The sequence below is a fragment of the Rana temporaria genome, chromosome 2 (genome assembly GCF_905171775.1).
Source record: "Rana temporaria chromosome 2, aRanTem1.1, whole genome shotgun sequence".
Classification (NCBI taxonomy): Eukaryota; Metazoa; Chordata; class Amphibia; order Anura; family Ranidae; genus Rana; species Rana temporaria.
In genome coordinates, this window is record NC_053490.1 from 99,213,763 (window position 1) to 99,282,528 (window position 68,766).

At 44.7% G+C, this 68,766-nt stretch overlaps 1 protein-coding gene across 1 annotated transcript; it reads right to left on the reverse strand.

The window, feature by feature from the left end:
- Positions 1-1,105: 1,105 nt before the first annotated feature.
- Positions 1,106-47,732, reverse strand: ACAT1 (acetyl-CoA acetyltransferase 1). Its single transcript, XM_040340584.1, has 12 exons — positions 47,615-47,732; positions 29,536-29,583; positions 27,525-27,642; positions 25,620-25,715; positions 25,038-25,138; positions 21,775-21,918; positions 19,478-19,628; positions 17,412-17,507; positions 16,155-16,268; positions 13,949-14,013; positions 3,448-3,605; positions 1,106-2,016 (listed from the first exon to the last, which is right to left on the reverse strand). The coding sequence occupies exons 1-12, from the start codon at positions 47,642-47,644 to the stop codon at positions 1,896-1,898; spliced, it is 1,242 nt and encodes a 413-aa protein (XP_040196518.1). The 5' UTR covers positions 47,645-47,732; the 3' UTR covers positions 1,106-1,895.
- Between the last annotated feature and the right edge of the window lie 21,034 nt (positions 47,733-68,766).

Here is a 68,766-nt window from a genome sequence, read left to right on the forward strand (position 1 = left end):
CCAGTCACATTTATACAGTAATCAGTGCATATTTCTAGCACTGTTCGCTGTATAAATGTGAATGGTCCCAAAATAGTTCCAAAAGTGTCCGATATGTCCGCTTGGAAGAATAATGGAGTTTAGCATTGCAGGAAGTAAAGTTACCATTTTGTGGGATGAGAGTTTAGGGACCATTACATGTTTTACATTCTCCTTCAGCATCTGGAACAGCCATCCACATAGGGAGAGAATTCCTTGCACGACAGCTTGAGCCTGCTTTCCCTTAATTGATGTGGGGAGACACTGCAGTTGAGTCCCAGGAAGCCATCTATGCCGACAGAGGATTCCTTGTTAACCAATGCCAAACTGTGGGTGCTGCATGAGGCTTTAACAGGTGCTCTTCTATAACAGCCTCCACCCAGGCTCCAACCAGGTACATCCTGCCCACAGATTATTTTGCCAATTTTACAGGAATGTGCTTACAAGTCATCTAGGAGGGGCACAGAGAAAACAGCCTGAGCCCCGATTCACACTGGTGCGGTTTGACATGTCAAATCGATGGCAATTGTCAGAAATGGCACCGTCCTCATCAGTGCAACGCTGCACCGATTTCAAAAAGTAGTTTCTGTACTACTTTTTTGCAATTTCAGCCCGCGATGTACATTGACATCTGTGCAGAAACCTGCACAGATTTTTCATCTCGGCTGAAATCAGGATGGACAAGCGTGAGTAAAATTGTGCGAGTTCAGCTAAACTCGCACAGCTTCATTCCCACAGCCCAGTGTGAACCCGAGCTTAACCTAAGCTTCTGTTCTAAACTAGCTCCTGCCAGACAGACTTACACCAGGCGTAGTAGATTGGACCTATAGGTTGTAAACTCCATAAGCAGGGTCCTCATACTCTGGTATTGAACCATATTGTAACTGCACTGCCCAACTACTGGCACTAAATGAAATACAGTATAATATTCATCTAGGTTACACATCCAATGAACGTCCTTGCACGTACACACACACACACACCTACCACCCAAATCTTGGTCATCCTTTAACCTATTAGAGAGCTCAGTTCCTCCAAGGACCAAAATCATTGCTTTGATTTACAAATAAATACAACCAACACCGGATTTAGATATGAAATTCAAGTTTATTGTTGTACTAAAGATAAGTTTCTGCACAATTGTAGAAAAAGGCTGTTTAATGTATCACTTTATGTTCTCACCACAACAACCATTTACGGTACTGCTGGAAAAAATATTTAAACTTGAGAAGCACATGATGTGTACAACTGGGCCATTTATGGTTCCATTGTGGAAGGGGGGTGTACATTCAGTACAAGGACTTTGCTAAATGCCCAGCACCCCTACACCAACCTTTGTAAGGTTTTTATGCAAAAGCTGAGGTTTAGAGAACAAGGGAGGAGAAAAAAAAAAAAAAAGCAACGGTTTTGATGTATAATGCGTCCTGCAGGTTGATGGTTCCTGCAGAAATTCCCCACCCTTCACAGCTGTGAACTTCCAGCGCTGCATGGGTTAATGGCTTGGCTGTGTGCACAAAGATCCTGCCCTGACAGTATGACTGCCATTCTTTTCAGCCCCCCTCCTTGCATGAATTTAAAAAAAATGCAGTACACTCGGTGAATGGAGGAGCACAAGATGGACAGATTTTCCGCCTCCACTCACAGAACAGTTTGCATTCTTTGTCCCTCCATTCACAGTGTTCCTTGCAAGAACAGTGTTGCAGTCGTTAAAGGTTTAGACTTGAACTCCCTTCTGGTGGACCAGGTAAGGTGTGCCGATTTCACCAAATGAGAAATGGGCTGTTGAATCACAAGAAAATCTTCAGCTTCGGAGTGCAGACACATGTAACAGATTAAGCCAGATTATAAACTGCGAAGTATGGTTCATTGTTCTGCGGTTACAGTTTTTCAATGAGGATGGCAGAAGATCCTCCACCACCATTACAGATTGCAGCAACACCAAACTCTCCCTTCTTCAAAGCATGAGCCATGTGTCCAACAATTCTGGCCCCAGACATCCTGCAAAGAACATACACAAAATGTATTCGTTAATGTAAAAACAGCACAATGCACAAGTTAAAGCCACCCACCACATATATACTACGGCAGGGAAGCTCTATTGCGCGAAACAATGTACCTGTACGTCGTTTCATGCAATAGATAGTGTGGGTGCCTACTGCATACCAGTCCCACGGACTTTGTCCGCCAGTCAACCGCATCAGAGGCAGAACCGGGATCCGCTTATGTAAACAAGGGAAATCCCTGTTTTGACGGAACACCGATATAGTCGGTTCCCAGTAATCAGGAACAGTGTCCCAGTAAACCCACCCCCCCCCCCCCACAGTTAGAACACACTGAGGGAACACGGTTAACCCCTTTGATCCTCTAGTGTTAACCCCTTCCCTACTAGTGTCATTTATACAGTGATCAGTGTTTAGCACTAGATTGGTGTCACTGATCCCCAAAAGTGTCACTTGGGGTCAGATTTGTCCGTCCCAATCCCACTAAAACTCGCAGATCACCACCATTACTAGTAAAAAAAAAAAAACGTTCATAAATCTATACCCCATTTTTGTAGACGCTATAACTTCTGCACAAACCAATACACGCTTATTGCGATTTTTTACCAAAAATATGTAGTAGAATACATATTGGCCTAAACGGCTAAATAAAATACATTTTGAAGAGAATTTTTTTTATTTCTGCTAGAATACATAGCTAAAATTTATTTATATATATATATATATATATATATATATATATATATATATATATATATATATATATATATATATATATATATATATATATATATATATATATATATATATATATATATATATATAAAAACCTGTTGGTATTTGTTTATAGTGCAAAAAATAACCACAGAGGTGAACAAATACCACCAAAACAAATCTCTATTTGTGGGAAATAAATCACAATTTTGTTTGGGTACAGCGTTGCACAATTGTCAGTTAAATTAAACCAGGGCCATTTCGCAAAACATTTCAATTAAGGGGGCAAATCCTTCTGGGGCTGAAGTGGTTGGAGCAACCAGACTTACGATTTTGATGAAAAAAAAAGAATTCCAGGTTTACTATTGCTTTAAGATATTTTGGTCCAAACAAATGATTTTCATTACAGAACAGCTGGGCTGCTGTAGTAGTATCAGCTACATGTTGTAAGCAGAGCTCGTTTGCTTTAGAGAACTTTGATTAAAGTGGTTCTAAAGGCTCAAGGTTTTTTACCTTCATGCATTCTATGACTGGAGTTGGACTCTAAGCAAAGGCTACATTTTAGATGTCAGACAAATGTTCAGTGTAGAGGAAAATGACCAAAGATGGTAAATTGAAACTGCCCAGGCTTACAGAATAATCTGTGCAACGATCTGTAAGTATTTAGGATTCCTGCAAACACTATGAAAAAAGAAGGAAGAAGAAGTTCACCTACCCAATGGGATGCCCAAGAGAGACTGCTCCTCCATTGACATTTACTTTGGCAGGGTCAATATCCAACATTTTAATATTGGCCAACACGACAACACTGAATGCTTCATTGATTTCCCACATTGCCACTTCCTTTTTCTTTACTCCAGCAGCAGTTAGAACCTGAAGGAACGCACAAGAGCATAAGGAGCATAATCAAGAAATGATGTCATCGCTGCATAGCAGAATTTAAGAAACTGTCTATGGTAATATAAAACACAACGCTAAATATAGAAAGCTTTGATATCAGGAGTTGCATATGTTTGACTTCATATATCATTTATTGTCAAAATTCTGCCTCTGAATTACTCATGGGAACCCAACACAAGCACTCGGGCAAAGACAGGTTCAGTTTGGTTGCAAACTCATCAGCTACACATACAGAAATCCTTCCATTCTAGTCAAACATTAGAAGCAGTATAGTATACAAAATAAATTGTAAAAATTACCAATTTATTTTCAGAATTTTGAAAAACACTGGTTGACCCTGCTGTTCTCTAGTCCATGGCCCTGCTGCAGTTGGCCATTTTGCAGAGAAATGTTGGCAACTCTGCCCATGCTCAGGTTTCAGTGCAGTAACCTGACTAAATAAAAAAAAATATATATTATATATATATATATATATATATATATATATATATATATATATATATATATATATATATATATATATATATATACACACACACACACACACACACACACACACACACATATATACATATATACACACACACACACACACACACACACACATACATATACACACACACACACACACACATACATATACACACGCAGTCCCTCACAAAAGTCTTGTCGCTTCTCTATTTTGTAGAAACTTCTGCTATTAACCTGACTTTTAATTAATCAATTGGTGTTAGAAATAGCTCATATGAAAAGCTAAAGCCCTCCCAAATGTTTAATGCACTGAAAAAAAATTAGTTTCACTGAAAAAAAGATCATTAAATCAAGACAGAAAGGTCAAATTTTGGTAAGACAAAAGTTGTGTCGCCTATACAGAAATTGAACAACTTTACTGAAAATCCAAAAATATGTCAGCAAATTAAGTAGGGGTGCTGTGAGATTCAAATTTAATATCCTGTATGACTTCCATGAGCTTGAAGGACAGCATCCATGCGGTTTGGCAAGGATTCATACAATTTATTGATGAAGTCATCAGGAATAGCAAAGAAAACAGTCTTGCATGCCTCCCAGAGTTCATCAATATTCTTTGGTTTCATCTTCCATGCTTCCTCTTTCATCCTACACCACATACGCTCAATGATGTTCATGTCTGGTGACTGGGCTGGCCAATCCTGGAGCATCTTGATCTTCTTCGCCTTAAGGAACTTTGATGTAGAGATGGAAGTATGCGATGGAGCACCATCCGGCTGCAAAATTTGGCCTTTTTTATGGTTGGGAATATAAGAGGTAGCTAAGATTTCTTGGTATTTTAGACTATTGATGTTGCATTCCACCCTGCAGATCCCTCGCACACTCCCATACTGGATGTAACCCCAGACCATGATTTTGCCTCCACCAAACTTCACTGTTTTCTGGGTAAATCTCGGCTCCATGCGGGTTCCAGTAGGTCTCCTGCAATATTTGTGGCGACTGGTGTAATTCAACAGAAGATTCATCTGAAAAATCCACCTTCTGCCACTATTCCAGAGTCCATCCTTTTAGCAGGCTGTGGCCCTTGGCAAATGCCACATGGTTTTTCAATCGTCTTTTGTTTAGTGCTGGCTTATGGGCACAGATTCAACCATGGAGGCCATTTCGAGACAGAATCCGACAAACTGTTCTGGTTGACACAGGGACTTCAGGTGACCAGGTCTCGTGGAGCTCTGCTGCAGTGGAAAATGCGGGGTCGGCCTGACCTGGCCTTGTCCAAAACGTCTCCAGTCTCTTCAAATATTTTTTTTTATCCTCTGAACTTGACGCTGAGACACATTGAAGGTGTCTGCCACATCAGCAGTGGATCTGGTCTTCAGCCTCTTGATAATCAACACTTTAGTCTCCGGGTGAATCTTAGGCATGTTTGCAGAGGTCTAGTTGCAGTTGAGAAGGTCAAGTGTACTGGTGTTCTTTTTATACACACCTGAGACCTAATTGATCCATTATTAGTCACAGGTGAAGCTCATATAACAAGGCGAAAATACTTATGTCTTGGCAAAAATTGACTCAATGGGCTTTACCAAGCGGTGAATATTAGAATACTTTTTCAGCTTCGTTTTGCACTGAAACATTATTACAACAGCTGTTGGGATTAAAATGACCCAATTCTTGTAACAAAATCTTGATTAGAAAATAGGATTTTTTGTACTCACCGTAAAATCCTTTTCTCTGACGTCCATGGACGGACACAGCTCCTTAAGTCTTGACAAGTGGGTTATGTTCCCTGTTTACAGGAGAGGACTAGGCAGAAACATGTTAAATGGTTAAATACATGTTAAATTAACAGAGTTGAACAGCCCCGCCCAGGGGGCGGTCCCTCCAGACATAACCCTCCTCACTGCAGCATGCAGCCTCAGTTCGTAACAAGCAGTACAAACCTAAAAAGGAGGGGTGGGAGCTGTGTCCGTCCATGGACGTCAGAGAAAAGGATTTTACGGTGAGTACAAAAAATCCTATTTTCTCTTATCGTCCATGGACGGACACAGCTCCTTAAGTCTTGACAAGTGGGACGTCCCCAAGCAGTGTCAAAACGAGGGGTGGGAAATATATCAGTAAAACCAATTTTAACTTCACCCCAAAACAAGCAGAGCTCCTCAAACGGAGGAGATGCAACTTAAAACGGCCGCCTGCAAACGCTAGCGGGCGAAAGCATCATAAGATGCATTCACAGCAACCAGGACATTTTGAAAAACAAAAACGTGAACGGACGACCAAGTCGCCGCCCTGCACACCTGTGACACCGACGTATGAAGTCGGAAAAAACCTCGGAAGCACCAGGTGCCCTGGTCGAAAGTGCCGCGACCGGAACAAGGGGGGCCTGCCCCCTAAGAGCATAGGCCTGTATGACGGTCTGTCAGATCCACCGAGACAGGGTGGTCGACGAGACCGCCAGGCCCTTTGTGGGCCAGACACTGACACAAAAGAGGGTCAGATCTCCAAAACGGAGCCGTAGCAGGTAGATACACCCGCAAAGCGCGTACCACGCCTGAAGTATGAAAAGCAACCTCCGCAGGATGCGCCGGCCGAGGACAAAAACGGAACAATGCCCCTATTCAGGCGAAAGTCCGAGACCACCTTCGGAAGAAGGGAAGGTCGCGGGCGCACCACCACCTAATCCTTATGGAGGATCAAGCATGGCGGCTTGCAAGACAAGCCCGCCAGCTCAGAGACCCCTCTAAGGGAAGAAAAGGGCCACCTTTCGAGATAGTGTTAAGAGAAAATCTCTCTGAAGTTTCCAAAGGGAAAGCTCCTAAGGAACCAGGAGCACCAGAGTCAAAACTCATTGGGGAAGAGATGGGCCAAGAGGGGAGCACAAAGAGGTACCCACCAGGGAACGGGCCCCAAAGGGCCACTGAAAGAACACAGCCAAGGCTGAACTCTGCTCCCAAACGGTGCTTAAAAGTAATTTGAGATCCACACCAAGCTGTAAAAAACAGCAGGACCCTGGCCATCGAATACGTCCGTGGACGTCACTTCATCTCTTCGCACCAAGAGATGTAGGTCTGCCAGGTGTGACTGTAGATTCTCCTGGAAGAAGACTACCATGCCTTCAACATGGTTGAGATGACCGAGTCAGACAAACCCCGGTCTCTTAAAGTCTGGCTACCAATAGCCATATTGAGTAAGTTAGTGACTGTACAACAGAAGGAAGTATGGAACCTCGAGACAGAAGGACCTCTCGCCCTGGCGACGGCCAGGGTACCTTCGTTATGAAGCGCCCGAAAACGGCGTACCAAGGATGCCAATGTCAATCTGGAGTGATTAGGAACATCGGGATCCCCTCAGCCTCCACTCTATGGAGCACCTGAGGAAGCAACACAAATGGAGGAACGGTATAAGGCCGCTGATACAGACCCCCACAGGGTCACCAGCGCAACTTACGCATCAGTACCAGAGCACTAGACCTGGTCACTACTTCGACACCCTTGTGGTGGAGACGAGCGGCCAGGAGATCCACGAGTGGAAAAAACCAAGGCGAGCCCGAGCCGTGTAACGACACAGATCTTCCTGGGCTTGAACCCAGAGGCAACTGCCTGCAGGGCAGGCAGTCTACCGCTGAGGCATAATCTCGCCTGCCCTGTGAGACTCACTTCCTGCAAGGGAGCCGAAACACCCCCGGGCACAGAAAACCAGTCACCCTGGTCCAGCATCAGGTGACTCCAGTAGTCCGCCTGCTGGCATACCCATGGTAGACCGAAGCCACGGTCTGGCGTTGTTGTCTAGTACCTTGCGACCGCCTCGAACACGAGGAGAATCAAAGCCTGATCATGGGACAAAGAACGGTAGACAGGATCCACAGCACCCAGGCGGCCTCCCACCTAGGTACTAACCAGGCCCGACCCTGGGTAGCCACCAAGATCAGAAGAGAGCAGGCACATTCAGGAAGTTGTGGCCGTAGGTCCATGCAAATCCAGCGACTCTGGGCCGACTGGACCCCCCCCCCCCAGGGGTCCCCACAATCCGTGAGGCCTGCATCCGTCGTAAACAACGACCACTGGAAGGAAGGAACAACTTCCCGGGCCGAAGATCCAGGGATCTCCGTCCCAACTCAGAAGACTCCGACTAAGTGGCGCACCTGAATCTGCCGATTACAGAGACAAGAAATTTCTTACCACCTGGACAGTATTTCCTGGAAAGCCCAAGTGTGGAACTGGGCATACAGTACCGCCTCGAAGAAGGCTACCCACAGGTCCCGGACCAGCATGCATCCGGAGAGAAGACCGATAGCGTGATGCTAATACCCTCACTGCAGACTGAAGAGTCTGCAATTTCTCCAGGGGAAGAAGGACCTTCGCTCCCTTTGAGTCGGACTCAGGACCGGCTCCAAATGTTTAGCACCCACCCGAGACTTCGGGGGGTCTGAATGGCTATAAACAGCTCCATTAGGTCTGAGACAGAAGCTGCCCTCAGAAGAAGGTCGTTCAAGAAGCCCACGAGGCAAAACCTCACTGTCCCAACAAAGTTAGGATAATTGCGAGCTCCTAGGTGAAAACCCTCAGTGCCAACGCCAGATCAAGAGGGAGGGCCACAGACTGACAGAAGCCCTCCCCCATCATGGAGCACAGAAAATTCTGTGACATGTGCAAAACGGGACATGCATGTATGCGTCCCTGCGGGACTTACAAGTCCCACACTGTTCTCAGGCAGACCAACAAGCCGGGCGAGGAATAAACAAGAAAAGAACTCCAAGGCCGAGAAGCGGTATTCTGAGCATCCCAATGGCAATCCCATTGACTGGGAAGCACTGGCTGCAACAGACACAGCTTCTATGGTGACACAACTTGGATGTGTTTGAGCCTATGGGACACCTGCCTTAGACCGGCCGGACGAGTCACAAGCGATCAACAATGCACAGATATTCCAAACTGCCCTCACATCTTGTTCTATGGATAGGCGTAAACCCTATCTAGGACTCTGAAGAGACCACCTCGCAGACCCATCAGTCAGAGAGCAGGGAGATTCACTGAATTGTGAACCTGTAAGCCGCCCCCCCCCCACCTAGAGCAGGGAGGGAAGACGACTGCATAGGGCGATTACGCACCCAGGGACAATTTAGTCCCCCAGCTGAGCCCTTGTCGGCCCCCGTAATAATACATACACAAAGTTTGTATGTATATTATGGAAGTGTATGCACACATGTCTTTGGAGGGTGGGAGGAAACCGGAGTACCCGGAGGAAACCCACGCAGACACAGAGAGCGACAAAGTAAGCTCCAGCTAGATTGGTGTCAGTGTCCGGAATTCGGACCGATGACTCTTGCTGACAAGTAATGAAATTAACCACTACACCACCGCGTACCATCTCTGAAACAGAAGCCCTGGATAACAAGGACGCAGCATTCAAAGAATCATCACAGACCTATATGAGGCCCTGGACCAACGGGTCCGCTAGCCTAATATCCTTGGTACAGAGACGGTGCTCTTCCACTGTCTGGTGCAAAATGCTCACTCAGAAATCGACTGAGACTCCAGAGTAGTAGCCACAATAGGCCGCAAGACGGACCCCAGCATGGTAAACATGACAAGGGCCAGTACCTCGGATCTTCTAACAGCCAGATCCATACAAGCGGGGTCTCCCGTAATAGGGAGAGTGGTCAGCTATACATGACACCCGGAGGATCCCCTGAAAGGGTTCTCCTCAAAAGGGCACTGAACCGCCAGGCGGTGAGGGACTACCTCAGCGGCTTTTCTCATTCCGCATCTTAGAAATTATCAAAGAAGGGCAAGAAGGAAAGAACCTACACAGAGCGGTCTGATTTGTGAGATCCAAAAAAAGACAGAGCCCTCGGCGGAAACACAGCTGCACTATACAGCTTAAGAGAGTCCCTTACAGCAGTGAGAAGCGCACCCATAAATGCCTTATCCTGCTCTTTTTACTACCCAGGTACCTGGTCCATGGCTTCATAGCAGAAAAACAAAAGTACCCCCCTGAGGGTGGGACTTTAAAAGGTGACACACAAAAAAAATAAAAAAAAAATAAAAAAGTGTCATATAGACCATAGAAAAAAGATAAAAAACACATATAGTCACAAATTCAATAATACGGAGCATTCCCCAGGGGGTAACGGAGGGAGGGGCACTCTTTTAACCCCCGCCCATCCGCATTCCGCCCCCAGCCTGGCCCAAAAGTGTCCAGGGCTAACAAAAAAGTCTCTATGGAGATCCCAGGTGCTAACACCTGCCGCTGAGAATGTTGGGGGAAGGACCAGATACTGACTCCAAATATAAAAGACATTTACATGTGTATGTAATACCTGTCTTAACATAAAAACTGACGCTCCCAGGGCCCTATACAGGGCATCTTACCCACTCGCTGCGCTGACCCGGGGAGTTAACAACTTATCCCAATATAAGTCTGTTAGCATAGCCAGGGGACTCACCTCAGGAGGAGACTGCCCAGCGCTGCCGACCGCTCTCATCACACAGCGTGTGGAGAGGAAAGAAACCATGAAGGAACTGCGGCGTCTGCAGGGACCTGTGTGCGCCGTAGATACAGCACTAGGGGTCAGGACTGCACAAAGATGGCCGCCCGCTGCACATGGCGCGGCTACGACAAAATGGCCGCCAATGGGAGTTTTCAATGTAATTGAAAACCTCCCAAAAAATGGCGCCAGCGTCGGCCAAACGGCGGCAAAACGCCACATTTTAAACAGGGAAAGCCTCCTAGAGCCTTTACAGTGAAAACCCCCACAGGAAAAACCCAGTATCAGACAGTAAAAGGTGCCAGATAACACAGCCCTCTCAGGAAAGCCCCCCCCCCCCGGACAGCGTGCCTTCGCAATGCAGCAAGGGAACGGAGCAGGGAAGGGAGGAGTGCTCCTCCACTGTCAGAGCACCTCCGAACCCCAGGAATGCCCAGCCGTACCAACCCACCGAAGTAGGAGGGACTGTACTTACCCGTCCGAGCGAGGACTCGCTGACGCATTCCTGACAGACATACAACCGCAATGGAGGTAGCTGTCGGCCCGGTCCACTGTGAGTGAGGCAACACCACAGCCCAGTCATATGTGGACCTCAGAGCAAAGCTCACGGCCACCTCAGGAGTCATGAGGTACGGCGTGGCAGACCAAGCCTCTTGTCCACGCTTGCTGGTCAGACTGAGTAGACTACAAGGATCTATAATATCCAGCCTGTCACTCAGCCGACAGTTGAAAGAAGATTCTTCAAGAAAAAGTGAAAATAAAATAAAATAAGATAGAATAAAATAAAATTTCTCCTCAGGGCGCTGGGCCCAAAGGGAGCCATACGTCCTTCTCCTTTGCTAGGCAGAACGAAACTGAGGCTGCATGCTGCAGTGAGGAGGGTTATGTCTGGAGGGACCGCCCCCTGGGCGGGGCTGTTCAACTCTGTTAATTTAACATGTATTTAACCATTTAACATGTTTCTGCCTAGTCCTCTCCTGTAAACAGGGAACATAACCCACTTGTCAAGACTTAAGGAGCTGTGTCCGTCCATGGACGATAAGAGAAATATATTTTAGCGGCACTTCAGGTCAATTTGTACACAAGCGACAAGACTTGTCAGGAACTGTATATACATTTAATAATAATAATATACACTGTGCTCAAAAGGTTTTGTACCCCTCTGCTGTAGAAGAACCTTCATAGTGGGGTCACCAGCTATCACTTTAAAGCGGAGGTCCACCCAGATTTTTTTTTTTTTTTTTTTTTAAAGCCAGCAGCTACAAATACTGTAGCTGCTGACTTTTAATAAATTGACACTTACCTGTCCATCGCGTCCCACGATTTGGCAGCCGAGGCCGAGCAATCGCTCGTTTGCCGCCATCCTCGGTGAGGGATTCAGGAAGTGAAGCGCTGCGGCGTCACTACCCGGTACCCTACTGTGCATGCGCGAGTCGCACGGCACATCATTACTGGTCCCCGCTGTCTCCTGGGACCAGTGTGTTTCCCAGAAGACAGCGGGGGGGGGGGGTGCTTTTCCCGTAAGTGGGTGCAAAATACCTGTATTATACTGGTATCTGCACTGCCCTCCCCCCTTGAAAGGTGCCAAATGTGACACGGGGGGGGGGGGGTTTCTGAAAAGTGGAGGTTCACTTTTAGTGTGGACCTCCGCTTTAATGAATGCTACACAAATATTGAACATTAAACCTTTTAGTAACTAGGTTCACATACATTTTAAATTAACCAGTATATTTTGTAATTGTGTACAGAATCCAGAGAGCATGGCGTTAACCCATGTGAACACAATATTCAAACCCCATGCCACCACATTTTACAATGCCTTGATAATGTATACCCCTTGAAATTTTACACATTTTGGCATGTTACAACCAAAAAGGACACATTTTATTGGGAATTTATGTGATTGACCAACACAAAGTGGCACATAATTGTGAAAGGAAAATGATAAATGGTTTTCAATTTTTTTTTGACAAAATAAATGTGACAGTGTGGTGTGCATTTGTATTCAGCCCCCCCCCCCCCAGTCAATACTTTGTAGAACCCCCTTTCACTGCAATTACAGCTGTAAATCTTTTTGGGGATGTCTCTACCAGCTTTGCACATCTAGAGGGACACATTTTTGCCCATTCTTCTTTGCAAAATAGCTCAAGCTCTGTCAGATTGGATGGAGAGCGTCTGTGAACAGCAATTTTTAAGTCTTACCACAGATTCTTATTTGGATTTAAGTCTGGACTGTTACTGGGTCAGTCTAACACATGAATATGCTTTGATCCAAACCATTCCATTGTAGCTCTGACTGTATTTTTAGGGTCGTTGTCCTGCTGGAAGGCAAATCTCTGCCCAGTCTTAAGTCTTTTGCAGACCAACAGGTTTTCTTCTAAGATTGCCCTGTATTTGGCTCCGGCCATCTTCCCATCAACTGACCAGCTTCCCTGTCCCTGCTGAAGAAAAGCAACCCACAACATGATGCTTCCACCACCATGTTTCACGGTGGGGATGGAGTGTTCAGGGTGATGTGCAGTGTTAGTTTTCCACCACGAATTGCGTTTAGGCCAAAAAAAAAAAAAAATGGGTTGGTCTCATTTGACCAGAGCATCTTCTTCCACATGTTTGCCGTGTCCCCCACATGGCTTCTTGCAAGTTGCAAAGGAAATGCTTATGGCTTTCTTTCAACTAATAGTTGTCTTGTGGACAGATTCTCACACCTGAGCTGTGGATCTCTGCAGATCCTCCGGAGTTACCATGGGCCTCTTGGCTTCTGATTAATGCTCTCCTTGCCCAGCCCATCAGTTTAGGTGGACGGCCATGTCTTGGTAGGTTTGCACTTGTGCTATACTCCATTTTCAGATGATGGATTGAACAGTGCTCCATGAGATGTTCAAAGCTTGGAATATTTTTTTTATAGCCTAATCTGCTTTAAACTTCACAACTTTAACCCTGACCTGTCTGCGGTGTTCTTGGCCTTCACGATGCCGTTTGTTCACCAAGATTCTCCAACAAACCTCTGAGGGCTTCACAGAACAGCTGCATTTATATTGAGATTAAAATGCCACAGGTGGACTCTATTTACCAATTAGGTGTCTTCTGAAGGCAATTCGCTCCACTAGATTTTAGTAAGGGGCATCAGAGTAAAGAGACAAAATGCACGCCACACTTTTCAGATATTTGTAAAAAGTTTGAAAACCATTTTCCCTTCTCCTTCCACTTCACAAATGTCACTGTGTTGATTTATCACATAAAATCCCAATAAAATACATGGTCATTCTACAGCCAGAAATTTAAAAAAACGGGGTAGAAATACTTTTTTCAAGGCACTGTATATGCATTATTTCATATAGATTTTTTTGATGAAATGGTCTCCTACCTTGGGAATTGCATACGCAGGGGCAATTGGAAAGTCGATTGGTTCTACTGCAGCGTCTGCAAATGCTGTTTTTAGTTGGAGGGAAAAATAAACAATTCAATTGAATAGGTTTTAAGTTGTTTAAAGGGTCACTAAAGGTACAAAAAAAAATTGTTGAAATGACTGTTTACAGGGTATAGAGACATAAAAGTTAACTGATTCCTTTTAAAAATGATTATAAATAGATAAAAATCAATCATATAATGTGCCTGCAGGTTAGTTTCACTTTTAAACTGTTTTCATGTTCCTGTGAACTAGAGAGACACACAGAACAAAAACAAACAAATCCAGGGCAGGGTTTTGTTTTTAAAATTAATCTGATTGGTTTCGTTTTAGACACACAGTAATGACAGTGTAGACCACCGTGAAAAGCTCCCAGTACTGTGGTTATAAGGAAACAGACAACCAGGAAGTGTGGAGATCAGAGCAGAATTACAGCAACTTCAAAGCAAAAACGATCAATAAGGACATGAAACCAGTACTGCAGTAAGGTAAAGGAAGCTTTTTAGCTAAAAAAAAAAAAAAAAATCCTTTAGTGATCATAACTTACCTACATCCAAGTCTTTAGCTAAAACATGCTGCTCTTGAACCATTAGGCCTCATGCACATAGGACATTTTGCAAACAGTGTTTTGGCAGAAAACCCGCCTGATACTTGTAAAAGTGTAACACTTTTACAAGCATTTAGGCACGTTTACAGGTGTCAAGCGCTTGGGTGTCATTTCATTGGTCAGAATAAGAATTTAATCTGACCTTTGAAAGGAATCTACACTCAAGCGCTAAACATGCCTAGCATTAACACGTGTTTACAAATGGCAAGCATTTTTCTGCCAAAAGTCTGTAGCTCCTGGACATGCTGGTACTGGGATTTTTCTCCAGACACTAAATGCTGCTAAAAGCCTATGTGCACACTGACACATAGGATAACATGCAAGGGAGTTAAAAAAATAAAAGTTTGAGGTTTCTAGAAACAGCTGCAAAAACATCCAGTGTGAATGAGGCCTAGTCTACCCAAACGCTTTTCAGAGTCTGAGTAGTGTCATTCACATGTACGTCACGTCATTCACTGCGTTTACCTGTGGTCAGTTCTGCTGCGTTTGGAGAATAGAATTCTGTGCATCCAGGATCTAAATGCACCTAAAACCCTAATATGTTAAACCTGCTCTGCCACATTCTAAACTTAATCTAACCCTGTAAAGTAAAAACCACTGTACCTACCCATCCTGCAGCCGGTCTGGTCCCAGCATCAGTTTTCAGCCGGGGCTTCACTGTGTAGGCGAGTGCAGGAGAGGCATTAGACAACGGAAGCCCCCATAAGAAGTCTATGGGTGACGTTACTTCCTATTCATGTCACAGCCGTCATCGGTCCTCTCATGCACACAGCATCTGCCGCTGGAGACCAGCCCGGATCAGGTGCAGAATGGGCAAGTACAGCGAGTTTTTCCATTATAGGGTTAGATAGATTAGGCTTAGAATGTGGTACAGAGCAGGTTTAGCCTGGACTTTTCCTTTAAAGCCAAAACATCCAAATTAAGGAAAAAGATTTGGGAAGCATAAAAGTTGTTTATATTTCTTAGATAACTTTTCCTATGTTTAGAAAAGTGCCAGTGTGAGAGAGGCCTACATTTCAGAAAACCCCAGAAGTATCCCTTGCTGGAGTGCATATGTTATAATGTATCACAGTATGAGTATTGAGCAGAAAAACTGACAAAGATTTGTGGATGTTTTTTTTAATATATGTTGCGCCATTGCAGAGTGGTAGCTTGGTAACATTGCCATTGCTATAGGTTTGCACTGAAAACACAAATCTCTACATAATGGCACCTAAAAAATGGCAAGTTTGTTGAACACAGAAAGCAATGGCTTTAAAGAATTCCAAGTTAATCTTCAAAATCTTGGTGTAGTCACTCAGTTTTGATGTTACCAGGTTTTGGGTGCCACCCATTTAGGCTTTATAGGACGTTGAATCCAATACCACTATAGGGAGCAGGTCTAGTATTCAAGACTGATATTGGTTTCTTTGTGATTCATACAAGACCACTGTGGAGGAGCACTTTGAAAAGGGAGGTTAATTGTATGATCCTGGAACATTAAGAGTGTCAGATGAAACCCTGCCATTGTGCAAACAGCCTTTTTCCACAAAACAGACCCCATTACTATATACATACCCAAAATCCGTGCCAGAGGTGTGACATTGAGTCTTTTGGCGGCTTCTGAAGTCATGAGAACCAAAGCTGCTGCCCCATCATTCAGAGTGCTGGCGTTGGCTGCTGTCACAGTGCCTGGTAACACAGGGAGGAAAAAAGACAAAAAACATTTAACGCAAGGTGCCCTCAACCCCCATAAAGTCTGTAACAGACCTATGAACTATGTATTTTACCTGGACATCCATGATAATCCTACAGTGAGGCATACAAAGGGTTAATTGTAGAGTGACTCTTTAACTGCTAAAATTCTAATGTTCCTTCTTAGTTAATTGACTCTTTTGTCTAGTTAACAGCCTCCTGTCAGGCGTATGCTGATGGGATCATGTGTGAGTGTATAATTGTTTTAAAGGTTAATTGAATTCTATTGATAAAGGAAGGTGTCTGAGCAGGTGATGTTAAATGTAAGCTCGGAGCCAAACCGTCTACAAACTGATTGGCTCAAGGGAATGTCTTTATTTCAAAGTATCTGTATTGAAGCCCCCCCACTGTGTGAGGGGGGGCGGAGATTGTCATTGTTCCTGTAACCGTGTAACCACATATAAGCTAGGTATATGTACCATTAAAATCAGTCTACTTGACCCTTCAAACGTAGCCTCGTCTCGTTCTTGGAAGGGCATTCGATGGGATATACCGGCTGTACCTGCATATCGCAACTTGCTAGGGAAAAGGACGTCTCTAACGGCTGATACCCCCTCACTACCAGTGGGTAGCCGTTACAAAGTCCATTCATCAAAATAAATAGCCAACCTATGGCTCCATGGTATCGCATCCCAATATGAACCTGGAAAGTAAAAGGCAACCCCAGAAAAATTCAGGGAAAGGTTTGTCTTCCAAGAGGCCCTGTAATGCGCTACCACTTGTGAATCACCCTATGGCTAAGATGCAACTCATTATGTACTACTTTTCTTGCCACATTTTTTGCTCAGTGGACTACGACTGACCAGAACTGCACTAATAATGCCCCCATTATTCATCCGTGTAGGGACTCGTGTCTGAGCCATCGTTTAAGCTATAGAATCTCAGGATTTCACAGTACAACAGAAACTGCTGTACAAACAAAAAAAAAAAAAACACACACAGCTTTTATGGGTGACCAGCGCTTCAGCCCAAACCAAGGTAAACCAGGTACTCCTGTTAGAAATCAAAAGATTACTTGGGTGTAATCTGGGACCATGTGTCCTGTAACAAAGGAGTCAATTTCGGCATACATCTACTCACCATTTTCTTTTTGGAAGACAGTTTTGAGTTTTGGAAACTTGCTGAAGTCTACTTTTTTGTATTCCTCATCCTCTTGTACAACAAGATCAGGTTTCCCTGCAAAACATCCAGATATACAAAACAGTTTGTCTGCACAATTTTAGGGATTCAACTAAAACATGGTACATAAAGGCCCCCCACATGCATTTTGTACAAAAACGCATTCAAGTAAAAAAAATAAAAATAAAAAAATATATTGGTACTACAGGGATAGTTGACATCCAAGCAGTGCAGCCAAGGAGGCGGCTTACCTTGTCTACATTATACACCGATGTCCAATACGAACTTGCCCTTACATTTAGACCCCTTTCACATGTTTTAGCACTAAAAAAGGCGCCTCTCATGCCTCCCCAATGTGAAAGCCTGCGTGCTCTTACACTGGGGCGGTGCACTTGCAGGACAGGAAAAAAAGTCCTGCAAGCAGCATCTTTGGGGCGGTGTATACACCGCTCCTAAACAGCCCCTGCCATTGAATTCAATGGTTAGCGCTTCGGTGCTTTTAACCCTTTTCTTGGCCGCTAGCAGGGGTTACCACTCTTGCTTGCACATGATTGGATGATGAAGTCAGCAGAGTTTCACCTCATTTACCAAGCTCTGGAGCAAGTTTATTTGCAAAGTATAGCATCAATTGCAAGATAATGGCCTTTAACCACTTGGCGCCCGCGCTATAGCCGAATGACAGCTACAGCGTGGACCCCAAATGCCGGGAGGACAGCCTTTAACCACTTGGTGCCCACTCTATAGCCGAAATACGCCTACAGCGCGGACCCCAAATGCCGGGAGGGCGTCCCCTTCGCGCACGCTGTGATCACCCAAGTCACTGAGACTCGGGTGATCACAGATCCAAGAGGCCGGTCCTGGCCCAGTACCATGTGATCGGCTTTCAGCCAATGACAGCTGATCATGTGATGTAAACAAAAGCCAGTAATCTTTCTCCACTCTGACAGCGCGAGGAGAAAAAAAAAAGCTGATCACTGGCTTATGTGAAAGGGACATCGGTCCCGTGGAGCAAGGAGGCACATCTACCCCTCAATGCAGCCTCATCAGCATACATCAATGGAGAAAAATTAACCATTTGCAAAATATTTTTATAACAAAATATAAAAAAAAAAAAAAAAATTTATATATATATATATATATATATATATTATATATATTTGTTTTTAATTTATTTAAATGCAGCATTTTTTATTTATTTTTTAACAAAAAATAAAAACCGCAAAGGTGATCAAATACCACAAAAAGAAAGCTGTATCTGTGTGAAAAAAATGTTTTGGGTACAGTGTTTTATGACTGCGCAATTGTCATGCAAAGTGCATCAGTACTAAAGGCTGGTCTGGGCAGGAGGGGGGGGGGGGGGGGTTTAAGTGCCAAGTGGTTAATCAACCCCAATGTCTCAAAACAATATGTGACAGTTTCTTTTTTGGACATTGCAGTCTGCTTTTTGATTTAGTACATTTGACTTTAAAGGAGGATTCCGTCCCAGTTAATAATTTCCAGTTTCTCCAACGCCATCACTTCTGCTTTGTGGAATACACAAAATCAGGTTTCTAGTCTGTGGAATGGCCAGACAAGTGGAGTAGCACCTGCTTCCTGAGCCCATCTAGCTCTAGCAGCATTGTTGGCAATTAGCTACCCTTTGCTCAGCCTTCCCTTAAAGGACACCAAACTAAACAAATTTATTGAGTAGGGATGTGGAAGGTATGGCTTTTACAGAAATGTATTCATGTCCAATCTTATATACAAAGAGTACAAAAATCGCGTACTCGCTGGTTCCCCAAAATGAGATATGAGATAGTTTAACTATAAATTTGAGATATGAGATAGTTTAACTATAAATTTGCAGACTACAAATCATACCGGGTTTAAATAGTGATCACCCTAGACGACATGGAGTCCATTTCACATGCAAATTTCTTGCTTTCCAATACCAAATTATTTTATCAGTGTCCATCCAAAACACAATGAAATATTCCTTCATTGTATTGCCCAATTCTGCAGGCAACAAGAATTCGCTATAAAATTACCTTTCTGTGGAATAGCAACAGGAGCGATCTCTCTGACCAACAGCCCAGAATCCCAGGCTGCTTTGCTTCTGGTGTAAGAGCTGATGGCATAGTTGTCTTGGTCTTCCCTTGTGATTTTTAACTTCTTGGCTGTGTTTTCTGCACAATTTCCCTGTAATAAATCACATGATGGCCATATATACAGATGCTTTGAGTATTATCAGAATTGGATAATCTGTCACTCAACAGGTTGCAAACAGACCAACATCCAATGCTAGTCATTTACTAGATAAGATATGTAGTATATATAGTATATCCAAAGTTCAATTTCCTCTACAGGTCCAGGAAAGGCTGGGATATAGAAGTGTGCTGTTATTACCAGACCTATGTCACCTTCATATTACTGTCTCCACTGTAGCACAACCATCTGTAATCTACCACCATTACTACAACCATATGACTTTAGGACATGAGGGATCCTGTGACAGGTCTAGCTGAGGAGTATGAATGAGCGGCAGAGGATTCACATGCTGTGCTTTACTACACCTGATCCATGCAGGCGGATCAGTAAGTAAAGCCTGAGACCTCTGATCGCAGGACATGAATACTGCTCTAAGAAAAATGCTGGCATTTCTTTCATGAACCTCAAAGCATCTATTCCAGGATGACTTCATATTGGGAAAGTATGCCAAGGGTCCTCAACCGTTTTATGAGAAATGTATTTTAAAGGAGCATTATAAAAATCAGTATTCATGTAGTGCCATGGTTTGTAATGTTCACATTTGCACAAACAGTAAACTGATAACATATTTCCCACTTTGAACAGCAGAATTCTAAAAACTGGGTTGGTTTAACTGTTAAACCCACAATGGTAAAAAAAAAAAAAAATATATCAGTCTGTATATGCAGTAAAGCATGCTTGTTATACTCACTGTGGAACCTAAGGGGTTAAAGCTCTGCATACTCAAAGGCTGTTTAATAAATGTCTTCTCCCCTTCCACAGTCCCCAATCCATCTACTGATGGTACAGAGCCTTTCGAGTCATGCTGCACAGTTTGGGGTGTATTGCTAGAGGTTTTCTTTCTTGGGAGCGTACATGTTATTAGCAAAGAGACAATCAGCACTGTCCAGATAGGCTGCAGGACACCTGACCCTCTAATAGTACAGTCAGAGAATAAAAGCTCCTCCTACAAGCTCTAACTAGACACTGATAGAAGTCACAAGACTGCTATATACCGCTGATGAGAAATATTTAGCCGTTTATATTTACTGAAATAATTGCATTTACATAATGTGTACTGTTGAGGCCAGATATAGTGAATGCAGGGTCCTGGGTTTAGTAACACATTTTACTAGTGCTCAAAGATGTATAATTCCACCCTTAATGTAAAAAAATAAAAATAATGTAGAATATAGATTCTTACACAAATATAGTCATGAATGGTTCTCTTCAAATATTTAAAAAATATTAAGTGTAAAAGGAAGAAGAGCATGCCATTTTTTGTAGTGGTTCAGTAAGCAACATCTGGCGAAATCATTAATTTTCCCTTTACATTTTTATTTGAGTATAACTAGGGCTGCACCAATACCACTGTTATTTTTTCTTAAATGCTTTCTTTTGGGGGGGCACATCTCCCCTTTGAGACAGAGAAGGACACATATTCCCCAGTCCCTTTCTCTGCAGCCTTAGCTGCACTAAAGATAGACAGAAGACAGTGGCTCCACTTCATTCATAAACTGAAGCATTGTAAAAATGGTTTACTCTGCTCAGCTATGAATGAATGGACAGAGTCAGTGATCACCGACTCTGCATTCAGAAAAATCAAAGAAGTTGGTAAATGACAGTCTATGAAGAGGAGGAGAAGCCTCTGTCAGCTGCTTTATTGAAACATACAGGGAGATCAGTGCTTGCAACTCCCCCCACCGATCACCCATGACTGCCCAGTAAGGATGAGCTCTGGTGTGTTCGCAAAGAACACGTGCAGAGCCCGCCAAGAAGTCGGCACCCGCGCTGCGCTAATCACAGCCAGGCAGACATTTCCCGATGCTCGGCTGCAGAGCGGGAAATGTCTGCCTGGCTGTGATTAGCGCAGCGTGGGTGCCGACTTCCTGGCGGGCTCCGCACGTGTTCTATGCGAACACGCCGGAGCTCATCCTTACTGCCCAGGTATCGGATCAAGCATTGAAGCATTTGCACGTGTACTAGTACACGTGCAAATGTTCAGTATCAGCACCAGTGCAACCCTAGTTATAAAACTGTAGAGAGTTAGAGTTAGTCATTTGGAGTAGGTATAAATACATCCAATATTGCAGCATACCATGTGGAATTTATTGTAGACATCAGTCAGGCCATCCTTCACTATCAAGTCTTCCAATTTCACTCCTCCATATGGTGTAGCTCCTCTGCTCATGCAGTAAGGAACATTAGACATGCTCTCCATCCCTCCAGCCACCATGACTTCCTGAAACATAAAAAGGATCATAAGACTAGTAAATGGCCATAGGTTATATTGCCCACACCCACCACATTCTAAGCACACATGTTTCTAGGTGAAAATGGAAACCCAAAACTGCAAGCATGGCCCATGTTGTGTTCTTATTTCTCACTAAACAGCCCTTTTCTTGAAATCTTTGAGAACAGATTCAGATAAAAAAAAAAAAAAAAAATTGATGCCCTCCCTACTCCCACACATCAGCTTAGATATTACAACTGAGGGCAAATAGGCAGCACTAAATCATGAACAGTGAATTATGTATAAATCACTAATAATGTAAGGGGGTGTGGTAGACTATGAAATAAAAGAAAAAGAAAAGTGACTAGAACCGAGTCCATAAATTAAACCAATAACAAATTATATAACAGTTTCCAATCACAAGTGATAGAAGAATCAATGATGAGGATGTGACCCAAGTTGAGACGTCACCGAAAATATTTCTAGACAAAGTGGTGTGTCCTAGACACGTTTACCAGAAATGTTGGACCCAACTGTCGACGACAGCGGACCAGGCATAAGGGTTCCCAATCGATGGGTAGACCAGATATCCAAAGGATCCAATGGAACTCCAAATACTCCTTGTAGGGATCTTGATGGAAGTAGCACAAAATGGAAATACCGGGCCAAGAGGTTCATGACCAATAATCAGTCAGACAGATACTCCAATGGACTCACGGAACCAAACGACAAAAGGATAGTCCAAAAAATACTCAATGGATATTGAATATTAGTGGCCCCCACTGGGGTAACGTTAGCCAAATCGAGAACCCACCAAAAACTTGCATCCACAGGACATGGAAGGAAGAAAAAAAGTGGAAGGGCTTCCAATAGTGCAGGTCAAAAAATATATATGGGTTTTGATAAAAACCAACATACAAATGCATAAAAGTGATCACTGTAAAATAAAAGCAATATGGGAAACAGTGTACCAAAGCCCTTTCCATGTCCGGTGGATGCAAGTTTTTGGTGGGTTCTCCATTTGGCCAACGTTACCCCAGTGGGGGCCACCAATATCCATGGAGTATTTTTTGGACTACCCTTGTGTCGTTTGGTCGTGAACCTCTTGGTCCAGGATTTCCATTTTGTGCTACTTCCATCAAGACCCCTACAAGGAGTATTTGGAGTTCCATTGGATCCTTTGGATATCTGGCCCAATTGATCCGCTGTTGTCGACAGTTGGGTCCAACATTTCTGGTAAGAGTGTCTAGGACACCACTTTGTCTAGAAGATTTCCGGTGGCGTCTGTCAACTTTGGTCACATCCTCATCATTTGATTCTTCTTTCACTTGTGACAGACACAGTTATATACATTTTTTATTAGTTTGGTTTATAGACTCCATTCTATTCACCGATTTGTTTTTTTAATGTTTGATTTCATAGTCTACCACACCCCTTTAGGGCTTACATTAGTGATTTATGCATAATTCACTGTTCATTATTTAGCGCTGCATATTTACCCTCACTCGTTTAGAATTGTCACATTCTTGTGTAGCTGCTATTCAAATTTTTTCTTTTTTTTTTGATAAAATAATCTTTATGTTAAACTTTCAATATTTTTTGTCTGTGGCTCTACCTTTGCACCATTCGTGACCCTTATAATAATTGTGCAACAATTCTATGCTAGATAGTCTTCCAAAATTCTGACCATGTCCTATGGCATACCTGTAGTCTGATTATTTCTTGTGGCGAGTCCAGTGTGGCAATGTTCTTTAGTGTCACATTCGCTTACTATTATGTGTTGCCCTTTGATGTTAGGGGCCACACTTAAGGCCCAGTACATCAGGGAAGTTGACCACATGTCTGTGCGGCCTCACTCCCCACATGTTTTTCCACATACATGGCTTCTTTGGGGGAAAAAGTGCATAAAAACAGGGGTGTGTCCCCCGTCTGAACACAATAGGACAGCAGAGGAGATCGCTGTACTAACATTGCATGGTTAGTACAGTGGCTAGTCCTGAGCTGTCAGTTTTCTTTTCATTCAGTTTTGCTCAGTTGAACGTAAAATGAAAAAAAAAATGCCCTGGGACAGCATTAGGAGGTCCCTGCTCGTAGAGTCTACATTCTAAAAGGGAGGGGGTGGTAGCTACTACTTTAAGCATTTACAGCAACAGTTTTTTTTAAAGGTTTTACATAAATGATTAAAAGCTGACTATTGTAAGCACCCCTCTGTCAGTGGTAAATGGTTTGTCACAATCATTTAACTGCCACTTATCTTGGACAGGTCTGTTAAAAGGAAGCTGAAACAAAACAGTTACTGATAAAATCACTAGGTGTAAACGAGGAAAAAAAAAAAAGCCAAAAATCCAAGACTGATAAATACATTATTTTGTTTTTAGATTTAGGGCCAAAAGTAATAGTGGTCAACTATTCTCATGATCGATTAATCGGTCAGCCGATTAGTTGCCTGCATGCAGAATGCATTATTTGTTTACATATCAAGAAAATACAGTGCAGTACACCGTCCATACCCGTCAATGTCTGAGTCTTGTGACTGTGACTGTGTGAGGAGCAATGCCTCATGGGAAATGTAGTTCTGGGCAGGAAGCCAGTGGTTCTAAAGGCAGTAGTTTTTACTTTGCTATAGGGGCTACTATAAAAGAAAAACGAATGCTCCTGCGCTTAAGTGTGCGGCTGGTTAAAATGAGTATTCACTAGTCAAGCCACCACATCAGCTGTACTGCTGCTCTCCAGAGGTCAGGGGAAACCCCAAAAAAAGGAGGAAGAACAGGGAGCGCACCAGCTTAGCGTATTATCTTTTGTGAGACTTTAATAGTGCAAGAAGTTAAAAACTCTAAAAACGAGTGATAAAATCAAGCAAATTGTATTTTTATAAAATGTGCACAATGCTTCTGGATTAGATGGTAGCTTGCTACACACCATCGGTTGCCAGAACTGACTGATTACATGATGGGTGTCCAACCTGTGGCCCTCCTGCTGTTGCAGAACTACAAGCCCCATGAGGCACTGCAAGGCTGACAGTTACAAGCGCAAATTCCAAGGGCAGAGGCATAATGGGATTTGTAGTGTCGCAACAGCTGGAGGGCCCCAGGTTGAGCACCCATGGATTACATAGACAAGTCCCTCACCTGGTGTCCACACATTAGAGATTGTGCTGCCAGCATAATAGACTTCATTCCTGAGGCACAGACTTTGTTTATGGTTGTGGTGGGAGTAGAGATTTGCAAGCCTGGAGAAAAAAAAAAAAAAATGAATTCAAGTCTGTTATGTTTTTTAGTTTAACGCTCTTTACTTCCTTGTTTAACATTACTATTCCCGGTAAGTGGGGGACAGGGCCAAGCTGCATTGTGTCTATGGACACACGCAGCCCGGTTCGGGATCACGCCTGCATGTCTTCTCCTAGCAAGCGCTTGCCATGGGGGCACACCAGTAGCAGCTGTTTTTTGAAGATGGGGGCGTCAAACCACCACAACCATTGCACACAGCATTTTAATAAAAAAAACTTAAGCTTTACAATCAAAAAGCACAGGTTGGACATGAAGCAAATGTTTTAGAAGGCAAACCTGCAAATTCACTTACAGATATAAGATCTATTAGATATAATAAAAATATGTAATACCACCCCAAATGAGTTTATGGAAGGCTTACAAAAATTTGGAGCCGATTACAATTTGTTAAATCCCTTTATGCATAAAAACATAATAAAATACCTGCACCAAGAGTGGCCTGTCTGGAGGGCGCTTGTCCCTGTCCGGCCTGTAGGACATTGCCCATGTAGACCTCATTCACCTCCTCAGCAGAAATACCTGTAAGAGGACATGGTTAGTGAGTCAGTTGTAGTTGTCGTCAGTACAACCTTAAAAAGTAAACGTCAGGGAGAGCTGCACGATTAATCGTTAAGATTGTGATTCAACCCAACTTAATTCAGCATTTACACGAAGTGCAGAGCAGTTCCCTGTTCACAGCTGTCAAAAAAAAAGAAGCTGGCATTGCTCAGGCTGAAAGATAAGAAACATTGTATCCTTCATTTACAGATCAAAGAGATGAACTTCACCTGTAAATGAAGTCAGTTTAAAGCAACCTTGTCAAGTAAAAAAAAGTTTATTTAATAATACTTAATTTATTCTAATCAGCCATATTAACTTCTTATTCTCCTTCTCATTTATTTAGTTATTTTCCTTTTTTATTTACTTTTTTTATAAGCTATTAAAAGTGGATGTAAACCCAAAAAAATATTTATTTTTTTGATATCACATGTAGAGCAGGGATATGCAATTAGCAGGCCTCTAGCTGTTTCAGAACTACAAGTCACATGAGGCATAGCAGGACTCTAACAGCCACAAGCGTGACACCCAAAGGCAGAGGCATGATGGGACTTGTAGTTTTGCAACAGCTGGAGGTCCGCTAATTGCATATCCCTGATGTAGAGTATAATATTTCCTATCATCTGTGCCCAGTCTTGCCACATAGTTAATCCAGCTCTGAGCAATCCTCTTTATTGTTCAGTGAAAATTAACAGACTTCCAGATAAAACCCTTTCCTCTCTCCTTGCTTTGAGTGACAGGTTATTTACATATCTAGCTCAGACATGTTTATCATGTTATGTTAATCATAATATGAGGTGATCCACAGGTCATTGTATATTACCAGGATGTGTTATGTGGGGGAGGGGTGGATTTCTCACTTTTTATACTGTGGATCACCTCATATTATGATAAACATAACCATGTCCAAGCTAGATATGTAAATAACCTGTCACTCAAAGCAAGGAGAGAGGAAAGGACTTTGTATTTAGACAGGGTTTTATCTGAAAGTCTGTTAATTTTCACTGAACAATAAAAAAGAGGATTGCTCAGAGCTGGATTAACTGTGTGGCAAGACTGGGCACAGAGGATAGAAAATCTTACTCTACATTGTGACATCAAAAAAAAAAAAAAAATGGGTTTACATCCACAAACTAAAAAAATGTGTTTGTTTTGTTCATTAATATTTTTACACCCAACATCTTTACACATTTCACATAATGGGAAAAACGATTTATTTAACTTGTAAAACAACTTTTCAATGCTTTGTACCATTGCCGACGACTGACGTGTAAACAAAAAAGTTGCGCTATTGTTAAATGGTTTCAACAAGTACTAAAAAAAAAAAAAAAAGAAGTATAATTTTTTTTTTTACACATTACATTATTTTAAATTACAGGTCTTTAAATTTGATTGAAGCAATTGAAGTCTTATTTTATTGCCACCTTGATAACTGAATGTTCAGGGGTTGCAAATCTTTAAAATAAATAAGTTCTTTAGAATCGTGAGAGAATCCTGATCTTTATTCCAAGAAAAAAAAAACGCAATTCTTTTTTTATCCAGAGACTTGCAGTTCTGTCAGGTCAAACAAATAAAAACCCCTATGCAGTACATACCTGTAATATGTGCCATTCCCAATGTATCTTTGTAAAGACCCAGCAAGTACAGAAAAATACCTGTTCCATCTGCTAGAAATTAATTTGCCTCCTAAGCAGGCATTCACTGCAAGGCTCTTGTAAGCAATGGTCACACATGGCTCACAAGTGTCAGGAAGGTGATGATTCCTATTCTTGTGTACTGGATTATACTAACCTGCCTTCTCAACAGCAGCTGTAATAGCTATGGAGCCAAGCTTGGTAGCAGGAAAAGATGACAGGGAGCCCTGGAATGACCCTATTGGGGTCCTCACTGCACTGACAATGACCACTTCCTAAAATAAAAAAAATAAAAATTATGTATACAAAAAAACATATATGGACACTTAAAGCATTCCAGGGCAGTTAGATGAAACATGTGTGAATACAGTGCCTTGAAAAAGTATTCATACCCCATGACATTTTCCAACCAAAAACGTAAATGTATTTTATTGAGATTTTATGTGATAAACCAATACAAAGTGGCACATAATTGTGAAGTGGGAGGAAAAATAAATGGTTTTCACATTTTTTTTACAAATAAATCTGTGAAAAGTGTGGTGTGCATTTGTATTCAGCCCCCCTGAGTCAATACTTTGTAGAACCCCCTTATCTGTGATTACAGCTGTAAGTCATTTTGGGGGATGTCTCTTCCAGCTTTGCACATCTAGAGAGTGACATTTTTGCCCATTCTTCCTTGCAGAAATTCTCAATCTCTGTCAGATTGGATGCAGAGCGTCTATGAACAGCAATTTTCAAGTCTTGCCACAGAGTCTCAGTTGTATTTAGGTCTGGACTTTGTGCCATTTTAACATGAATATGTTTTGATCTAAACCATTCCATTGTAGCTCTGGCTGTATGTTTAGGGTCGTTGTCCTGCTGGAAGGTGAATCTCTGCCCCAGTCTCAAGTCTTTTGCAGACTAACAGGTTTTATTCTAAGATTGCCCTGTATTTGGCTCCTTCCATCTTCCCATCAACTCTGACCGGCTTCCCTGTCCTTACTGAAGAAAAGCATCTTCACAACATCATTTCACGGTGGGGTTGGAGTGTTCAGGGTGATTTTCAGGGTTAGTTTACCACACATGGCGTTTTGCCTTTAGGCCAAAAAGTTCAATTTTGGTCCCATCTGACCATGCACCTTCTTCCACATTTTTGCCGTGTCCCCCCACATGGCTTCTCACAAACTGCAAATGGGACTTCCTATGGCTTTCTTTCAGCAATAGCTTTCTCCTTGCCCCTCTTCCATAAAGGCCAGATTTGTGGAGCGCACAACTAAAAGTTGTCCTGTGGACAAATTTTCCCACCTGAGCTGTGGATATTTGCAGCTCCTCTAGAGTTACCATGGGCCTCTTGGTTGCTTCTCCGATTAATGCTCTCCATGCCCAGCCTGTTAGTTTAGGTGGACGACCATGTCTTAGGTTTGCAGTTGTGGCATACTCTTTCCCATTTTCAGATGATCTTCAAAGCTTGGTATATATTTTTTCTATAACCTAACTTTAAACTTCTCCACAACTTCATCTCTGACCTGTCTGGTGTTTCTTGGCCTTCATGAAGCGGTTTGTTCAAAGGTTCTCCAACAAACCACTGAGGGCTTCACAGAACAGCCATATTTATACTGAGATTAAATTACACACAGATAAACTATTTACTAATTAGGTGACTTCTGAAGGCAATTGGTTCCACTAGATTTTAGTTGGGGGTATCAGAGTGAAGGGGGCTTAATATAAATGCACGCCACACTTTTCAGATATTTGTAAAAAAAAAAAAAACAACATTATGTACCACTGTGTTGGTCTATCACATACAATACATTGACAACCAAAAATGTAAAAGGATATGAAAACTTTCAATGCAGGTTAAAAGAAAAAAAAAAAAGTGCATATAGTCACTGTTGAGGGCAGTGTGGTATATGGGGAACTATAGAAGTGGACTGTAGAGAGGTGAGCATAGTGTGGTAGGATGTGTGATGGAGGTTTTAAGAACTGTATATGTGGTTGTGTTATGTACAAGGTCAAACTATATGGCTGCTGTAAGGAAACTTTATATCAGATCAAGGGTGCAATGTTCTGAGCTCCTAGATTTTCACTGTTTGTAGATACTGTAAGCACCACATCTATTCTATCAGTCCATAGTCATACTAAGTGCATTGTCCCTGGTAACTCCATAGTCCATTGAACACAATACTTACATTTAGGGAGCGCTGTGATGAATAAGCTCTGTGTGCATATTTTAATGCCTAAAAAATAAAAGGGAAATTTGAAATACCAACAAATCCAAATTTTAAAATAAATCAATTGCAACATGTCTTGCAAACTGAAATGTTACTATGAATAACAAAATCGACATAACCTCATTCATAACCAGATTCTTCTGAACTAAACCTCTCCCCACATTGGGGATATAGTATACGTTTCTTTGTTTATGCTGTATGTTGTGCCGTTACCAGGGCTCAAGTCCTGTGGGAACACGTGGGAACTGAGTTCCTGCACTTTTTTCACAGCAAGAACTCGGTTCCCTTTGCAGGACTAGAGCATCCGAGAGCAGCCGAGCCACCCGAGCCAATTCTTCACTAAGCGGCGATGCCCAGCTCGAGTCACTGTCAGGTGCAGGCGAACCTTAGTAATCCTTTATGTTACTGGCCGCTTCCTGTATATGGATTCATCGGGTAGTGTGCGGGTATTCCGTCACTTCCTCGATGCCGCAATGTCTCCTGGGAGCTTTTGTCATTGTTCCCAGGAGACATTGCGGAGGTCTGCCGCAAGTTATCGTGGGATTTAGAAAGAACTCACGGCCAGTAACAAAGGATTACTAGGGTACAGTGGATTTTTTTGGTGGGGGAGTGAATCTTGGGTGGGACTTCCCACACTTTTTTCCCCAGGACTTGACCCCTGCCTGTTACAGTATGTTGCCACATCAGAAGAACTGCCCCTACGTAGGCAAAGGTTTGGCCCCTGCGTGGGCCAATTTTGTATGCTAATGAAAAATGTAATAAAAAAGATTTTTACAAAAATAAAAATATGTTGCACTCTCCAGTTTTAGTAAATAATTTGTGTCCAAAACTGTTGTAGATGTGGAAATGACTGGGAGATATGAAGATCCCTGTATTAGTTTGTTTTTAAAGCGAGACTCCAGCCTCACCTTCAGTCTGTCAGTTGTACAGACCCCCTTCCTGTACGGACATTACTTGCTCCAATTTCCCTGCACTGTGAGCTGCCCACAGTACTTCTGACAAAACACAACCGTACAGACATAGAAAGACAACCATCTTCTGCCACTGGATGTGGCAGAAGTTGTGGACACACTGGTCCTCACGGACAAAATTTTGCACAACAATCTAAATTGTCCCCACAGCAACCAATCTTCAGAATGCTTCTAGGGAAGCCACCCAAGGTTTTGTGCCCCACCTGCAGCCACAGGCGCCGACACCCCCTGGGTTCCATCACTTCCCCATACTGTATGCGTACCAAAGTAGTGAGAAAAACACCTCACCTACATCCATCTAACTGGTTTTGGTCACTACTGGAGATCTGTCACTGACAGAATGCAAGGAAAAGGGGGAAACAGTTTTAAGCCCCCCCCCCTTGCCTCAGCGGCAGCGGAGGTTTCTGGTCTCCCCTCAGAGCAGAATTTGCGGGAAGAGTTCCCATTGGCTCCTTGACCTCTGGAATCAGGTCAAGCTGTAGCTAGGCAGTGAAAGGGGTTGCTAGTTACTATTGGGTAACCCCCTCAAGTCTGGAAAAGTGCGGGAAGCATTCCCATTGGCTGCTTTAAGCTGGTCAGGTGGCCACTATCTAGGCAGCCAAGGGGTTTTCTGTAGAGAACTCCTAAATAAATAAAAAAAGGGGGGGGATTTAGAGCCCTAGAGGCTCAATCGCCTCAGTAGCATCAGCTGTGATGTTCCCTCTCTTTGTCGCGGTTTTCACCTTTTAAAGGGGGACAGTTTTTGTATATAAAGTTAAACAAGTTATACATGTTTAAGTGGGGAGTTTCCCCTTTATTTTGATTATACAGCTTGAGCTGTAGTAACCAAGATTTTTTACGTGTTAAAAGTTTAAACTTTAAATATTTATTAAAGCCAATAATAAAGGCCGCGGCCAAATATTTTCCAACAAAGGTAGTAGTGTTTTTTTATTGTGTACAAATCTGCTAACTGCTATCCCATAAAGTTTTTGTATGCAAGGGATCAAATTCTACCATCTACAACTACTAGTCTAGTACTGATTAGCTAGTCTTGTAGCCCAGGCACCACACAATAGTCAGGTCTTGCTTTGGTTCATCCCTGAGACTTGCAGTTGAGTAATGAGGCCGGGTCTAGAACTACCTCACGACTGGACAAAGAACACGACTATCAGATTTTCATCATTGCAGGTCCACTCATCTGTAGTTTGTTTATATAGAAGTCATACTATATACTGTAGATTAGGTAGATCAACAAATCAAATGTTCAACAGGGCTTGCTTCCAAAGATCTTTCACACTACAAATACATTTGCATTGTCCCCATCATCTCCAACATATGACAATGATTAAATATTTAACAGCCCTGCAATAAACTCAGTGGTTTCCATTGTGTACACAGGGCTCCATGTTTATCCAGACTAGTGTGTTTTACTGCAATAGCTTGCGCATGCCTGGAAGGATTCACAACCCGAGAAATAACAGATATTAAAATTCAGAAATAGCTGGGCACATGAGCCAATAGTGACAAGAGTCCTTAATGGCTTCATGCAATTTATATAGGGTTGCCAACTCATCCCTTTAAAACAGAACACATATGAATTACACAGGTTCTGAGGCTAATTTAATGCAAATAAGGCACCAAGTGAGTTTAATTACCTCCTTAATCAGCCACAGAACCTGTGTAATTAATATGTGTTCTGTTTTAAAGGGATGAGTTGGCAACCCTAAATTTATATATTCAGAGCTCTGGAAGCCACACTCTTAAATATAGCAAAAGCTCAAACAAATGCATGAAGAGGCTGAAGAGGTTGAAGAGGTTGAATCACCCCTGTGATAGTTGCAGCTTATTTTATCTAATCTCAATCTAAAATCGGCATGCTAGATCTAAAGACATTGTCTTTTTTTTTTTTATTTGTACTCTCTGCACCCTCTAGATCCAGAGATCAGCTGAAGGAACTCCGAATTCCACCCCTCCTTTAGAGTGCCTGAGTGCACAGTTTTGCGGAGACCAGTCGAGCGATCAGCTGTGCGGAGCTCCGATCACCCCCCCCCCTCTCCAGTCAGTGTGCCTAGCCTGTTATAAGTGTCTGTGAAGTGTTTGGGACAAATGACAGCTGGCAAATGAAGGGTCTGGGAGAAATGACGTCTGGAGTGAGGGGTCACAGGCATGCTGTACACTTAGTGTACGCTTAGTGTCAGGATACTCCGTGCACTGACCAGGAGCAGAACATAGTTGAGTGGGGAGAATTAATAAGGAAGTCACTGCATACCACATATTGACAAATTGATTTATGTAACCTGTGTTCTGGATGACACAGGTAAAGGATCAAACTCCTTCACCCCTCCTCCCCTTTCGCTGGTTCAATTTGGCAGCTTGGATTTGTTTTGGGGTGAGCGGCTCTAGGTGTTCTATTCCCCATTTTGCAAGGTAACTGATGCCTGAAGGACCAATGAATCGGCGGTTATAATCCAGGTAATTCAGGAACAAATGCAAGGAGTTACAACAGGTAATATCAAACCAAACAATCTAAAGACAGCACTCACATTGAGCACAGAGAGTTCAACGAACGGTGAGTCATCTTGCCCTTATTTCAAACTTATCATTCCATGTTTCCTGTGTTTAAAAGACTACTCAGCAAGCCAAACTTTTTTTTTTTTTTTTTTTTGATTGCTAGTGACTGTTAATGTTCAGCATAGAATATACTGAATATATTGAATTCTGCATGGAATATTTAAGCAACTGTTAATGAGATTTAAGAGGATCCACTTGACTGCCCCCTGTTGGGGACCATATATTGGACGGTTTGTTTCATAACAGTATAACAGGACAAGCGAGATAACTAATTAGGGGAGGAAAGGGGGGAGGAAGGAAAGAAAGAAGAAAAGAAGACAATAACGTTTGATTGATCCAAGACAATTATATAAAAGTCCTTCTAATATTTGGTATTAAGTCGTATTAACCACAACAGTAAAATATAGTTTATTTATTTTACAAGTTGCAAGTATTACTTCTTCCTTTCTTAAAGGAGTAGAAGAGCAAGTAAGAAATACGGGGGAGAACTATTAAATCCTAAATCAAACTACATAACCATAAAGAGCAGAAAAAAAGGGAAGTGAGAATGAGAGGCCGTCCTGTAAGAGGTGCGGTAGCCAATGCCCCCAAAACCAGTGCTAGCCCAGGCACTATAAAAAAATACATGACACAAAATGGCTCCAAAGACAGCTCTGGGAAAATGGCTGGGGCCAAAAGTAGACTATCAGAGGGTCACCTGGAAACCAGTCAAAGAAGGCAATCGGAAATTAGGATAACTGAAGAAACCGAGGAGGAAGCTGCAGGACCAAGCAGCGCAAGTTACATAGATCTACCGCCATCAAAAGGGGAGTTATTAGAGATGTTTTCAAAGTTGCAAATATCTATCAGTCGGATGGAGCAGACGTTAAAAAATGAGATATCTATAGTACATGATGATATGAATCATCTATTAAGAAGAGTGGAAGAAACAGAAGAAAAACTGGACTGTCAGTCAGCAGAAGTGTTAGAGTTAAAAAATCAGATGAAGGACTTACAGAGGGAGCAAAGGAATATGCGGTACAAAATGGAGGATCAAGAAAACCGGAACCGGAGAAAAAATCTGAGGATTCGAGGTTTGCCAGATCAGGAAGGAGAAGATCTCCAAGAAAAATTAGATAAAGTATTTGGCCAATTATTGGGAAAAATCGAAAACGAAAAAATTAAATTTGAAAGGTTCCATCGCATCAGAAAACCTTTGGAATTGGCTGCGGAAACACCCAGAGATGTGATTGCCAGATTCCATAATTTCCAAGATAAAGAACAAATCTGGCAGGCCTTGAAATCTAGACCTGCGCAGTTTAACGAGGTTAACTTACAGATTTTTCCGGATCTCTCTACTGAGACCTTGACCAGAAGGAGATTATTAAAACCCCTATTGGAACATCTTAAAATGAATAATATTCAATACTTTTGGGGTTACCCTGCATGTTTAACCGGAAGGAAAGAAGGCAGGTCCGCAACCCTTAGGTTCCCTGAGGAGTTGGCTAAGTTCTGTAAGAGACTTGATATCCCTCTGATAGATATACCCGGTTGGAGTGAAATCCATGAGAATACATCCGATACACTGGTACAACAGAACTGGCACCTCATCTCAGGAAATAAAAGAGGAAAATAGTTGCAGTGGAAAGATTAACAAGAAAGTGGGAATATTAAGGTGGCCTTAGGGGGCGGGGGAGGGGTCGGGGGGATAAAGGCCCAAGAACTTAAGGTTATGAAGTTTTTTTTGGGGATGGGGGGGGGGGACGGGGGGGGGGGGGCGGGGAGAGGTATGGGGTTACGAGCCAAGTTATACATGACATAAGGTCAAATAGGGGCCTGGATGCTGGGGGTGGGTGGCAGTAGCTCTCTGAGGGTCTCACATCAGAACTCAACCTCGGGGGGAGAACCGTAGGGCAGGATGGAGAAGGAGGGCCACGGATCCTTGAGCCTTTTGAAGGCTGTAATCCCCCACAATGATAGGGGTGGGAGGGGGAGGTTATGGGGGGGTAGGATGGGTAGGAGATATTGTGGGTGGGGGGAGGCGGGGGGTTTCAAGATAGGGTTGGGAGGGGGCGGTGGGAAGGGGGGGATGGGTTTTGATTGGGGTTCTCTCCGAATCTGCAGTGTAGTGATGTTAGATGAAGCTGCTTACGGTTGACATCAAAACCAGGTGTATACCACCCGGCAGATAATATAGGAACTGTAAAAATTATTTCGTATAATGTACGTGGTCTGAACAATCCCATAAAAAGAAATAACATTCTGAGAGAATTAAAATATCTTAAAGCAGATATAGTTCTATTACAAGAAACCCATATTTCACTGGACTCTAATCTTAAAATAAGCTCACATGACTACCCGCTCTGGTATTATGGGGACTCACCGATTAAACGCGCAAAGGGAGTTGCCATCGGTTTTGCCAGGGGAGTTCGATTCGCCCTGGGGGAGAGAATGGCAGACCCTGAGGGGCGCTATCTTTTTCTCAGGGGTAAATTAAATGAAGTTAATTACTCTATAGGTAATATCTATGGCCCAAACCAAAACCCTGTTAAATTTCTCAAGGGAGTAATTGAGAGGTTTATGGATTTCAAGTCGGGCAGGGTAATCTTGGCCGGAGATTTGAATCTCTGTCTTGACCCAGATGCCGACTGTACGTCGCGAGTGCAGCGGGGCGGGAATGTACAACGGAAACTACTTAAAAATAAATTACATCAACACCAATTGACGGATGTTTGGAGAATACAACATCCAAAAGTACGTGACTACTCATTCCGCTCTGCTGTACACGGGACTTATTCTAGAATTGATTTATTTTTGGTGGACCATGGATCTTTGGAGACAGTTAAAAGTTCCGATATTGGAATAGTAACTCTGTCGGATCATGCTCCAGTATCAATTAATTTAAACATAGCGGGAATACAAAAGAACATTAGAACATGGAAACTTAATGAGGATCTATTCCAAGATGAAGAGGTTGTAAATAAGATCAAAAGGGAATTAGAACTGTATTTTAAAGAAAATAGCTCAGAACACATGTCTGAAGCATTAGTATGGGAAGCCCACAAGGCTTATATCAGAGGAATTCTGATTGCAATCGGAACAGCTAAAATAAAAGAAAGGAGGAAGAAACGGGATGAGTTACATAAAACAATTCTTGATCTCGAACAGAGACATAAACTAACAGGGGACTGTGTAGTTGGACATTCGGTTATTCTAAAAAGGGAGGAACTAAGGGACCTTATTGAACAAGAAAATAGATCAGCTTGTCTTAAAGTAAAGAAAGAGAGGTATCAATGGGGGGACTTGTCGGGCAAATATCTAGCCAAAATGTTAAAAAACGAATCTACAAGAAACTTCATTGAATGTATACAAACGAGTAAAGGAAATAAGGTACATACAACTCCCGAGATTGCGGGAACATTCCAAGAATACTACGGGAAGCTGTACTCGATAACTCAAAATAATCCGCCCGAGAAAGTGAAAAGGAGAGCAGAATATAATAAAAAATTCTTAGAGGAAGCAGGATTAAATAAAATACCAGTAGATAAACTTAGTTTTCTAGAGGACCCTATAACAGAAATTGAAATTAGGAAAAATCTAAGTGAGTCCCCAACTGGGAAAAGCCCAGGTCCCGATGGGCTAACAACCGAATATTACAGAAGATTTAGTGATATCCTAGTCCCTAAGATGTGTTCTTATATGAATGGCATTGGTATTAACTGGGATATTCGCCGTGAGGCACTAGAGGCTGCAATTACGATTATCCCTAAAGAAGGCAAAGATCCCTTATTGTGTTCTAGCTATAGACCTATTTCACTATTAAATGCGGACGTAAAATTGTTCGCTAAAATCTTAGCTGGTAGAATGCAGAAAATTATGAATGAACTGATATATAAGGACCAAGTGGGGTTTATCCCAGGCAGGGAAAGTAGGGATAACAGTATTAAGACACTGTTATTGATACAGAGAATAAAAGAAGGTAAATCCCCAGGTCTACTACTGTCGATAGACGCCGAAAAAGCTTTCGACAGAGTAGACTGGGGATATCTTCAGGCTACTTTAGAGTTTCATGGGGTAGGCCCTAAGATGCTAGGGTGGATAAAAGCATTATATAAGCACCCAACTGCCAGGGTTAAGGTAAATGGGACGGTATCTGGCCTGTTTGAGATGTTTAATGGGACTCGACAAGGCTGTCCCCTGTCTCCCTTATTGTTTACATTGTCCCTAGAACCTTTACTGTCTAGGATTAGAAATAATCCCGACATTGAAGGGATACAGACAGATGATGGGGAACACAAAATCGCGGCATATGCCGACGATATTTTACTATATATAGTGAATCCAACTACATCTCTCCCTAGTCTTTTGAAAACTTTAAAAGACTATGGAGAAGTCTCAAATTTCAAAATTAACCCATTAAAATCTGAAATCTTGAATATTAGTGTGAAAGCACATGATGTAAGTAGATATAAAAAAGATTTCCCATTTATTTGGAGAGATACAGTATTGAAATATCTAGGGGTCAATATAACAACATCTCTAGAGTTAATTTATCAGCATAATTTTATTCCACTATTAAATGATGTTAAAATGGATTTAAAAAAAATTGCTTCCAGACAGAGGTCTATATTAAGTAGAATAAATAGTTTTAAAATGCTAACGCTGCCAAAGATCCTGTATAAGTTACAAATGCTGCCGATTGCAATACCAGAAGCATATTTCAAAATATTAAAAAAGTTATTAATCAGATTTATATGGCAGAAAAAGAAAGTGCGTATAAGTATGTCTATATTAACCAGAGATACGGTGCACGGTGGGTTGGGGTTACCAGACATCAAAGCATATTATATGGCCATTCACATGACACGGGTGGTTGAATGGGTTAGAGAAAATAAAGAAAAACAGTGGGTTGAATTGGAAAGTAGTCTAAACCAAGCAAGATTAGGGAAGGAGATTTGGGTACCGACACAGTTTAGACAGTTAAAAGAGCACCTATATACGATCACACGGACATCTATGTCTATATGGGAGAGGGTACACAAAAACGAAAATTGGGGATACAATTCCCCACTAATACCACTATATGACACAAATTGTTTTGCACCGGGGAAAGTAAGTTTGTCTGGGAGTTGGATTAAAAAAACTGATTTAAAATTAGGGGATATAATAAAAAACGGTAAAATTTGTACTTATCAGGAACTTGGGGAACACAAAGAAAAATTTGAGTTGAACTGGCTGAGATATCTACAAATGAAACATTTTGTTGACTCCCTTCCTCAGCCGATCAGGCTAGAGGGAAATTTGCTCCCACTAGAGCGTCTGTGCTTAGCTCCGAACGGAAGAGGTGGGATCTCACAGATTTATAAAATACTGCTGGGACTAAAAAATAAGGGGCTACCTTCATATATTAAAAAATGGGATGAGGAGTTGGCAACAGGAGACACGGATAAAGATTTTGGGAAAATTTTGAAGATGGTGCATATCACATCAACTAACTGTGGGATGAGAGAAATGAATTTTAAATGTATATCACGATGGTATATCACCCCAGATATTGCACATCGATTTCAAGGGGAGACTTCCAGATTCTGCTGGAGGGGTTGTATGGAACCTGGAACCATGTCACACCTCTGGTGGACGTGCCCCAAAATCAAAAGATACTGGCACACAGTGGTATCAGTGATTAAGGAAATTACAGGAATGAAAATAGCAGTCGACCCATGGGTGTGTTTGTTCCACGGGACAAACATGTCTAGTAAACAATATATGAGATCCTTGATACCCCATATCCTGAATGCAGCAAAGAGCCTGATCCCTAAACGATGGAAAGATCCCGAGATCCCAACAATGAAGAATTACCTAGCTAAAATAAATGACATTTACTATATTGAACAGTTTAAGTTTATGGGGGAGGAAGGTGAAGAGACATTTAAACGGAAATGGCAGGGCTGGGTCAATTATAAATTATCTCAGAGTTATCTAGCGCAGATGATATAGGGTAGGAAGCGCATTTTCGTAAAAGCAGATATGTAAAGTGACTGAGGTTCGGAGAGAAAGGGGTGGGTTTGGGTAAGAGGGTGGGGGGTCAGCGGACTCGGGCACGGGCACTTTGGTTTTATTACCATGTAAATTTATACTTTATTTTTATTTATTTTTTTTGTATTTTTTGTAATTTGCCATCCTGAGGCCATATAAGATTAATATGTCAATAGACATAACAACAAAGCAAAAAAAAAAAGTAACTTCCTACCATGATGCGAACCAGGATGGAGACAGCGTATGAACGCAAATTGATTATGTCTCCGGTCAGAGTTCTCTGAGTGGGAAAAAGAAAGAAAAGAAAAAAAAAAAAAAAAGAAAAAAAAAAAAAAAAAAAAAAAAAAAAAAGATCCAGTGAGCTTCCATCCTTCGTGTGGGCATCTGCCCTACATTTTTCTGGAAATGGTGCAGCTGGCTACCCAGCGTGCACCTCCCGATCTCTCGCTCATGCGCAGTGTGAACAAAGCGCAGTGCAATCGGTGTACTGTAGGTTGCCCTTGACGCCTGGGATTGAGGACATGTCCTAGGAGCCAATGGGCGGCCGGAAATGACATACCTCCAAGGTACAGGGAAGTGGAGCTTTTAGTGACCTGAAAAGGGTAAAATGCCATACATAAAAACCCACACACTCCCTATATTTATGGCAATGAGGCCAGCAATGTTGGGGGCCAAGCTTGAAACACAGGGTGGAACGCCACTTTACTAAATAATTGTCACAGGCTCTCATCAAGAGTGCCTGACTGCCCCATACTTTGTAAACCCAGTAAACATACTTTGCAGTTGTAAACCCAGAATTAAAAAACAAAAAAAACCTGCAAGTATGACTAGCTCATTATGAATCACTTACCTTAGATCGAAGCCCCCCCCCCCCTCGCCTCCCCCTCTGGCCACAGACATCTCCCCGGAAGGCTACTTCCAGGTATAGCCATTTACAAATCCGGCATGGTCAGTGTGCCTGCGCCGTAGACAGCAGTGTATTCCTTTTGGCAAATATCTCCTAAACCGTGTAGGTTTAGGAGATATTGCAAACACCTACAGGTAAGCCTTAATCTAGGCTTACCTGTAGGTGTAACTTCAAAGAGAGGGTTTACAACCACTTTAACACCCAACAACTACAGCTTTTATGAATAAAATATGATGTATGTATGGTCTGTCCTCACGTTGTAAAGTGCTGCGCAAACTGTTGGCACTATATAAATCCAGAATAAATGGAGGAGATGGCCTATCATCCACTTGCATTCATATAGGTAGATTCAGAAAGAGTTAGGCCGGCTTATCAGTAGATAAGCCGACCTAACTCAGAATCTACGCCGACTTATGTTTAAGTGTATGCTCAAACAGAGATACGCTTAAACATATCTAAGATACGACGGCTTGTGCCGTCCTATCTTAGGTTGCAATATTGAGGCTGGCCGCTAGGTGGCGCTTCCATTGCGGTTGGCGTAGAATATGTAAATTAGTAGATGCGCCGACTCATGAACGTACGCCCGACCGCCGCAGTACATTTACGCCATTTCCGTAAGGCATTATCAGGCCTAAAGTTATTCCATCTAATAGATGGAATAGTAATGTTAAAGTATGGCCGCCGTTCCCGCTTCAAAATTCGAAATTTTTACGTCGTTTGCTTAAGTTGTCCGTGAATAGGAATTTACGTTGTTTACGTCCACGTCGAAATCAATAGGCCCGTGCGGCGTACTTAGCCGCAATGCACACTGGGAAATGTAGGCGCTCGGCGCATGCGCAGTTGAAAAAAAACGTCAATCACGTCGGGTCAAGCCTTACCATTAAACACGCCCCCTCAGACAAATTTGAATTAGGCGCCCTTACGCCCGCCCGCTTTAGGCTACGCCGCCGTAACTTAGCAGGCAAGTACTTTGAGAATCAAGTACTTGCCTCGCTAACTTACGGCGGCGTAGCCTAAACACGCTAAGCTACGCCGCAAGTTTACACCATTCTACCTGAATCTACCTAATAGACTCTGTAGGAACAGCTTGTATGAATGGCAGACCTGAGCAAAAGGGTGGGCATAGTTTGGCACCCTTGACAAATTTTCCCAGTCATATGCTGCTCCTCTACTGTCATAATCACAGGCTGGGGGCAACAAGGTGACCAAGCTGTACATGTTAAACTGCAGTAAGGAAAAGGCACGTCACCAACCTAGTAGAGCTTTATGAATCCCAGGACAACATTACAATTCCTTACTTGGTAAAGCAGCTACCATATATCTATCTTAAAGTGATTTTTAGATAAAAAATTAGCTGCGCTCTTAAAGTGACATGTTTACATATTTGTTTAAAACAAGAATTTAATAGAATAAAAAGTGATACAAAATTATAGGAAGTCTCAAACACTGAAATATGACTTATGTAAAGTCCTCCAAAGACTATTGAAGATTTTGATGGTTTCTTCAATAACGGACGAACCGGCAACCGAAGGTTCAGTGAAAATCTTGTGACTTTATAGTATGAACACAGCAAATCCACCACCATGCAAAAATGCGACAATAAAAATAGACACTTGTGGTTAATACCCAGCCAGGACCTTTTCCTCCAAAGACTGCGGATGTTTGGTCTGGTCAAATGGCGTAGTAAGCCATTTGGTCAGGAACGTAGTTGGAGGTACAGCTTATGGACCCAAAAACGGTTCAAGTAGCGATGAGGTGATGGCAGCTCAAAGAGAAAGGGCAGGGAAACTCGCCATAGGTAAAACCAGATGTTTTTTATTCGAAAAAAAAAAAAAAAACATGATCGCTTACAAAGCATATACAAATAAAATAAAAAGTGTCATTATACAAATGCCTGTACAAGCTTGATGTAAAGAGTGCAGTGACATCAGCACGTCGCTTCTCCTGACACGTTTCGTCACTAATCCGACATGGTTCTGGGGCGTTTAGAAAAAAACAAAAAAAAACAAACCTGTTATACTTGCTTCTTACTGCAGTTGGTTTTGCACCGAGCAGCCCAGATCCTCCTCTTCTCGGGTCCCTCTTTGCTGCTCTTAGTCCCTCCCTCAAGTGCCCTTCAATCCAGCAGATTGCTATGGAGGCATCCAAGTCAGAGCTTCATGTATTCACTGACACTTGACAGCTGCGGGAGCTAATAGCAGGAGCGGTGGAGGAGTGGTATACACACCGCTCCTTCACCATTCCAAAGATGCTGCTAGCAGGACTTTACCATCCTGCTAGCGCACTGCTCCAGTGTGAAAGCCCTCGGGGCCTTCACACTGGAGAGACAGCAGCGGCTGTTTCAGGTCGGTTTGCAGGCGCCATTTTTAGCGCTATAGGGCCTGCAAACCAACCCAGTGTGAAAGGGGTCTTAGAAGTAATAACTTTAAACATAACCCAAAACCAATATAGTACGATACATACTCTACAAGCATTGGCGCCATGCATTTTCATTAGCGTCCCAACCGTGTTGAAAAAAATGCTTGAGCAATTTTTGGTCCCTTGGCAGCCGCTAAAAATAAAAAATAAATAAAAACGCGGGCTACCTTAATGCAACGTACAACAATGGACCACCTAGGTGTAAATAGGTTATTTGGGGTCTAGGCTACATAATAGGGGTTTATTGTTAGGGCCTGACTCCAGGATTTTTTTTTACTTCCTTTTCATTAGAGCAGAAAAGTCAAATTTTTTGCAACTTTTTTTGCTAGGTTTTTCTTTATCCCAAGTATAAATTTGTTCCTTGCTGCCTGACCCTGAGGGGTTGCTGGGGGCTGGAATAGGAATGGAAAACTGACAGAGAAACAAATCAGAGAAGGCAAAGAAACATTGTCAGTAGTTGTAACCCTCAGGCTAGGTTCACACTGCTGCAAATTCAAAATCGCGGTAAAAATCGTGATTTTACCGCGATTTCGCGGCTGCGATTTAAGAGACATCTGTGCAGGGTTCAATGTAAATCGCGGCCCCACGTCGCAAAAAGTAGTACAGGAACTACTTTTTGAAATCGGTGCAGCGCCGCAGATGACGACAATTGCCAGCAAATGCCGCCGATTTGAGATGCGATTTGACATGTGAAATCGCATCAAATCGTACCCAGTGTGAACCTGGGCTCAGGGCCATTTCACAAGAGAGGTGCATTAATGTGCGTTGCAGTAGAGCTGCACAATTAATCGTCAAGAATCGTTATAGCGATCTTTTTCACGTTGCAATTCTTGACACAAGGTTTCATGATCTTTGACATTCAAAGAATTTCCACTCTACTCTCAGCCAAAAGTCAAAGTCTGGGCAGCCTGCCAAGTTTTGAAAACATTCTTTATCAGTGGAAAGTTAAGTCTAAACATTGTATCACTTCAAAGGAATAAACTTCTGTATGTAAATTAGGGAACGTTTAACCACTTAAACACCAAACCTTTTTCTGACAGCTCTTTTCAAGTTAAAATCATTTTTTTGCTAGAAAATTACTTAGAACCCCCAAACATTATATATATTTTTTTAGTAGAGACCCTAGAGAATAAAATGGCGGTTGTTGCAATATTTTATGTTGCACTGTATTTGCGCAGCAGTCTTTTTAAATGCAATTTTTTCGGAAAAAATTACTTTCATTTAAAAAAAACAAAAAAACTAGCCAGTAAAGTTAGCCTATTTTTTTTTTTTGTATGCGAGAATCGTGAGAGAATCGTGATCTTCATTCTAAGTCAAAAAACAAATCGTGATTCTCATTTTGGCCAGAATCGTGCAGCTCTACGTTGCAGTAAGGCAGCCCATTCATTATTTACCCGACAATAAAAGAAAAAAAACATACCACAGCTGCACAATGCTATGGGCATAAAGCAGGCATGTGGTCATGTGTTAGGTACACTTGTGTTGCCAATAAAAGTGAGTTTTTTTTTCCTTTTCACGGTCCAGTGTCCCCCTTATAGGAGAACTTTCCAGTCACTTCTTGTCCTGTCCAAAGCTTCCCTGATGAAGATTACAAGCAGCCATGCCGACGCATTTCTGCAGGAATGGTCCACAGCAATGATGTGCAGCCAACACTGGACAAGTGCATGTAGACAGAAAACTGCTGAATCAGGAGCACCGAGATACAAACTGCAAAAGTCAGTTGTAATGCAGATATCGGGAGTAAGTATTGCAGAGTGCAGGGCAGGGGTCAGGTATTAGTAACTGTACAGAGATCAGAAGTTTGTATTGAAAGTGCACATCATTTTGTATGTCATTTTGCACCAGTATTAAAGCACAATACAGAAGTCTCAAGAATGCAACCCGGAGTGTGGGGGTCTCAGGAATAGAGCGCAGCCCAGAGGACAGGGGTCAGGAGAAAGTAATGCAGAGTACAGATCTGGGTCAGAAGTACACATTTCAGAGTGCAGGAGTCAGCAGGATGCTATACAGGAGCGCAGGAGTCAGCAGGATGCTATACAGGAGCGCAGGAGTCAGCAGGATGCTATACAGAGTCGCAGGATGCATTGAAGTAGGGTTGCACCGATACCACTTTAAGACCGAGTACAAAGTGCCAATTTGGTATTGGCGAGTACTTGAAAAAACATTTTTTAGTGTCATGTGACAGTGGCACCAATATGCAGCACTGACGACACGTGGACTGTCAGTTTTAATTTGAAATTAATTTATTTTTTACAATGCTTTTTTTTTGGGGGGGGGGGGGGGGGCTGGTCAGTGTGTTATTTTTACACTTTAACGTGATACTAAAGGATAGTTTTTTTATTTTTTTAACCACTCTGCACTTCTCTCCTTCATGTAAAAAATCAAAATTTTGTTGCTAGAAAATTACTCAGAACCCCCAAACATTATATATATATTTTTTTTTTTAGCAGACACCCTAGGGAATAAGATGGCGGTCATTGCAACTTTTTTCTCGCACGGTATTTGCGCAATAATATTTCTAACGCCTTTTTTGGGGAAAAAAACTGTTTCATGAATTAAAAAAACAAAACTCTGCTCTGCTGGGGATTTTTGCCTACCTCTGGATCAACTGTGGGTATGGAGTTGGGTGTATAGGATTTTACTGTGTTTTTTATTTTGTTTTTTTATTTTTTGTGGTTGAACTGGATGGACTTGTGTCTTTTTTCAACCTGACTAACTATGTAACTATGTAAAACGGTAAAGTTAGCCCAATTTTTTGTATAATGTGAAAGATGATGTCACGCCGAGTAAATAGATCCTTAACATGTCACGCTTTAAAATTGCGCACACTCATGGAATGGCGCCAAACTTCGGTACTTAAAAATCTCCATAGGCGACGCTTTAATTTTTTTTACAGTTTACTATTTTCGAGTTACAGAGAAGGTCTAGTGCTAGAATTGTTGCACATGCTCTAACGCACGCGACGATACCTCACATGTGGGGTTTGAATGGCGTTTACATATGTGAATGCGTGTTCGCTTCTGAGCACGAGCTACCGGGGCGTTTAAAAAAAAAAAAATAATAAAAAAAAATAAAAAAAATATATATATATTTATTTTTTTCCCCACAAGAAAAATTGTATTTTTATTTTACTTCATTTTTTTATTTTTACACTTTTTTTTACATTTTTTTTTTTATCACTTTTATTCCTATTACAAGGAATGTAAACATCCCTTGCACTAGGAATCAGTGTGACAGGTCCTCTTTATGCAGAGAGGCGTGGTCAATAAGACCCCATATCTCTCCTCCAGGCTGGAAAGCAATGAGATCGTGAAAAAAAAATTCACGATCTCATGCCGACAGCCACGATTGTGGCTCCCATTTCCTTCCGGGTATCCGGACGTGACGTCATAACGTCACACCCGGGCCTCCGGTGATCACCAGTCATCTCTATGCTTCCCAGCCCGGAGAAGCGCCGACTGTCTCCTGTCCATCTCCAGTGCGGCTGAGGCTTTCCATGTCTCAAAAAGGGAACAGACAACTGACATCTCACCTAAGTCACACCTACCCCCCACACAGGGCTAAATAAAAAATGTAACATAATGAAAAGTTCAAAGGAGTTGTAAAGGTTTGTGTTTTTTCACCTTAATGCAAGTTCCCTTTTTGAGACATGGAAAGGGACTGAGGACACAGATTTCCCAGTAGCCTCAGCTGCACTGGAGATGAATGGACAGGAGACAGAGGCTCCTCCCCCATTCATAAACCGTTTACAATGCTCAGTGACAGTTATGGACAATCGGTGATCACTGACAGTTCATTTGGAAAAGGAAGGAGCCGGTAAATGATTTAGCAGCTCCTTCCTCCGCTCCATTCTGACAGATTGAGGACAGAGGGGAGGGGGGCCGTCAGGGACGATTGGTGCATCACTGGGGGGGGGGGGGGGGGTTCACCCAGGGATGACCTGTCAGGTGACTCAGCCGCCTAACAAGCCACACTCCATGCAGGGCAAGGAAACCATTCTCAAGTCACTCCAACTTAGAAAAATACGTTTCCTGTACTACTTTGGGGCGACTTGCAATGACTTATTACAGAAGTCACTCTGAGGTCACGCTGTGCGGAGTGACATCACAGTCAGGCGACTTTGACGCCACCCCCGTCTGAACCGACACTTACAGCAAACAGGTTTTCTTCTGTTTTAGGATAAAAGTTTTACAGAAATAAAAGCTGATCATTGGAAGCACAGAGGTAAAGGGTTTGTCCCATCTCTGTAGATACCATTATGCTTGATCTTGTAAAAGACAACAGACTTGCTGGCTGGATCACCGGATAAACCTAGAAGAAAGCCTATACAAAGGAAACTAAGAGCAATCTCATCTAAGAATTGGGAAGCTGCAATATAATACTTGTTTTGGGGATTCATTCCGATTTAAAGCGGTGGTTCCCCTAAAAATAAAATGTTGACATCGCATTTAGCAAATAAATTACAGTTAGAATCGGCTTGTTTTATTTAAAAAATACCTCCGTACATATCGTTTCCTATATTCGGTCCCACCGCCACTTCCGGGTACGATGCAGGCGGTGGGCGTTCCTAATTGATTGACAGGCATCCGAACGACGCATCCATCGCGTCACGAGATGCCGAAAAAAGCCGAACGTCGGTGCGGCTCTATACGGCGCATGCGCACCGACGTTCGGCTTTTTTCGGCATCTCGTGACGCGATGGATGCGTCGTTCGGATGCCTGTCAATCAATTAGGAACACCCACCGCCTGCATCGTACCCGGAAGTGGCGGTGGGACCGAATATAGGAAACGATATGTACGGAGGTATTTTTTAAATAAAACAAGCCGATTCTAACTGTAATTTATTTGCTAAATGCGATGTCAAAATTTTATTTTTAGGGGAACCACCGCTTTAAGATTGTACAAGCACATTGTATAGTGTATGGGGAGCTTATAATAAAACATGCAGTAAACTAAGAAAGTTGTAGAATAAACATTGATGAGCAATAGAAGAAACCACGAGCAGAAGGTTGACATTGAGGTATTCCCGCACAGCCCAAGTCTGAGAGGAAGGGGGAGACAGTGACAGTGGCTCGATCCTGCGAACAGTACACAATGAGAACCCCCCTCCTTCCCTGTACAATGGTCTGTGCCGCACTCTGCCCATAGACTCCCATACAGATATCGGCCACTTACCAGCGCCGGGCGCGGGATACAGAAGGCCATGTCCGCAGATCGCTCTTAGCCTGACTCCTGTCACTCCTGCGAGTCACCTCTACACGTTACAGTGCACCCCGCCTCTTCCGCTGGCCAATCAGCGGCCGCGCACTGACGTGCCCCTAAATATGTATTGGCTGAGAATCGTATGGCACGGCTTATAGTTAGAGGGGATCATCATTGGCTGGCAGAGGTGGTAGTCATGGAGAACGTTGATAGCGTACCGCGGCCATATTTGATCCTGGCAATTTTGGCTGCTTTATTTTTACACAGTACACTGATAGAATGTGATACAGAGAAGGCAACGAGGAGAAGCCGGGATCCTCGTGTTATTTCTAATGTACGTTAACCATTTAAGACCCAGACCGTTAGGCAGCTAAAGGACCTGGCCAGTTTTTGCTATTTGGCACTGCGTCGCTTTAACTGACAATTGCGCGGTCGTGCGACGTGGCTCCCAAACAAAATTAGCGTCCTTTTTTCCCCACAAATAGAGCTTTCTTTTGGTGGTATTTGATCACCTCTGCCATTTTTATTTTTTGCGCTATAAACAAAAATAGAGCAAAAATTTAGAAAAAAATTCAATATTTTTTACTTTTTGCTATAATAAATATCCCCCAAAAATATATAAAAAATATATTTTTTCCTCAGTTTAGGCCGATACGTATTCTTCGACCTATTTTTGGTAAAAAAAATCGCAATAAGTGTTTATCGATTGGTTTGCGCAAAATTTATAGCGTTTACAAAATAGAGGATAGTTTCATTGCATTTTTATTAATTTTTTATTTTTTACTACTAATGGCGGCGATCAGCGATTTTTTTTTCGTGACTGCGACATTATGGCGGACACTTCGCACAATTTTGACACATTTTTGGGACCATTGTCCTTTTCACAGCAAAAAATGCATTAAAAATGCATTGTTTACTGTGAAAATTACAATTGCAGTTTGGGAGTTAACCACAAGGGGGCGCTGAAGGGGTTAAGTGTGACCTCATCTCTGTTTCTAAGAGCTCTTTCACACTGGGGCGTTTTTCGGGCGTTTTTTAGGCGCTTTGGCGTTTAAAAAAAGCCTGTAAAGCGCCTGAAAGAAGCCTCATCTGCAATCCCAATGTGAAAGCCCAAGTGCTTTCAGAGGCCTTTCACACTGGCAGCGCGAAAAACGCTGGTAAAGCGCTGCTAAGACCCCTTTCACACTGAGGCTCTTTTCAGGCGCTTTGGCGTTAAAAAAAGCTTCCTCAATGGGAAGGGGGCTTTAGGAGCGGTGTATTAACCGCTCCTAAAGCGCTGCAAAGAAGCTGCATGCAGGACTTTTTTTGACGCCCTGCCAGCTCAGCGCCTCAGTGTGAAAGCACTCAGGCTTTCACATTGGGATTGCAGATGCAGCTTCTTTCAGGCGCTTTTTTTTAACGCTAAGACCACTTTCACACTGGGGTGTTTTTCAGGCGCTTTAGTGTGAAAGCACTCGAGCTTTCACATTGGGATTGCAGATGCAGCTTCTTTCAGGCGTTTTACAGGCGCTTTTTTTAACGCTAAAGCGCTTGAAAAATGCCCCAGTGTGAAAGGGCCCTAAATGTAGGGGGGTGTGGCCGTAGGTGTGATGTCATTGATTGTGTTTCCCTATAAACACAAGCCGTGCCATTCTGCCGACGTATATCGGCGTGAAGGGGTCCTTAAGTGGTTAAAAAATACAAATCTGATTTGTAGTGTGTGAAACAGCTGTTTATAGACTCAATGCCCACATTCTAACTGCGTCTCTGATTAACCAGTTGCTGACCTGCCGCTGTCATTATATTGCGGCAGGTCGGCACGATCCCGCAAGCTGTCATAGCTGTACGTTGGTCCCTTTAAGCAGGATAGCGGGCATGTGTGTACCCGCTGCACTGTGGGGGTGCCAAAGCTTGTGATGACCGCCTGCCATGAGCGATCATGGGCACGAGAGGCAGAACAGGACGGGTGTGTAAACATGTGTAGCGCCTGGTTACTTTTCAGAACCGGTGCTATTGAAATTTAGAGGGGGTCATAGAGTTAGGTGACTCTGACTCAACGCTGTATCCTGGCCTATGCCAACAAGGCCCAGGCCTAGGGCAGCACTTTGCAGGGGGGCAGCACGGAAAGAGTCCCAGCCGGCTTGCGCTACACTGTTATTGTAACGCAAGCTGCTTCTAATTTTAACTGTCCTATCATCCTGGACCCTGTCAGTTTAATTTTTACCATCCCTGTCCCATAGCAGAGATTTCCCTTCACTTCCTGCCCCATAGCCAAACAGGAAGTGAGAGAAAATCTATGCAAATTAAGGGAATCCAATGCCCCCCGGCCATAAGAACTAGTGTCCCCACTTGAAAATTTCAGGGCAGGTCTTAAACAGAAAGGGGTGTGGCCTTGACAGAAAGGGATGGATCATATTTAAATTAGGGGGTGCATGAGTTTAGTCAGGCCTAGGGCAGTACAAAACCTAAATACACTACTGCTCTGACCATTGTTAATTAGTTCAAATTTGGAGCTTCTGTCCTAGCTTGGCTGTGCTGTGGGCTCATGCTGTTGTTCCTGGGGTGCAGTTCCACCCCAGGTCGGCAGGTGGCAGCAGCGGAGTCAAGGATCTGGATACTCTTCCCAAGCAGCCTATCAGGAGGAGGCTTCCGGGGGGCGTGTCCTGGCTATGGAGGAGTGAGGACGTGCATCTCCTCAGCTCCGTCTCACCGCCGCACCTAGCCATCAGCTACAGGGAGAATCCTACCCCATCCGCAGCTTGAAATGTCCCAGCGAAACCGGTCCACCTCCCAGCCACCGAGGACGGACCGTACTAGGCAAGGACAGCTGGATTTCTTTGCCGGGAGCAGCACTCGCGGCCGCGAGGCTCCGAAAATGGCGGCGGCGTCGAAGGCCTCTAAGACTCCCAAGACTTCACAGCACACCCGGTCACAGGCTCTGGAAGGATCCCCGACTCCATCCCAGGGATCGGTGAGTGAATCTCCCCCCCGAGACTCCCCAAACTTCCCCATGCTAAGGGAGGATGATCAGGAGGCCCCAGACCCCCTGGATGACATGGACATACGGCGCCATATTTACTCCCTCCCCACCAAGGCCGCCTTAGAAAGGTTTGCAGACAGGGTTGAGAAGGCCCTGAAGGAGGACATAGCTCAGCTCAAGGCAGACACCACACACTTGGGGGGAAGGCTAGAATCCCTGGAACAGAGATTTGAAGAATCCCTCCCGGCCATCTCTCTATTACAAGAGAAATGCACCGCACAAGACCACCAGATTGAGGCCCTGCTCTGTCAACTCGACGATATGGAGAACCGCAGCCGCAGGGCCAATATCAGGATCCGTGGCCTACCGGAGGCTACGGGTGCACGGGACATTATCCCTACCCTGGAGGGTGTCTTTAAAGAAATACTCGGTCTCCCAGCTACGGCCACTATTGAAATAGACCGGGCGCACAGAGCTCTGAAACCTCCCTCCCAAGATGTGAATAACCCTAGAGACATTATTTGCAAACTGCATAAGTACACCCTAAAAGACCGCATCATGCAAAATATGCGTGGTAAACCTTTTTTTGATTTTGATGGCGCGCACTTAGCCTTCTACCAAGATATCTCTAGACGCACTCTCATGCAACGCAGAGCACTGCGCCCCCTGCTGACAGCTATTCAAGAAGCAGGACTGACGTATCGCTGGGGGTTCCCCTTTTACTTGCAAGTCACCAAGGAGGGCAAAACTGTGACACTCCGCACTAAGGATGATCTTCCGGACTTCCTGTCCTCCCTAGATTTAGACCCAATAGACTTCCCAGACTGGAGGGGCTGGTCGACCCAGCTGCAGCCGAAACTACCACAATCCCAGCCATGGCAATCGACCTCACGCCGAAACCGCAGAAGAGATCGTAACCGCCGCCCCACAGGTTCTCCAGCAGACCCTACCCTTTGAAGAGATACCGGCGTGACCGCACAGCGATACGGTTATTTCAGCTACTAATTAAGTCTCTACTCCCCCGATCTAAAGAGCCACAGACTATGCTTTTTTATGTGGCCCCAGGATCAGACTGCCTTACCCCCCCATTTGTTTCTCCCCCTTTTTATTAACCTCAACTCATCTTAGCCGTATGGATCTATGCGCTTCCTCAGGGGACACTGTGGGGGATGACTTTACCCGCTACCTTGGCCTGAACCACAAGTACTGATCTCTAATGGCTCCCAGAGGCCGGACAGGTCCTTCCCCCTATGGGCTTACCCCTTTGGTTCTCCCCCCCCCTAATGCACCAAGTTAGGTGAGGTGGACGGGGCTGGGAATGTTCCCGTCTCATCCCCATGTTGACTCACGTACCCCCAATAGGCCACCCTTCTCGGGGTGATGGTCCCTGCCGGGACCCCGGGCCGACGTCCAGGAACCCACCCCCAAATAGGGGAAGGGGCCCTGGGCAAGACCCTTAGTTGTGATGTTGAATGTAGTGACTTCGGTCACACTGTTGAATATTGTGTTTACTTTTTACTTACCTCTCATGTTTTCCTCCCCCGCTCTCTCTGCTCTACTCCCTCACCTCTGTCTTCCCTCTACCAGGTGCGCCACGCTGCCGGACTCCCACGCCGGGCTCGTCACCAGCCAGCTGGACTCATCGGTCCCCAACCTCACACATGGCTTCTCTCAAGGTAAGCTCATACAACGTTAGAGGGCTTTGTTCCCCTCACAAACGCAGTAAACTGTGGTGGGAACTAAAGCGACTGAAAACACAGGTACTCTTTCTTCAGGAGACTCATTTTACACCCCAGTCCCTCCCTAGGCTGCCCACCCATCTCTTTAACCAGTGGTTCATTAGTACCTCCCCGACGCCTAAGTCTAGGGGGACAGCTATAGCTATACATAAATCCTGCCCCTTTCAGCCCTCAGGCAACGAAACAGATCCTCGAGGGAGATACGTGTTCCTCAAGGGTAGCATAGCGGGCCAGATGTACACATTCGCGACGATCTATGCACCAAATTCAGACCAACTCACCTTTATTGACTCTACCTTAGACAAACTGACAGACTTTAGAGAAGGCCGGTTGATTATAGGAGGAGACTTTAACGTCAGCCCCGACCCCCTGCTAGATACTTCTCATGCGAAAACCCCGCATTCTTACGCTTTTCTTCGGCATTTCCGGAAAGCGCTACAGTCCCGCCTCCTCGTCGACTGCTGGCGCACGATGCACCCTACGGACCGCGACTTTAGTTATTACTCCAAAGTCCATGATGTTTACACACGAATAGACCATATATATGTTGATTTCAAAACACTGGACCTGCTCCAGACGGCAACCATAGGCAACATATCGATCTCAGACCACGCCCCGGTCACTATCACTATAGACTTACCGTCGGGCCTGAATAAGGCTTGGACGTGGAGGCTGAACGACAACCTGTTGGATGACCCAGTTGCAGTGAAGGGAGTGTCGGATACATTATCCCACTACTTTGCTGAAAACTCGGCTGACGGATTGGAAGATGGTCTGATCTGGGAGGCCCACAAGGCAGTGGTCAGGGGGGAACTGATTTCACAAGGCGCGAGACTGAAGCGGGAGCGAGGCGCAGACTTTCTCAGGGTACACACTGCCCTGGGGAAGGCTGAGTTAAAACATAAGGCAAGTGGCACCCCTGAGGCCCTGAGGGAACTGACGGAATTGAGAGAACTATTTTTAAGATTATTGGATCGCCAAACCTGTAAACAATTCCGCTACATATCCCACAAATTCTATGAACACGGGAGCAAGTGCGGTCGAATGCTTGCACGGGCAGTTAGGAAACAACAAGCTACATCCCACGTGCAGAAGCTGCGCTCTCCTTCAGGGGAAATGGCGGTACGCTCCTCCACAATAGCTTCGGGGTTTCGAGACTACTACGCCAGCCTATATAATCTGAGCTCCGACACTCCCCCCGACACGCAGAATACCAGACAACAGGCGATTCAGCGGTATCTTGAATCGGCTAACCTCCCCCCACTCACAGAAGACCAGTCCGCGACACTAGAACTCCCGATCACCACTACAGAGCTTGGGACCACGGTGGAGTCCTTGCCTAACGGGAAGAGCCCAGGCCCTGATGGGTTTAGTAAGGCATATTATAAGACCTTTCTTTCCCACCTGGCGGCTCCTATGTGCAAATATTTCAATTCCTTAGCGGGGGGTAAAACCATCCCCTCAGAAGCTCTGCTTGCTCACATTACTGTGATCCCCAAAGAGGGCAAGGACCCCACCGTCCCCCAAAGCTACCGCCCTATCTCCCTCCTTAATTTGGACATTAAGCTCCTAGCAAAAGTATTAGCGAACAGTCTCAAACACCTCCTACCCGGAATCGTGCACCCTGATCAGACAGGCTTCATAGTTGGTCGAGAAGCCAGAGATAACTCCCTGAGAGCAGTTCAACTTATCCACTGGGCCCGGACCTGCCCAACCTCCCCGTCCTATATTATTCTTTCAACTGACGCCGAAAAGGCCTTCGATCGTGTGGACTGGCCGTATATGACGGAAGTCCTGCGATCGATCGGTCTAGGACCACGACTACTGAGCATGATCTTGTCCCTCTATTCAACACCTTGTGCTCAGGTCAAAGTGAACAGAACCCTATCCTCGAGATTCCCCATTAGAAATGGTACAAGACAGGGGTGCCCCCTGTCACCCCTCTTGTTCGCTTTAGTGTTAGAACCCCTGCTTCGGACCGTGCGAGCCAACCCGGACATTACAGGCCTACGGGTTGGACACACAGAACATAAGCTCTCGGCATACGCGGACGATGTTCTTTTTCACCTATCGAACCCGACGATATCATTACCTAACCTGATGAGAGAATTGAAACTCTTCGGGACCCTGTCCAATTTTAAAATCAACCTGTCAAAATCGGAGATTCTCCCCATTAATCTTCCCTCCCATATAGCCACGGGTCTCCGAGCCTCATTCCCTTTCACCTGGACCACGACATCCATGCGTTACTTAGGTGTACAGTTGACCGACAGATTTGATACCCTATATTTAGCTAACTATGCCCCATTATTAGCCACGGTCAAAAGTGACCTCCTGAAATGGACGCGATCGGCCTTCACTTGGCTAGGTCGGGTGAATACCTACCTGCCGCGCATTCTTTTCTACTTACAAATGCTCCCGATCCCCCTACCCAAACAATTCTTTGACCGTATCTCCAGCATGATGTCCGCTTTTATCTGGAATGCGCGTAAACCTAGAGTGGCGCTTAGGATATTGCGACGCTCAAAGCGAACGGGAGGCCTAGGGGTCCCTGATATTAAACAGTATTATCGAGCAATAGCTCTACAGAGGATCCTCAACTGGCGTTTCCACACCCATACCAAGGTCTGGGTACCCCTAGAAAAAAGTCTGGCGGGCAGGAACTTATCCTACGCTCCGTGGTTGGCAAAGGAACACAGGGGGCTGTCCGATACAACCTCCCCTCTGACGTCTCATGTTCTGACGGTCTGGGATAAGACGAACGCCGAGATTCACTTGGCCCCCCCTGTGTCCCCTCTGGCCCCCCTAGGGGGTTTCCAATGGTTCCCCCCGGGTGAGCAGATGTCTTTCTTCGAATCGTGGGTGGATGATGGGAATGCCAGTTGTGGGAAACTTATGGGAGGTGGCAAACTCCTGAGCTATGAGGCGCTCCCGGTGGGTAGACAGGGTTCCCGTATGAACTTCTGGAAATACAGACAACTACACCACTTTTTTGAGATCCACGGACGCAACATTAGAGACCCCTCGACACTTACCCCATTTGAACGGTTGTTTACTGACGACGCCCCTACCGCCCACATAGTATCAGAACTATACAGTCTTCTTACCTCAGCTACGGCGCAGGTTAGACCTGCCTATGTACGACGATGGGAATCTGACCTGGGGACGATATTGACAGAGACACAACTTACCCATTTATACCAGTTGACCCATTCATCCTCCATTGACTCGAGAACACAGGAGACGAATTTCAAGCTCTTGTCCCGTTGGTATAGGGTCCCAGCAGACCTGGCTAACATTTACACTTCTATGTCACCGTTGTGCTGGCGGGGCTGTAACCTCAGGGGAACGCTGCTCCATATTTGGTGGGACTGCCCCTTGGTCAGACCCTTCTGGGAAGACATACGGGATCAGATCAAAGTAGTGACCGGGATAGAGATTCCTCTCTCTCCGAAACACTTCCTGCTGCATGTCCCCACGATCCCCATCCAGCAGTACAAGAAGTGTATGCTACCTCACCTGCTTAATGCGGCGAGGCGTCTACTGCCGGTTCACTGGAAAACACCCAGGATCCCCACAAGGGGGGAGTGGATCGCTGGGGTGAATGCAGTCAGAGAAGCGGAGGACTGGATAGCGACCTGCCGCGACACACGTGAACGATTCAACACCATATGGGCCCCCTGGTCGGACTACACCACCGACCCCGCTTTTGTCCCTTCTAGCTTGGATATTGCCCTATTAGAACTATCAGATCCCTCCCTTAAGGCCCACAGATTAGCACAAGAATAAGAAAGAGCCCCATGCCCATGTATTTAGCTGTGCTGGATGAAGAGGAACTACCTGAGGAGATTTCTCCCCGCGAAGCCGGGCCCGGCGTGTGGAAGCTAGCAGCACCTTGAGAAATCGCAAGTACACCTGGACTGTCTTTGTCTGTCTTCTCTCTTAATCCACCCCTCCCTTCCCCTCCCTGCTTTTTTCCCTTTCTCCCCACTCTACTTTGTTATGCCCAGGAATGTCAGTTAATATGTTATGTTAATAATGGCGTTACCGACCAAGGGGTCAAATGAGGGGTCGGGCTCGGGGCTGGAATTACAAAACTCTGGGGGCGACAGGACCGTCCCCTGATGTCAGGGGAACGAGGGAGGCCTTGTAGCTGGTCCCAATGCCCAGTGGGGGGGCACCTGTGGCGTGGGCGGCGGTGGGGGGTGGAAAGCTGGAGGCCCTTGGGCCCCCCTCCCCCCGCCCTGCCCGCGGGCAGGGGCTTCTCCCAGATATTTCATAAAGAGCAGACGCAGCAACCCGACCCCATACTGCACAATAGACAATGGCAATGCCTTTAGGGGTGACTGCTACGCGAGACACCCAGTTATTGCCTGCTATTTCGGCACTGTTTGTCAAAGTACTGCATGTTCAATGACCCCCTAGGGGCACCTTATAGTCTATGAGACCCTGCGTGGTCGCCATTCTGTTCACTATGCAACTTCCTGGTAAATGTATGTACGTGATTTACATGTTGGAAAACCAATAAAACTGATTATACAAAGGAGGAGGCTTCCTCGCTGTGCATGCTGGGGAGGGGTATTTATGGGGCAGACACCATCTTCCTGGGTCTTCTCCTCCTGATGGCGCTCCCATTCAGGGTAGCCATTCCACGGTGCCGCTGGCAAATGGCCTTCCGGGGTACACATGCTACGCAGAGATCCTGGCTTCAGGACCACGCTGGCCCGGAGCAATTGATCTGCCGCTTGGGACTCAGTAATAGACTGGGTCCCCACCTAAAGAGGTCCTGGGCTGTCCGTCCTGTTGGAGGAAGCTGTTCGGTGGAGAGTCTGCCTGAGGAGTGCCAAGAGAGGCTGGTGTTCCGATAGGGGCCTGACAATCCATCGGGGACCAGAGGAACAGGACACTGAGAGGCTGGATGTTGGTCGCCTATCAGTCGGTAACCTAATCTAAACTACCTGAAGGAGATCCAGGTGTCAAGTCCAGTCAAGAGGACTTCGGACCACTATTTTCTGTAACCATTGGGAGTGTCTGTGGCAGAGACTTAACCCCAAGTTCGAGTGTCATTCTGGCTGCCAGGCTATGAGAGAGGCCTGTCCAGGTGCGCTATACCCATTCCGGCTGGAGTGGCGAAGTGAAAGTTTGTCGTTGGAAGCAGGACTGTTTCCCTTTTACCTACACCTGAATCTGTGTTCTCCATCTCTGCTATTCGTCTATTCTTCTTCACCAAGTTCAACTGTTTTACCTTTTTGGGTAAATAAAAGCACAATAAAAAGACACCTGCTGTGTGGACATTCCATTACTACGGTTCTCATCAACTACCCTAGACGGCGGAGTCACAGAGGTAACATGCCACCCAAAACAAACCAGAAGCTCCTCCGGGGGTAGTGTTACACATGTTTTCCTGTTCTGTGATTAGAGGAGAGAGAGATTGTGAGTTCCTACAAGCTGGGAACCACAATCTGTCATCTCCTATAGTGAGTCCCCTCCCCCCACAAATTTTGTTTTTCAAAATTGTCACTCGTTTTTTTGTTTATAGTGCAAAAAATAAAAACCGCAGAGGTAATCAAATACCACCAAAAAAAAGCTCTATTTGTGGGGAAAAAAAAGGACATAAATTTTGTTTGGGTACAACGTCGCATTATCGCGCAATTGTCAGTTAAAGCGGCGCAGTCCCGTATAGCAAAAAATGGCCTGGTCATTGCGCAGCCAAATCTTCTGGGGCTAAGGTGGTTAAAGACACCGGAGCTGGTGAGTGAGCGCTATATGCCACCGCTTATACAGAATGGAGGCACTTAGGGGGCGTTTGTTTTCCATGCATTTGGCCACTAGATGGCGCTGATTATAAGAAGAATCTCCTATGACACTGAACACCATCTAGTGACCAAATGCGGTGTTTATAGTATTAAATCGATAGTGTGGGGTTGTTTCTCAGGGGTTGGGCTTAGCCTCTTAGTTCCAGTGAAGAGAACTCTTAATACCAAGACATTTTGGACAATTTCATGCTTCCAACTTTGTGGGAACAGTTTGGGGATGGCTCCTTCCTGTTCCAATTTGACTACACATCAGTGCACAAAGCAAGGCCCATAAAGACATTGACTTAGCAAGGGTGGTGGAAAATTAACTACAAGTGCAAAAACTGAAACATATAAAAATTACGTGTAACAAACTAAAAAAAATTAATTCTAAAGTGCTATAATGGTGGGAACCTCCCAACTAAAAAGTTGTTGCACTTGTTAATTTGTATTGCAATTATCTGTAGAGGGGTTTCTGCCATCCTTGTTAAGTTATATTGAAGTTTATTGAAATTTCCATACATTAGAGGGTTCCACCATTATTGTTAAGTTATTGATCGGTAAGTAAGCACTGCACTTTTTTTTGTGGTGTGGGAACACATAACAGTGCTTAGCGGCAGGCCTTTTACTGACACTTTTTTATTTTACCTCCAGTAGTTTATTGTAAATAGGAGTGTGGTGATTACCTATTATACTAAAGATCGGCATGTGGAATTATTAACCACCTGAGCCCCGGGCCATTGTAAAATGACGGCTTCATTGTGGCTCTGAAAATAAAACAGGACGTCATATGACGTCCTGGATTCCTCCGGCCACTGGGGGGCGCGCGTGCGCGCAGGCGGCGGCGCGCGCGCCCAGCGCATCCCAGAGATGCCGATGCGCGTGCCTGGCGGTCGCGATGTCCGCCAGGTACCCGCGATCGGTAATGACAGAGCAGGGACGTGGAGCTCTGTGTGTGTAAACACAGAGCTCCACGTCCTGTCAGGGGAGAGAGGAGACCGATCTGTGTCCCTTGTACATAGGGACACAGCATCGGTCACCGCCCCCAGTCACCCCCCACCCCCCACAGTTAGAACACAATACAGGTACACATTTAACCCCTTCCTCACCCCCTAGTGTTAACCTCTTCAATGCCAGTCACATTTATACAGTAATTAGTGCATATTTATAGCACTGATCGCTGTATAAATGTGAATGGCGCCAAAAATGTGTCAAAAGTGTCCGATGTGTCCGCCATAATGTCGCAGTCCCAATAAAAAAATCGCAGATCGCCGCCATTACTAGTAAAAAAAAAAAAAAAAAAAATAATAATAATAATAATAATTCTGTCCCATATTTTGTAAGCGCTTATTGCGATTTTTTTTTTTACCAAAAATATGTAGAAGAATACGTATCGACCTAAACTGAGAATTTTTATTTTTTTTTAAATTGGGCTATTTTATTATAGCAACAAGTAAAAAATATTGTTTTTTTTTTCAAAATTGTTGCTTTTTTTGTTTATAGCGCAAAAAATAAAAACCGCAGAGGTGATCAAATACCACCAAAAGAAAGCTCTATTTGTGGGGAAAAAAAAGGACGACAATTTTGTTTGGGAGCCACGTCGCACGACCGCGCAATTGTCAGTTAAAGCGACGCAGTGCCGGAAGCTGAAATTTCACCTGGGCAGGAGGGGGGTATATTTGCCCAGTAAGCAAGTGGTTAAACATCAACAAATTAAAGTTGTGCCCCACCAGCCCCCCATGGACAATCTGCCTGGCTGCTGAGTTCATTTTCTCATCCCTGCACTCAGTGCACTGATGGGCACTGACTGGCAGCACTCATGGGCACTGATAGGCAGCACTGATAGGCACCACTGATTGGCAGCGCTGATGGTCACTGATTGGCAGCACTAAAGGGCACTGGTTGGCAGCACTGATAGGCACAGATTGGCAGCACTAATAGGCACTGCTTGGCGGCACTGATAGGCAGCACTGATTGTCACTGGTAGGCAGCACTGATGGGCAGCATTTAGTGACACTGATTGGCAGCACTGATAGACACTGATCGATAGCACTGATGGGCATTGATAGGCTGCATTGATTGGCACTAATAGGCAACACCGATGTGCACTGATTGGCAGCACCGATGGGCACTGATAGAAAGCGCTAATAGGCAACTGTGATGAACACTGATTGGAAACAATGATTGTCACTGATAAGCAGCACTAATGGGCACTGATAGGTGGCATTGGTCAGCACCAATATGTGGCACTGATATGCAGCACAGATCTCAACGGGCAAAAATCTCATGCTGGATAGCTATACTGATATGGATGGGTAATGTGTTAGGAATGAAAGGATGGCACATCATTTGATGGAAATTAAAATTATTCACCTACAGAGGGTTGAATTCAAAGACACCCCGAAAATCAAAGTGAAAAAATTATGCATCAAGCTAGTCTATTTTGCTGAAATTTCATTGCAACAACTCAAAATGGTCCTCAGTAGTTTGTATGGCCCCCAAGTGCTTGTATGCTTGCCTGACATGAGGGCATGCTCCTAATGAGACGATGGATGGTGTCCTGGGGTTTTTCCTCCCAGATCTGGACCAGAGCATCACTGAGCTTCTGAACAGACTGAGGTGCAACCAGGCAGCACCGGATGGACCAAAACATAATGTCCCAAAGGTCAGGTGAGCGTGGGGGCCATTCAATGGTATCGATTTCTTCATCCTCCAGGAACCAGCTGCATACTCTCGCCACATGAGGCCGGGCATTGTCATGCGCCAGGAGGAACCCAGGACCCACTGCACCAGCGTAGGGTCTGACAATGGGTCCAAGGATTTCATCCTGATACCTAATGGCAGTCAGGGTGCCATTGTGTAGCCTGTAGAGGTCTTTGCATCCCTCCATGGATATGCCTCCCCAGACCATCACTGACCCACCACCAAACCGGTCATGCTGAACGATGTTACAGGCAGTGTAAAGTTCTCTGCGGCTTTTTCAGACCCTTTCACGTCTGTCACATATGCTCAGGGTGAACCTGCTCTCATCTGTGAAAAGCATGGGGCACCAGTGGCGGACCTGCCAATTCTGGTGTTCAATGGAAAATCCAAATCAAGCTCCACAGTGTCCGGCAGTGAGCAGAGAGCACACTAGAGGAAGTCGGGCCCTCAGGCCACCCCCATGAAATCTGTTTCTGATTGTTTGGTCAGAGACATTCACACACCAGTGGCCTGCTGGAGGTCATTTTGTAGGGTTCTGGCAGTGCTCAACCTGTTCCTTCTTCCACAAAGGAGCAGATACGGGTCCTGCTGATGGGTTAAGGACCTTCTACGGCTCTGTCCAGCTCTCCTAGGGCAACTGCCTGTCTCCTGGAATCTCCTCCATGCTCTTGATACTGTACTGCGAGACACGGCAAACCTTCTGGCAATGACACATATTGATGTGCTATCCTGGAGAAATTGGACTGCCTGTGCAAACTTTAAAGGGTCCAAGTATCGCCTCGTGCTACCAGTAGTGACACTGACCCTAGCCAAATGCAAAACTAGTGAAAAACAGTCAGAAAAGATGAGTAGGGAAAAAAAATGTCAGACACCTCTACCTGAAAAAACATTTCTGTTTTGGAAGTCGTCTCATTGTTGCCCATCTAGTGCACCTGTTGATAATTTCAATTAACAGCAAACCAGCTGAAACTGATTACCAACCCCATCTGTATACACCCCTCCCCCTCTGGCACTTAACTGACCAGATCAATATCCCTGAAGTTCTGATTCAAAAGTGTTCCTTTAATTTTTTTGAGCAGTGTGTGTATATATATATATATATATATATATATATATATATATAAAATAGTGAGTGTATAGCTTGTATAACAGTGTAAAGTCCTCTTCCCCTCCTCCATGATGACATCACAGAGCTGGTGGATAATAGAGACCTTGTGCTCCTCCACCTTCTGTTTGAGGATGCCCCACAGATGCTCAATAGGGTTTAGGTCTGGAGACATGCTTGGCCAGTCCATCTCCTTTACTCTTAGCATCTTTAGCAATGCAGTGGTTGCCTTGGAGGAGTGTTTGGTGTCATTATCATGTTGAATACTGCCCTGCGGCCCTGTCTCCGAAGGGAGGGGATCATGCTCTGCTTTAGTATGTCACAGTACATGTTGGTATTCATGGTTCTCTCAATCAATTGTAGCTCCCCAGTGCCGGCAACACTCATGCAGCCCCAGACCATGACACTCCAGTGACAACCTGTGAAGCTCTGGTGGACTCCATTCCCAAGAGGGTTAAGGCGGTGCTAGAAAATAATGGTGGCCACACATAATATTGACACTTTGGGCCCAATTTGGACATTTTCACTCAGGGGTGTACTCACTTTTGTTGCCAGCGGTTTAGACATTAATGGCTGTGTGTTGAGTTATTTTGAGGAGACAGCTAATTTACACTGTTATACAAGCTGTACACTCACTACTTTACATTGCAGCAAAGTGTAATTTCTTTAGTGTTGTCACAAAGATATAATGAAATATTTACAAAAATGTGAGGGTTGTACTCACTTTTGTTAGATACTGTACATTGAGCCATCTACGTGTGATGCATTGGTAGAGTAGCTGCCGTCTGTATTACTATGCCCACCGAAGGCATTAGGGGCGGAAAATCGGCTGCCTGTGTTTGCTGGTAGGAACATGCAACATTTAATATGGATTAGTGATCCATCTTGTAATTTTTTTTTGTATATTATGATACTAATACTATGTCATTCTAGGCAATCCATTGTTTGTGTATTGGTCCTGAGGAAGCCAAATTGTTGGCAAAACGTTAATCGTACACAGAAGTCCATAAGGCTGCATTTACATCTCTGTGTTTTGAATCGCAGGCAGATTTGCTTCGATTCTTCCTGCGATTTCAAAGCGCCGAGGTGTGAATAACAAATCGCAGAAAGTACATTTGAGATGCCATTCACCTGAGTGGCACCTAAAATTGCAGTATGGTTCTGCCACGATTGGCGCACGATAAATCAGAGCACGATTTTAGGTGCCATTCAAATGAATGGCATCTCAAATTTGCTTTCTGCAATTGATCATTCACACCTCAATGTTTTGAAATCACAGACAGAATCGCAGCAAATCTGCTTGTGAGGTGTGAATGCAGCCTAGTACATGTCAATCTATGGATTGTATGCACAGTGCACACAACCGATTATATGTACCATTCATGTACAGATAGATGTAAAGTGTCTCTTTGTTCCCCATCTGTTTGGATACATTCATTTTTTTTTTTATAAGATTTTATTTTCTATAAAAAAAAAATAGGATTTTTGTACTCACCGTAAAATCCATTTCTCTGAGTTCATAGACGGACACAGCCTTCATTGACATTAGGGTTATGCTTCTTCCTACCAGGAGAGTTTAGGCAGAATTTAACAGCACTTAAAGTGTTAAAACCTTTCCTTCGTGCCGCTCCTCCCAGGGGGCGTGGCTCCCCCAGGCATAACCCACACCCTGCTCTAGGAGCCTCAGTCCGTAACAAGCAGTACAAACAAAGGAGGGGTGGGTGCTGTGTCCGTCTATGAACTCAGAGAAATGGATTTTACGGTGAGTACAAAAATCCTATTTTCTCTTCCGTTCATAGACGGACACAGCCTTCATTGACATTAGGGACGTCCCCAAGCAGTGTCAAAAAATTAGAGGGGTGGGAAAGTAACACAGCAAACCAGGTTACACCCCAAACAAAAACCGGAGTTGCTCAACGGAGAGCACCTGCGGCTGAAGAAGGCATCAAAAGATGCACACACATCCACCTCGTAAAACTTTGAAACAGCGTGGATTGACGACCAGGATGCATCCTAACACCGCTGTAACACAGAGGCATGATGCCGGAAAGCCCAAGAGGCCCCGATCGTCCTGGTCAAATGCGCCATTAACCCGAAAGGGGGGCGCACGCCCCTTCAGGGCATAGGCCTGAAGCACAATCCATTGGAACCACCTAGGAACGGTGGCCGACGAGACTGCCAGGCCCTCTTGTAGGGCCAGCCACCGACACGAACAGTGAGCCCGACTTCCGGAACGGAACCGTAACATATAAGTACACTCGTAGGGCCCGAACCACATCCAGAGGATGCAAAGTGGCCTCCTCTTGGCATTTCGGCCGAGGACATAAGGATGGAAGAACAATGTCCACATCCAAGTGAAAAGCCGAAACGACCTTAGGGAGAAAAAACAGCTGCGGCCGCAGCACCACCTCATCCTTACGGATGACCAAGCAGGGAGCCTTGCAAGATAAGGCCGCCAGAACAGACAGATACCCGTCTGATCGAGGTAATAGCTACCAGAAATAAAATCACCTTTTGTGACAATAAACAAAAAACCTCCCGAATGTCCTCAAAGGGAGCATCCCGAAGCACTGTAAGGACTAAATTCAAGTCCCATGGGAGTAATGGAGGGTGCACCGGAGGGGCCACCTGCCAGACCCCCTGACCCAATGTACGCACCCAGGAGTGCGTTGCCAAGGGTCGCTGCAAGTAAAAACAGCCAGAGCAGAAATCTGTCTCTTAACCGTACGTAAGGCGAGAGCCTGAACCACTCCCTGCTGCAAAGACAGCAGAATCCTGTACACAACGCATGTACGAGAGTGCCAGTTCATCTCCCCACACACAGAGAAGTAGGCCTTCCATGTATGAGGAAAAAAACCTACGTGAGGTAGACTTCCGTGCAGGCAGCACGGTAGAGACCACCGAGCCCAATAGGCCTCGGTCCTTAAGCCCCTGGCTCTCAACAGCCATGCCGCTAAGGCCGGTGGCTGTGAAACAGGGTGGAAGATTGGACCCTGTAAAAGAAAATCAATTCCCAGGGGAAGACGCTAGGAGGCGTCTGCCACCAGACGCATCAGGTCCGCGTACCAGAAGCGACGCGGCCAATCTGGGGCAATCAGGACTGATAGAATCCCTACAGCTTCCACTCTGCGCAGCAGGTGAGGAAGAAGATTCCGAGGAGGGAAGGTGTAAAGTAGGCGACAGTGACCCCGAGGAGCCACCAACGTGCCTGACGCGTCCGCCCACGGGTCCTTAAACCTGCCCACGAACCGTGGCACCTACCGATAGAGACGGGACGCTAGAAAGTCCACGTCCGGAGTGCCCCACTTTCGGCACAGACCCCAAAACACCTGCGGGTGGAGAGACCACTCTCCTTGGCCCAGTGCAGTGCGACTTAGGTGGTCGGCTAGCCAATTCCGTATTCCCGGAATGTACCCGGCCGATAGAGCCGGAACGGAGCCTTCGGCCCACCGAAAGGATGTGCGCGACCCCCGTCGCTGCAACAGAACTCCGTGTGCCTCCCTGATGATCAACCTATGCCATGGCCGTGGTGTTATCGGACAGGATCCTGACCGGTCGGCCCTGTAGATCCAGGGACCACCTGGCAAGGCAAAGCTTGATTGCTCGGAGCTCCAGAACGTTGATCAGTAGGCAGGCCTCCACCTGAGTCCAGTGCCCCTGGGCTGACTGGGTGCCCCAAGCGCCCCTCCCCAACCAGAGAGGCTGGCATCCGTCGAGACCACTGTCCAGTGGCCTGCAGAAAAATGGCTTTCCGGCCCGAAGCACTGAAAACGCCAGCCACCACACCAGGGGAGACATGATCAGATGACTCAATTGAATCTGGTAATCCAGAGATGACGGAAGCTAGTCCCATCGTGACAGCAGTTCCCTCCGTAGTACCCTGGCGTGGAATTGGGCATACGGAACCGCCTCGAAAGAGGCTACCAACTGACCCAGATAACAACAAAAACCTGGGGAATGCCCAGGGAAAAACCAAGCCTACTTACCGACCAGCTTGCAGAAAACCAATTAACCTGTCTAGAGTATGCGTTAAAAACAGGGGTTCAGTCCGCACGCATTTGCAAACGCATGCGTGAGCCACAGAGCCGCGCCAAGGCACCCTGCAATATCTGTGGTCCTAACACTAAACAATGAGCGTCCCCCACAGTGGAGGCACATGCATTTTAATGGATAGATAGGGGCAGGTGAACTGAAGGGAAGCCACCCCTCCTTTAAAGGTACAAGAGCACACCAAACACCCAGCATATAGCCCAATGGCTGCAAAGGTGTTGGTGCACTGATGGACCAATATAAACACCACAGGTGAAGCATAAACATGTCCACTGCCCCCATCTATAGCTGGCCATAACAGTAAGTAGCATTGGAAGGCTAAAGCAGATAACAACAAAAACCTGGGGAATGCCCAGGGAAAAACCAAGCCTACTTACCGACCAGCTTGCAGAAAACCAATTAACCTGTCTAGAGTATGCGTTAAAAACAGGGGTTCAGTCCGCACGCATTTGCAAACGCATGCGTGAGCCACAGAGGCGCGCCAAGGCACCCTGCAATATCTGTGGTCCTAACACTAAACAATGAGCGTCCCCACAGTGGAGGCACATGCATTTTAATGGATAGATAAGGGCAGGTGAACTGAAGGGAAGCCACCCCTCCTTTAAAGGTACAAGAGCACACCAAACACCCAGCATATAGCCCAATGGCTGCAAAGGTGTTGGTGCACTGATGGACCAATATAAACACCACAGGTGAAGCATAAACATGTCCACTGCCCCCATCTATAGCTGGCCATAACAGTAAGTAGCATTGGAAGGCTAAAGCAGATAACAACAAAAACCTGGGGAATGCCCAGGGAAAAACCAAGCCAACTTACCGACCAGCTTACCAACTGACCCAGAACCTTCCTGCAGAATCGCAGAGATGACCGCTTCTGGGTCGGCAACTGCTGCACAGCAGATAGCAGAGTCTGAAGTTTTTCCGTTAGGAGAAAAACACTCCCACCCCGGCGGAACCCAGGACTAGTCCCAGGTATTCCAGTCCCTGAGACGGAATCAACCCTGATTTCAGGACAATCCAGAAACCAGCCGAACACTCGGAGAGCCTGACATGTGATAGACACGGCTCCACCAATGCAGAGCTCGAAGAAGCTCGTAGGAGAATGTTGGCCAGACATCCTGTGACGGTATTACAATGATATCCCTGTCAACGTTCCCTTCTTCCCATAACGAAAATCACCCCAATATTCCACGAGGAGGAATATTCCTGGAGTCGCCCAGAAAGCCACACATGAGACAAGCTTACTGCTGGAACAACACACACTTTAATGGTTTTCTTCTCAGCTTTTTATACAGTCCAAGACATTGAAGCAACAATGAAATCTCCACCCCCCCCAATCACACACTAAGGCTAATTACTAAAACATTCAAGACAGGTCGGCACCGACCGATAATTATCATGTCTAATCACTGCACATTCCTCAGGCCAGAATCACACTAGTGCGTTGCGTTTTGGAGCTGCGTTCTCGTTGCGAATTTCTCTAGAGGGTGTTCTGCAGATCAACTGCGTTTTAGCTGCAGATCAGGTGCGAATTTGGAGACCTGGGAGAGGGGAGGGGGAGGGGGGAAGTGTATTGAACTGAATGAGACAAATACTGAAGAGAAATGAACACATCTGCGAATTCAGCTGCGTACCCATAGAAGATAATGGGACTGAATTCGCACCTGAGCCGCACCGCAAGACATAAAAACCGCACACGGTTTGGAGGCAATGCGCAGTGCGGATGCATCGCACATATGTGAACCAGCCTCATTGAAAACAATGTATTTTGAAATGTCCTGCGAATTAGATGCGGTTTAAGCCGCACTCAATTCGCATAGGTGTGAACCTGGCCTCAAACAGCATAACAACAAACCACCTTTCACACCCTTGAGTTTCCTAGGCAGACGTTTCGTCTGCATCCAGTTTAACACCTATTAACACCTCTGAGCATCAATAGGTTTTTAGACAGGGTTATCACACAATTAAAGTCCTTTCAAAAGCTAGCCTTATTTAACATATGAACAGTCTTTACAGAGAGAGATGAGTCACACATGAAAACACCTGTTACCTCTAACCCACAGCATTAAATTAGCAGGGAGAATTAAACTGGAGCATATATAGGCAATTGCATCACACATCCCATGATAACAAACCTCCGCTGTCAAAGCCGGGCCAGTATCGGGACGAGCACCTTGGCGAAAACCCGCCGAATGGGAAGGACACCAATTGAAAATGGTCCCCCCCGACCGCAAAGCACAGAATCTCCGGTGGTTTGAGGATATGCAGGTACACGTTCATGACATCCAAGGATGCCAGAAAATCCCCCTGATGGAGTGCCGCTATTACCAAGCGAATCGACACCACCTAAAAGTTTGCACCTTGACAAAACAAACGAGGGACTTGAGGCCCAGGATTAACCGGGCCCCATCCTCCGTGGGGACACAAACAGAATGGAGTAAAAACCCAGAGACCGTTCCAACGAGGGAACTGGCACAATCACCCCCCTGACCAGAAGATCCTGGACAGCCCCTGACAGAGCCAACCGGCGAACTGGAGGAGGCCAGAGGGAAAAAAACCTGTTTGGCAGACAAGAGAGAAACTCAATCTTGTACCCAAAGGAAAACACTTCGCAATGCGAAGCCAGTCTCCCACCCGAGACACGGGCGGGAGCAGACCTTCAGGCGGAAGCAGGTATGTCCGCAGACTTGTTAGGCATGCGGTATCAGGTGCGCTGCTACCCCGCAGCGGGGATTCAAGCACCATGTAGACCTACCCCCACCGCACAGGGCGGG

Bases quoted from the DNA above. Each gene is read 5' to 3' on its own strand.
- ACAT1 (XM_040340584.1), bottom strand. From the start codon at position 47,644: ATGGCCTTCTGTATCCCGCGCCCGGCGCTG. The intron at 16,269-17,411 runs GTGAGTAGATGT...CTGTGTTACCAG, and splicing joins TGTCTTCCAAAAAGAAAATG to GCACTGTGACAGCAGCCAAC. The intron at 3,606-13,948 runs GTAGGAGACCAT...GCGTTCCTTCAG, and splicing joins CTGCGTATGCAATTCCCAAG to GTTCTAACTGCTGCTGGAGT.